The sequence below is a fragment of the Stegastes partitus genome, unplaced genomic scaffold (assembly GCF_000690725.1).
Source record: "Stegastes partitus isolate 25-593 unplaced genomic scaffold, Stegastes_partitus-1.0.2 Scaffold85, whole genome shotgun sequence".
NCBI lineage: Eukaryota > Metazoa > Chordata > Actinopteri > Pomacentridae > Stegastes > Stegastes partitus.
In genome coordinates this window covers 187,307-256,927 of record NW_007577816.1, presented here as the reverse complement: position 1 = coordinate 256,927, position 69,621 = coordinate 187,307, and the positions used below count along the sequence as shown (strand labels likewise).

Below are 69,621 nucleotides of genomic sequence, written 5' to 3'. Positions count from 1 at the left end.
GCCGCCAACGGAGCGGTTCTGATGGGCAGCAAAGAGGAGAAGCCCCAGGAGAACTCTGGGAGGAGAAAGAGGAAAGGACGGGCTAAAAGAGATTAGATGGAGCGGAGCCAGAGAGGTTCAGGTGAGGTAGGGCCTTGCTTTGGCTTCTAGGTTGAGAGTGCTAAAACATGCAAGACTTAATTTGAGGAAGATTTGAATGGATGGATGTGTTCAGGTGTGATGTGTTTATTTAAGCCATGATCTGAGTTGTTGTAGATAAAACATGAGACAGGCCTTTTGTTGAGAGAGAATGGTTCTGTTAGTAAGAGGTGTCAAAGGTCATACCGTCAGATGACCATTATCACAAATAACCCAAAATACAGTAGTGGCTGGTACGGGATAGATCTTTGTATTCCTTCTCTTTATTGTGGTGCCAAGTACGGTAGGTGTGGTTCATAAAGTGACTTTCAGCAACTAAAAACTGAGCCTGAAATGAAACAGAGTTTACTGGTCCCCCTTTGGCATGCTGGGAAAGCGACATACATAAATGCACCTGAACTGCTTTAAAAATAAAAAAGAAAAGAAAAAAGATGATAAACTTTCATGAATAGCAAACACTGCTGTATGGAGACAGGAATACACATCATAACACATGCACAAACATGTCAATTTATATTTGAGCGTACTTTTTTTGGTTTTTTTTGGTTGTTCACCTGTACAGATATAAAGCTGATGATTAAGTACACTATCATGTCATTTCTGTCCTCATCCTATTCAAGCTAGTGTTGATATTACCGGAGAGAGACTTTTAAGTTTACAGTTCCCGTCTGCTGATGCTGACGCCTCTGCAAATATCCATTTTTTTTTTTTTGTGCAGATGAAATTGTCTTATTTATTTTGGGATGTGGACTCTCACTTCTGAGCTGTCATCCGTGAGTGCACAGTTATATTCTAAGGAAGGAAAAATGAATCCAGAGCTGTACATAGAAAGAGAAAGCATAAATTTCCAACCCCTTGGAGGCTGTGATGACGTTGTTCTGTCGCTGTTTTAAGATGGAATGATGATCAGCTGTGGCTCGCATAGGGGTGAAATTTATACCTTTTATTTCTGTGCGCAACCGTAACCCATTTTGTATATCCCTACATGTGCGTAATGTGATGCAACGTCAAGAATATTATACAGAGAAATGATGGATCTGATGATTATCTCAGTGTTTCCCCGCCCTCTGACAGAGCAGCTGTTTTTTTTGTCTTTGCAGATGTTTACCTGTCTTTTTTATATTATATCCTCTCTGAAGTTGTCGTTTGTCTTCGACGCTGGTGAACATGTTGTGTGCCGAACAAAGACGCGCTGGTGGTGTTCTGGGTTCCCTTTTGTATTTATGGAGAATTCAGAGCTAGCTTACAACCACTTTTTATCATGTGAACTACCTTTGGCACTGTTTTTCTTTAGGTAAACTATCTTCACATATTCAATCAAATCTCTTTTTTTGCATCTGAGCTTTCAGGCTTGAATAATGTCCTGAGCTGGCTTGAATGTAAATTTCTCGATGTTATTTATTAGTTTATTGCTTATTTATTGTAAATACCGATTTCCATCTAGCTGAGAGTGCTCGTCTGTGTATTCGTCTTCTTTTTTGTGTTGTATATATTACATTGTGATATTTTGTACACTGCGCATTTGGGGAGTGTTCCCAGCTTGTTAGCTTGGACATTTATACGTCCACATTGCTTGTATGTGTGTTTTTTTCTTTCTTTCTTTCTTTCTCTCTTTTTTTTGGTATCATATCTTTGAACTCTCTTCAAATTAAATTAAACTGAATGCCTGTACAAACGCTGGCTTCCTTTAACTGTCTTCTTCATGATGCAGTGAACGTCATTGCCTGTTTTCAAACAGAATATCAATTATTTTACTTTCTATGTGGATCAAGACTATGCTTTTACATTTCTAACATGGTTTCTGGCCCTGTGATGGTCAAGCTAATGGATGAATGTTTTTTTTTTCGGAATAGTGAATTTCCAGGTTTTCAACACAAGAGGGCACCACAGTCCCACTACAGTAAATGGCCATCATTTATTATTCAGTCTGCTCACTGTATTCCCCATGTTTCAGACCAACTTCTGTAATTATGGAAAGAACTTTTCCTCTAGATAAAGAACTCTATTAAGCCATATGAGCAGAACAATTTAATCACTGTGTGAATAATAAACTTCAATTCCCAGTTATCAGTTTGGTATATTACGGTGCATTATCAAACCTCATTTTACACAGTGATGTTTTTTTGTTTTTTCTGCTACATGTTACTTGTGAAATGGACTGAAACCCAATATTGGAAAGTAATTAGGGAGGTCTATTAAAAGTATTCACTCACTGTGGAAGTTTTCCTGGTTTATTGTTTTTCAACATTGAACCATTGTCAATATATTTTGCTTTTTGTTTTTTTTTTACAAGAATGTACAAAAAGTGTCCTTCATGTTAAAGTAAAACGTGATTTCTACAAGGTGATGTCAACTAATTAGAACTATAAAATGTAAAATAGGTGATTGAGTGAGTATTTTACCCGTCCAAGTCAGTATTTAGCAGAAGCACCTTTGGTTACAACTACAGCATTGAGCCTGTGTGGATATGTCTTAATCAGCTTTGCACATCCAGACATTTTAGTTTTTAATTCCATTCTTCTGCAAAACTGTTGAAGCTCTATTACCAGGTTGCACAGGGATCACCATGTTTCACGGTGGAGATGTTGTGTTGACCATGCTGGTGTCATCACTTCATCATTTTGGGTGTTTTTAACAGTGGCTCTCTCTTTGCTCTCCAATAACGATTTGACTGGTAGAGAACCTGGGCAGCAGTTGCTCTATGTACAGCTCTCTGATCACCTTCAGGGGAGTCATAGGTGTCTTGGTGGCCTCCCTCAGATGTCTCTTTCTTGCTTAGTTGCTCAGTTTTTGAGGACGGCCTGCTGTAGACAGATTTACACATGTGCCATATTCTTCACATTTCCTAATAATGAATTTAACTGTACTTGAAGGAATATTCAGTGACTTGGAAGATTTACTTGTATCAATCCCCTGACTATAGCTTTTCAATAATCTTTTCACAAAGTTGCCTAAAGTGTCCTGATGTCTTCATGGTGCAGCTAAAACCAGGAGCACAGATTTACTAGTGAATGGACTTTTCAGATACGAGTGTTTTTACAATCACTTGAAACATAATCACTGCACTGAAATGATCTCCATTTCACTGATTGTGTGACTTCTAGCATCAGTGGGCTCACCTGTGTTGAATTAAGCGAGTCACTTTAAATGGAGCGAATAGTAACTGTATGTAATCACTTATTCTACATCTTATATTTGTAATTAATTGACTGTAGGTACTAGAAGTGCTCCAAAGAGGACTTTGCTCATTTGTGTGATTTAAACTGAGCTTTTCATCTGACAGGTGAATGGTCACAGGCAGAGCTCTGGAAACTTTGGATGAAACGACACTGAGAGAGCTGAATTTACAGCTAGCAGGCTGTTAGTGGTTTACTTTATGTATTACTGACTAAACCCTGCATCCGAGCCTAATCTGTTGTTGTTGTTGTTATTTACTTCACTAAATCTACAAGTTTAGTGAGGGAAATTCCACTGACGAGCTTTAATACACATGTTGATTGAATTCTGATGTGCTCATAATAATAAATGCCATTCCTTAAACGTTTTACCTTGTTTTCCTTGTTCTAACTCCACTCTGCTACGACCTGCTACTAACTTCCGGATACCATTGAAATGCTTCACGAGCCGCCATTGTTGTAAAAACAAACGGTCCATTGCAGTCACCGGAAATGACGCGACTCTCTCTGTCAATGGCTCTGGTCACCTGCGGTCACCTGACACCTGGACCTCCTACCTGCAGGACGGAAACAAAACCGCAGCGCGCCAAAGTCTGTCCGTTAACTGGATCATAAACCTCCACAGCAAAGACTGTTATTGAGCTTAGAATTTCCAACTCTTCCGAACCTGCACTCCAGTGATCGGATCATCGGAACCACACAGAGGAACTTTTTCCTTTCATGGACTGCTGGTAACTGAGCATCACACAGCTAGCATAGCTTAACAATAAACACAGTTAAGTATAGGACTGCTGATGTTCATGTGCACATACTGTTTTATTAAAGCTGCAGAGCTGCATGTTGTTGTAAGATTCAGTCATCTGGCTCCACATGGTAAAGTTAATGTTACTCAGTCTGCACACAGATGCAGGATCTTGCATGCAAACTAACATCCTCTTTTTCTGACCTGGTGGCACAATGATCCTCTGAAAATTACACTTGATCTTATTGGGCCTCTACACAAACATACACAGGGAGAGAACACTCAAACCTTCAGTCTCTTTTGTTCTGGTCTAACAGGAGGGCAAAGACAAAAATACACACTCTTCTGTCCTCTTGTAAGTACATTTAGTTAGATTATTTTGTGAATATTGTGTGTTTTGCTTCTATTTTCTTTAGCACATGTTTTGTTTGTACCTGCTGGTCTAATTCATGTCGCAAAAGAGATATTGATATGGCAATTCGATTATAGTTTAGTTTTGTTATTATTCAGAATATCGCATTGATAGTTTTGTGTATTTTATGAGACTGATTTATAAGACTGATTTTCAGTCTAAGGTGGTGCCCAGATTTTTGGGCGATTAATGGAGAATAATTGAATAACACGGTTGCCATTTGGAAATTGTCTTGCATCCATGTCCTTCTTATGCTTTCCAGTAACCTTTCCATGCAGTTGCTTGGAGTGTTTTTTGCCTTTATTTTGTAGTAAAAACCAGGAGCTCAGATTCACCAGTGACTGGACCTTCCAGATACTGACATCTTTATATATCACTAGCTTGAGACACATTCTCTGCACACAGATGATCTCGATTTCACTTACTGGGCCACTTTAAAGAGGAAGGAATACTTAAGTAGTCAATTATTTTACATTTTATGCATTTATTGAATTTTCGTTTCTTTTTTTTTAGAAATCTGGTTTCACACTGAGGGGGGGGAAGTCTTTTTTTTTTTTTTTTTGAATTGCTACTGTAAATGCCAAATCTAAGTATTTGGTATTTTGCTTGAGCGTCTCCTTTTTGCTACTTTATATTTCTCCGCCACCACCTGTGACAATGAAATATTTTCTTTTTACTTCACATTTATCTGATAGCTGGAGCTACCTGAGCTCAAGATTTTCCATACAACCAAATGATCAGCCTATGCCTTTATGTTTTATCACCCGCTACACATAAAGTAGTTGAAATGAGCTTTAGGCTGCCTGAGCCAACAACAGCATTAAACACAGCCTGCATGTGAATGCATCAGCAATAATTAAATAGTAATGCATTCACGCTGTAACATTCAGAAAGGGGTCATTGTGCATACATAATACAGCTGCATACATGGTGGGGGTTCCAGTACAGGGTGGGGTCACGTCTGTCATGGTTTAGGTCGTGTATTAATTGTCTAATATACGTTAATATAAACACAACTCTGATAATCGTATTGGTAGATTTAAAAGAAGGAAAGTAAAGAGAAACCTCTAAAATTTAAATTTACATTACTCCTCAATCCTTGTCGAATTCTCCCATTTTGACGAGTTTAGACAAAGGTTTCCATGGTAACTGTACACAGCAGCTGTCTCACACTCGTCCTCCCAGACCCCTCCCAGCCGCTCATCCCCCTCCTCCAGCCTCCTCTTCTTCAATCAGCTGGGGTCTATGTGGGAAAGAGCAGCAGTGCAATAAACTATTAAACAGGGTTTTAGTGCTGGTGTGTGTGTGTGTGTGTGTGTGTGTGTGTGTATGTGTGTGTGGGTGGATTTGTGAGTGGTTGAGTTGTGTGTATGTGCTTGTTGTGTGAGAGATTGAGAAACACGTTTGTGTGTGTGTTTGCGATTCCCCCCGCAGAGTTTATGAGTGGGAGGCCTTCGCTGGCAGAGGGGTATTACATGGATGATGTTTGTGTTATTCTTCAACCCAGAGCAATAATTTCACAACTCAGTAACAGAAAACCACATCAGCAGTCTTTCCCTTGGACAGCGGCCCCACGTCCTCGCAGCTCCTCCAGCCCTTTCTGAACAGCGTGTTCTGGTGGACAAACATGTCTCTATAGCTTAAACACAGTAAAAAAAAAAAAGAGGTTTATAGGTGAAAATGATTTATAGCTCCTTCTGATATGCAATTTCTTTCCTATAGGAATATTACATATTAGTTACTTAATACTACATTTCCTATATATTATCTAAATATTTATTATGCTAAAAATTTCATACATTTGGACTCTTATACTAAAGAATTATAAACCACTATTCAAATATTGTGCAGTGGCAGATTTAGCCGAGCTGGCATCCTTAACTCTATGTGATGAGTTTACCTCCCAGTAGGGTTATCTTGTCAATGTTTGACTTGTTGATTCAATGCTAATCTTGATTTAAAACAAAACAACCTTTTCCTTCCACACACCGCTTGAATACAGCAAAAGAACAAAACGCAAGGCCAGCGCTAGATGTATAGAACGTGTACGTCTGTGTGTGTTTGTGTAAAGACATACAATACACCACTGCCACTTTTTCTGATGACTGCATCAGCTTCCGTTCATGTCAGTCTGAATATGTCACTGTATCTGAGCAGAACTGCCTCCTTCAGTCAGGTCCCCTGTGGATTTCACAGCAAAGTAACAATTTCCCTGCCTGTCAGAAGCTCAGTTGATATCTGGAGCACAACAACTGAGACCAGAGAAGCATGCTTTTTGATGCCTTGCAGGAGAAATGCATTGCAACAATATAAGGCCTCGACTTAAAAAAAAAGCTCCCGACTGCTTAACTGACAGAGAAAAAAAGTAGGGTTTAAAAAAATCACCTAATGCATGTGATTATTTAAAGAGTGGTTGTTAATAAATAAACGTTGACACAGTTTTTTACAGCACAATACAAGCTCTATGTCAGATTTTGTGTGGATGCCAGAGCTCTTATTCACACTCAGATGTATGGCGGATATGCTGTTGTTTTAAACGTGGGTGGGATTAACTGAACCTGCACCGTGATACTGCAGATTATTCCTAATAGTTCACAGTGACAAGGGCACCGCATGGGATGTCTGTCTACACACGGTGTCGCTGAGATGATTTGGGTTAAGGGGGCCTGTGAATAATGGAGGATGTGAGAGACTGGGGTGTGTGAAATGAATGAGGGAGTTATTTTTAGAAAGATGTTCATCAGGGGCTCTCTCTCGTATCCTGTCCTCTACTCTTGTGCTCACTCCAGTGAATGGTGTGAGATGAAGAACCAGGAAGCATTTAAAGCATATGGATGCATTAAGTAGGAACAAAAAAACAGCGACAAGGATTGAAATGTAACAGAAAAATGTCAATCTTTGGAATTTATCCAGCATCACACAGGGATTAAAGGAGCTGATTTCTTCTCAGATCATGATACAATGCTTTTTTTTAAAAGCAATTGTCACCTTCTTTTGCTTATAATCCTGACTGAGACGCATGAGGCTCGGCGATGCAGACGACTGTCACTTTAATGCAGGCAAATGATTGAATGGTCCTGGAGCAGAAGGAGGTTAGAGGTGGGGGAAGTGGTGAGTTTGTGAAAGGGAGCACAAGACCCCAAACATCTGTTATCCTATTCAGAGGAAAAAAAGGATCATTGTTCTTTCTCAAATCTGGCTGATTGGCTCCACAACATTCTGTCCGGCAATTAAACCGTGATTACAATAGATAGACTAGCTGCTTTTGCACAGATTAAGATATAGTGTTGTAAAAAGCAGCAGTGACAGAAGCAAATGGATTGTACAGAAGTAGGAGGCCAAGAGCTGTGGTTACTGAAGCCTTGACAGAAGCTTAAAGCCCATGCCATAAAACTTACAGAGCAGAGCAAATCCCAGCTTTCAATCCAAGTCAGTTCCTGGCACCTCCTGCACACTTACTTGTTATTTTACTCACACAGTGGCGATGCAGACAACACCAGTCCACCTCCTTTGTTGTGCAGCTTTAATCAGATGTTGTTTCTTATCAGATATAAGAAAGCTATCGACACAGGGCCAACAATTAAAAACTCCAAACTACTAGTCGCTGTGACCCTGACAGCGTGGCGCAGTGTGATATCAGAGTGTCGATGCCTTGAGTTTACGGTGAGCCTGAAGTCCTTTTTTTCCGAATAGAACAAATGGTTCTCAGTAACCATTTCCACTGGAAAGACTCACACACAACCTGTTTTCAGACCTAACCTTTCAAATTTCCATTTCCTGACAACACAGATTTGGACAAATGCAGAGAGAACTGAGTGGCACACACAATTCCAAATTAAATTTCTTATTTGTCCCATGACAATACTAAGTGGAACCCAGCCTCCCCGATCCAAACACTGACTAATGTGAGTATGGAAGAAATGTGTGCACCAGCTTCAGTTTGGGATTACAAGTTAAGAGAGAAGATGACAAATGAGAAGAACAAGGCAGCAGCCAAGAAACAGGAGAAGGTACTACCAGGATTTTGAAAGTTTTGAAAAACGACAACATATTTTTACACTTTTTCCTCGAGATATTTACTGGAAGTATTTGTGATTGAAATTCTTTAAATTTTTGCAGGGCAGGTCTGCAGAACTGTTAGTAAATAATATGTCAATATTGTAAATTTCCATCAGAAAAAGTGAATCTGAAGTGTTTACTTGATTTAAGGTGCTTGATTGTAATAATGATTGTAATAATTTAGGCCAAATCTGTTAAATAAAGTTGTTTCACAGCAAAACTTTCCCATCTTTCAGTTTATTGAAGTAGTTTGATTGTAATCATTCAGGAAAAAGAAACACCATTAATTCTCTGCAAAGCTTATAATGAAAATGTGTACATTTACAGCTTTTGCACATTGTTTGAATTAGGATATTTTACTGTAATTTTATGTTTTTTGATTGACAGCTGTTGCTGACACTCATTTTCAAACAGTTTTTTTTGTCATTTTATTTTTTACAGTGTACCTTACTGTATGTTAAGACAAGGGCAGGAAATATTAAGCAAGCCTGTGTATTAGAATTTAAATGATGACTAAATGACAGGTTTTATAACAAGTAGGGTCAAACACTCATCAGTCTGGTTGATTAGTGGATACAATATTCAGCATATTTCTGATTATCAATAATATTATTTCTAAAATCAATCACTGATAAGAAATCTATACGTTTCAACATGCTACATTTGCTCTGCAGGTGTCCTAACAGCCTATCAACAGTGAAAGATACATGTTGACAACATATTTTTTTAAATGCACATTGTAATTAATGTAAGCAAAGACATTTTAACAAGATTTATGTTGAAGTTTGCTATGCTAAAGTTTGACAATGAGATTTTTACTAAAATGTTTCACTGATGACTGATACCGGCTCCTAATCTCAGTCATCGACCTTCTTGGGTATTAATAACAGGCATGGATATCAGCCAGGAAAAAATCTCAGGAGTCACTCCTGTAAAAAACAGATAATTGTGCTTCCTGCCATTGTAGCAGCATGTAGCTGTAGTGAATTTATCATGTAGATACCAACCCTTGTCATAGTCTGGGTTTGACTGCACTATTTACTTTCTTATATACATTCCTCGGCTTAGGAGTGTCCTATCTTCTTGAGAAGCTCAGACTATAATGTTTGAAGGACAAATCCTGCAGTAACTTGTATTGTCTTGCTTGGTCAGACCTCTGAACACAATCCAGGTGTATGAGCTCTGCCTTTTCAGCTGGAACATTCTCCTCTTCATTACACTTTAATCAAATAAAAAAGACAAATAATGTTGCACCTTGATTGTTTTTTTTTAAAAGCTCATCCAGATTTCCACAACACTGGCATGCACTTAAATCCTTAATAAATCTGCTGCACTTGCTCTCGTGCAGTAGCAGCTGTTGAATTATGTCCACTGAAGTGTCAATTTTGTCTGGAATTAAACAAAAAAAATGCTGAAATGAAAGTTTTAGGATATTTATTCAGTGATGGACAATTGGAGTCCGTGTATTCAAGGTGAATGAATGAATACAAGGTGAGTTTGGAGCTGCGTCCAGCCTCTGCTCAGAGAGAGAGAGAGAGGCAGCAGGACAGACTGAGCATCCTGTCCTCTTCCAATGAGAGCAGCCTGCTGCGTGCAGCTTCATCTCCTCCCAGCGATGATGTAATGTCATGAATATTGAAACAGGTTGCTCGGTGGTTGGGAGGCGCTCGACTCAGCATCTCTTCTGCCTCCCCATCACCACTACCCTTCAGCTTCCGACAAAACACCCAGAAAAGGTAAGAAATGGATTTGGAGTTGATGATTTCCACGTTGTTGTGTCTTTTTCTTTGAGCACTCGTGCGCCTCGTGGATGAATGTGACAGGCAGTAACCTGTAATGAAGGGCAAATGTGTGTCTGTGGTCCACATTCTGTTCTGTGCTTGTCAGGCCTCCAAGGTGGGCTGATTTACTGTTGCTGCTCCCAGTTGTTTTTATGGAGGAGACACTTGGAGCGATGCGCTAAGTTGAGCTGTTTTTTCTTTTCTTGTTTGGACTAATTCTTCAATTCATCAGCGCTGATTGAGAGACTGTGTGACAGGAAGTCGATTCTTGGTGCTTTTTGAAGCAAAAAAAAAAAAAAAAGAGGCAAAACTGTGCCAAACAGTGGAATATTTTTTATTTTTTTAATAGGTTAAGTGGCACTTTTGTGTCTTATTCTCCATCCATCTGAGTAATAAGTCATCGGTGATGCTGGCTGAGGACTGAGGTGGAGGCTGACAGTGAGGCTGACAGCTCCTCTGGATCATCCTTTGTTTCTGTTGGATCACATCAGAACCGGCTTTCTGTCAGCTGAAAGAGCAGTGCTGTCCAACTGTCTGCCTGCTGCTTCTGGGTTAATGACATTACCTTGTCTTCGCCCCCTGCCCACCCTTTGGGCGCATATGACGCAAATGTAGGCTACTTGTCTAATTACCCGAGCTGCAGCTGATCTCACACACATCTGAAGCTGCATTATCACTGGTGCTCACCTACCTGCTGGCAGCTTTCCACTGTAACCTAATTAGCCTCACTGAGGGCTTCGGTGTAAAATGCATTATGGTGCTTCGATGCAAACTCAGTTCTTTAAGTCCAAGAAACAAACTATTTGATGGACCTGTAGAATACCGGCAGGGATGTGTGATTATGTCCATCTTTTGTAGCCTGTAGTTCTGAAAAGTCAGTTGGATTTTTTTTTTTTTGCAGCTGCAGGGGTATTGTTGGAGGGATGGGTGCCGCTGAGAGTGATCTGAGCCTCTGACACCATGATGAACCCATCATCTGCCGACGCGCCGCGGCAGCCAGACAATAGCAGCCGGAGGCAGCAGCAGCGATCGTCGTCTCCGGCCGGCCTGAAAGACGCCGGGTCCAAAGCTACGCAGAAGGGCAGCAACTCATCAAAGCCCATCACGTCAAAGCAAGGAGGAGCAGGAGGGGGAGGAAGAGGCAGCCGAGGTCATTCTCCCGTCTCCACCGGCAGGGAGCGGCAGGCCGGAGGCGCTCCTGCCGTCAGAGGCGCGGCTGCTGTCCAGGCTGCTGGTGCTGAAAGCCCGACGCTAAGCAGGCCCGCGTCCGCTTCCGCCGCCGCCCCCGTCCAAACCGCAGAGGACTCCCCGCGTGTCGTTGCCGATGCTTCCTCGCCCTCCAGAGCAGATCCTAACCGCGTCGTCTCCGACCAGCCCTGCGCATCCAAATCCCCCAAACTGAGGAGCAAAACCCCGAAAGGAGGCGAGGCCGCCGCGACGACGAGCAGCAGCAGCAGCAAGAAGAGCTCCAAAAGCACGGTGGGCTGCGGACCCGGTTTCTGGAAGGAGGGATGCTTGCAGTCTGAGCTGATACAGTTTCACCTGAATAAGAGCCTGGGGAAGAAAGGGACAAAGATGCAGACGAAATCAGCATCTCCACCGGCCTCAGAGCCGGAGCTGTCCCCGGAGCCCGACACCCCACAGCTGGCTCCACAGCCGGACCAGAAGCTGCAGGACGAGATCGAGAGGCTGGAGGACGAAAATGACGATCTGAAGGTAAACTGACGATATGGTCCAAGATTTGACAAATTAGATCTCTTTTGCATGAAGCGATATGAGATGTGATTGTGGCACCTGTTGTAGGCCTGCATGCATGCAGGCTGCATGGTAAACATAGCCACTGTAATGCTACTGAAAGGTATATTTGAAAGGGTCTGACCTTCTTATTTGAGGATAGATGCTAAATTTGATGATTTTGTGACGCATTTATTTTGTTAGACTGAAATCGAGGAGATGCGGGCAGAGATGGATGAGATGCGGGACACCTTCTATGAAGAAGACGCCTGCCAGCTACAGGACATGCGCAGAGAGCTGGAGAGAGCCAACAAGAACTGTCGGATCCTCCAGTATCGCCTAAAGAAGGCCGAAAGAAAGAGGCTTAGGATCACAGAAAGTGGCCAAGTGGATGGAGAGCTGCTCAGAAGTCTGGAACAAGACCTGAAGGTGAGTCTGTGGAGGCCTGATCATCATCTTTGTACATATTCATGAACAATAGCTGTGCCTGTAAATCCTGTCTTTCCTTCTGTTTGTGTCCCTTCCTCCAGGTGGCTAAGGATGTGTCCGTGCGTCTGCACCATGAGCTGGAGAATGTGGAGGAGAAGAGAACAAAGACGGAGGAGGAGAATGAGAAGCTGAGGCAGCAGCTGATAGAGGTGGAGGTCACCAAACAGGCCCTGCAAAATGAACTGGAGAAAGCCAAAGAGGTGAGGGACTGAGAAGAGTTTGTCTTTATTTGTTCTCGTTCTGCAGTGCTAATTGTTGTCTGGGCACTACCAAGGTTATGCTGAAGATGTGAGATGGTAAGTATCACTATCACTGGTGAAAGTTGAGGGAGGGGGTGAACAGAGCAGTGTTTACAAGGCAGTATGTGCCAGTGTCTGACATGTACACATGTAAAGGCGTGCGACAGACAAAATGTAGAAACACAGTTCTATACAGGACTTTCTAAACTGTGCTTCTGAAAAGAACAGTTAAATAAAGTCATTATGACTGACTAAAATGCCATTTTACTGCATGTAATTTTCTACCTATGTAGTGAAAAGTTAACTATATGTGGGCTTAAATTTGAAAGAATTTGCAAAACGACAAAAACAAACCTAAAACCTCAGGTACGTCTGGTTAAGCACAATGCCAGCCTACTAATTTCCTCCCAATGCCCAGCAGTAACATAGCAGTCTTAATAATATTAATGATTCATGAGATACACATTTGAACACAGACATTTTTTTTGTGCTTGTTTTTTTTTTTTTACTTCAAGGCTCTAAAAAAACACTTGCACTGAGAGCAGCGTGGTTTGAATTTGAATATTTTTACCAGAAATGTTCTTGAGGGGGAGCTTAAGCGGTCCTGTTTTTCCATTAGCAAGCCTTCGGTGTTCCATAAATCTGGATGATATCACTGCCTTCAGTAAGAAAACAGTGAGCTGATGATGATGATGATGATGTAACCACTGTTTCCCTGCAGCTCTCACTAAAAAGAAAAGGAAGCAAGGATGGGCAGAAGGCTGAGAGAAAGGCTCCGCAGACACCGATCGAGGTGAGTCAGCATTTGCATTATTAGATTATAAAGGTATAAACCTGAGGATGTGTTTCATAATGTGGTTATTTTCCAAAGCAATTTCCAAATGAAAACAAAATGTAATATGCAGAGCTGGGCATCAGTAAGTTGTGATTTGTAGTGAGCAAAAGCAACATGGAAAAACATGGTCATCATCCTACTATAATGTGTGTTTAGGCAATGAAACGGTGCAGGAATGCAGATTTTTAAGCACACTACTCAATTCATTACAACTTGCTCGAGAAAAGCTACATTGCTAGTGCTTATTCTTACATTTCTGTCTGTAATCCATTTAAAACTGTTTGCTCTCTTCAAAGGAAGAAAACGAGGATCTGAAATGCCAGCTAGCCTTCATCAAGGAGGAGGCCATCTTGATGAGGAAAAAGATGGCAAAGATTGACAAAGAGAAGGATCGGCTAGAGCAGGAGCTGCTGAAGTACCGATCCTTCTACGGGGACGTGGACAGTCCTCTGCCTAAAGGTGAGGCTGGAGGGCCTCCCACCACCCGCGAATCCGAGCTGAAGCTCCGTTTGCGTCTCGTGGAGGAGGAGGCGAACATTTTAGGGAGGAAGATCGTGGAGCTGGAGGTGGAGAACAGAGGACTGAAGGCTGAGCTGGACGACATGAGGGAGGACAGGTGATCTGCACTCATTCATGAAACTGGATTCAACCAGGAGATTGCTGATTGAAATGCAGTGATAGCTAATATAGAAAGAAAAACATTATTTTCTCGCATTGGGGAGAATCAAGTCTGCAATTTTGTTAATTATTTTCACGGTTGAGTTGGTGAAACCTATGTTTTTGCAAAAATATACTAAGAAAAAGCTTAATCTGATAGCTAACAGTGCTTCTCTCCACTTTCTTCTAGTCTGGCGGCAGCCGGAGTGGACGGCTCCAGCAGTGGAGGTCAGCAGAGCAGAGAGCAGGGAGAGGCCCTGTCAGAGCTGAGGCAGCAGCTTCAGCTGGTGGAAGATGAGGCAGAACTTCTCCGCAGAAATCTAGCAGATATAGAAGAAGAGAACAAAAAGGTACATGGTGTGGTCTGTCCTATGAAAATTCTGCTAAAAGCGCTACGAATTCTTTCAATTGGTTTCCTGCATCAGTCTTTGAGTCAGGAACTAAGTGGAAGTAACCGCCTGAAAACCATAGACGGGATAAAAGGCTGCGTTTAGTTTTTCTGTCTGGCTCAGTCCACCATATTCAGTACTGTAAAGCTTTGAACAACTTTTCTTAAAATGAATTTGATGATTCACTCTGCTACACACTGCTACTGTATGTAAAATGCTAAATGTCTCCTGTTTCTTGTCTGTTGCTAATATTTTTATCATCAGTCACTTTGAGACTTTGTATAAAAGCTTTCTGCTATTTGAAACTGATGATATCAAACATGGGAATAACAATCAGTTTCATCGTTAGGTGACAAATGAGCTCAATAAACTTAAATACAAGGCTGGATCCCATGAACCTGGATCAAGACATGGAGGAGGTTTGTCTGAATAAATTTTTTTTCCAACAGTAAACTGTGTTTTTGCAGGAAATAAATCAGCGTCACTGCAAAGAATAAGATATAGCTTCTCTTTCAGTGTAATAAATCTGTGCCAGGTGAAAAATATGCTACATTAAACCTCTAGGAGCTGTGCATTAAGGTCTAATTTGCAGAAGTGTTCCACTTTTCATTGTTGCCTTGTTTCAACCCCAGGAGGAGCTGACCCTGCTAAAGTAGAGGCCCTCCAGGAGGAGCTGAAAGCAGCACGACTGCAGATCAATGAGCTGAGCGGCAAAGTTATGCAGCTCCAGTACGAGAACCGTGTGTTGCTCTCCAACATGCAGCGCTACGACCTGGCCTCCCACCTGGGCATCCGCGGCAGCCCTCGAGACAGCGACGCCGAAAGCGACGGAGGACGGGACGACGACACCCCCTCGGCCTCGGCCTCCTCCCCTCGCCTCCTCCCTCCGCACCGCAAGCGAGAGGGCCCCATCGGGGGGGAGAGTGACTCGGACGAGGTGAGGAACATCCGCTGCCTCACCCCGACGCGTTCCCTTTACTCACCTGTAGACAGTCGTTTTTTATCCAGAAGCCTGAAGGACCGGCAACAGATGATAGACATCCGCATCGAGGCGGAGAGGCTGGGTCGGACCATCGATAGGCTCATCGCTGACACCAGCACTATCATCGCTGAGGCCCGAGTGTACGTCACCAACGGGGAGCTGTTTGCTCGGCTGGATGAGGATGAGGAGGGTGGCAGGTAAAAAAACACATCTTACAGCTCTGTGTGGTCACCGCCCTGTTTCCGTCTAGTGCACACCACATTCTCCGTCTGCTCCACAGGATCAGAGAACATGAGCTCCTGTATCGCATCAACGCCCAGATGAAGGCCTTCAGAAAGGAGCTGCAGAGCTTCATAGACCGGCTGGATGTCCCCAAGCAGGAGGATAAACAGGCCGAGGAGCCGCTGTCTGTAAGCTGATGCAAACACGTGACTTGCTCTAGTCTTTGTGCTGTCTGATATGGGCTTTTCTTGTTCTAACCGCTTGTCATTCTGCTCTTCACTCCCTCGCCTCCCCATTTTCATTTCACTGTCATCCATCAAGATGTTCCAGCCCATTATTTTGCTGATCCTCATCCTTGTTCTGTTTTCCTCACTCTCTTATGCCACCATTTTTAAATTGGTATTTCTTTTCACCCTGTTTTTTGTTCTGTAAAGCACATATTCACTATTACGTTATGCACATCTTCATTGTTCCTTTTTTTATTTTCTTTGTTTAACTTTTTCATTCATTTCCATTCTGTTATGCTGAACACATCGTCACATAAGGTCACTCAAGGTACAGGATATTATCACTTTCCAAGTATGACCCAAGCCACTCAACTACTCAGATGCTTTCAACATTTACTGGAGACCACACAGCTTGGAGCGACGGTGGAGTGTTAGGTGAGTGTGTCATTAAATTCTCTTACTGTGAGTCATTTTTTTCAAAACAATCTTGAGTTCCAGTTTTAAAAATGTTCTCCAAGGCTCTATACATCCGTAATACTCCCACACAGGTGTTTTCACTTTATGCCTAATTTGACTTCCTCTCAGGACTGCGTGGGCACACACTGACTGTGCTTGATTGACAGATGCCTCACTTATTTGTTAATCAGGGTGGGACAGCATTCAGCCTCATTAGTGCATAGAAACCGGTGACCTAATGCCTGCGTAGCTCAATTTAGTTTCAACCTGAGCAGAGGTCTAATCAGCCACTGTATCTGGAAAGATCTGTGTGGTTGTGCAAGAGCTTTAATTAGATTCAAAAATGCAGAGGGGAAAACTTTAGCTTGCTGTTAAGCGATAAAAATCTGTTTTCTAAACCGTGAAGAGCTGAAAAGCATCTTGTCTGTAGCCTTCAGGGTCACTGTTTTCTCTTCAGTTGAGGAATTGAAAATGGGTTGTAAGATTTTCTTTATTTTTGATGTGTATGTATGACTTTTGCATGTCAGTGCAGGAAGACATAGTCATTACGGAAATTTGTGTTTTGATCAGTGACGGAGGCAGACAGTCATTAAATGTGTAGCCAGGCTGAGATCATTACTTATACTGGGGTAGCAGAGAAATGATGCCATTTTTTTGTGTGGCACATTGCAATAGACCAAAAACTCTTTCATTTTGGTCACTTTTGATTATTATTTTTTTAATCATTCACCTATTGCGTGAATCTTTGTGTGTGTGTGTGTATGCTACTGTCAACTGAAAATACAAAAAGAAAAACACCCCAACATCTAAAACTGTTTTTCCATCTCATGCTTTTTTTTTTTTTTTAAATAGTTGATTTTACAAATTAAATTACATTAGCATCAGAACATAACTCCAACTCTATGAATATGTGTCGCCCTCAAAGAAGCTTTACTATCTATTATGTGGGGTAGCCAGAATTTAAGGTTAGTTCATGCTTTCTGCGTTCACGTCTGCACAGTTACACATGATGTGAATTTCATAATCTATCCGAGTCCGTAGTGGTCCACACAGACCCAAAAGTTGCAACTGCAAATGTGCTGACTGCACAGGAAAACAAATGATGCTTCAAACAAATGTTTGCTATAAGTAGAGACTACACAAGGAGATTCTTCGTCATCTGCACCTTTTATAATTCATCATCAAAAGTGTTGTAATTGAAGTAGAGGCTGCAGGACTTTGGAAGTGCTTTGATTTGTATGTGCTTTCCATCAGTTTTGTCAAAACACAGTAGGAAGTTCTGATTTCTCCAGAAATCCTGTGCTATGGTCAGATCCTGTGAAAAGTGCAAAGCCACAGCTGGCCTTTCAGCAACATCAATGGGACCTCTGTTTGTTTCTCTGTTTGATATACGGTTTGCAGCAGGACCAGAACAGTGTGAACATCCACTGTCCGCATTCAAAGTCTTCATCAGACATGGCAATCATACTCTGAGTAGGCCTTGGCCACCCCTTGGCTCTGCCCCCTGCTCATAACAGCACAGGACACCCAAGCACACTCCCACAATAACATTGACACTCAGACTGTCTGACATTGAAACAAATGGGCTCACGTCTTGCAAGTTCTTCTTAGGCAACTGTTCTGAGTCATGACACAGTGTCAACATAATCTGCAACAAATTATCTGGAGGGCTGTGGGGAGTATTATAGGGGGCATTGGCAGAATTGTGCTAAAGCGCCCTTGGGTGGGTCTGAAAAGTAGAGCCAAAAATAAGTGAAGGAGGATCTGTTTAACCAGCGGACCTGACCACCAGGACGGAGGCGGTACCGGTCCACTGCTTTCAACCCACCGGTGGGATGTTTTACGTCAAATATTAGGGCCAGCTGTGCAGGCAGGGAGGAGGAGGAGGAGAAAGGGGGAGTTTATTCCAGTTAATGAAAGCATCATTTCAGCTGTAGGCTCTCCAGTTGTTTTTAACTAAGCCACTGCATTCCAGTACAGACAGCGTTTCAGCTACTTCACTGGCTACAATGTGGGCTGCTTTTGAATGAGGACATTCATTGCAACGTCCAGCATCGAGGTAAGACTGCAGCAGCCAGGCGCGTTACTGTTACTTAGCATTACTACTTAACAGTTACTCTTTTCAGGCCCTGATACAGACGAGCTACTGTAGATCCATCTCTCAAATAAAATCCCACCCCTCGTCGCTTTCCTCGTGATAGTCATCCCCCTCTCATGCTAAGACAGCAGATGGCAGAAGGATGTGCGTAAAGCTACCGCGGCTCCAAATGGCAAAATAAAGGAGGTGGCCGAACCAGCTTTGTTTACAGGGGAGGTAAGACACCCAGGAGTTGTTTTGCACGAGTAGTAGGACGTTTAGTGTAACTTTTTGTGCTGTCGGAGTCGAGAGAAGTAGTTTGTTGCGTCTAAAATGGTAAACTTTAGCGTTGTTTTTGCGCTCCGGCGGAATTGATTCGTTGCCATGGGGACAGCGCAAGGTGGCACATCCAGCGCCGCGGGCTAATTAGAGCGTCCCGGTGTTGATTAACGGCCGCTGCCTCCTCCAGGCGCCGTTCAGCTATCTGGCTTCGGGAAAATAACGTCCTGGTTACAGGGGAGGTGTAAAAATACTCTCCGCTGCTCTTACATCAGTGCTCGACGGGATATTTTTGGGAGCTTCTCCCATTCGCCTCGGAGCGGTTACTGGGTGTCTGTCACATCCAAGCTCTGGATTGTCGCCTCAGTGCAGCGCAGAGACACGCAGCGTCCTGAGGGCTCTGCATGTAAACATGTACAAGCAGCAGTGAGGAGAGATTTGAAAGACACATAGGACGCACCGTGGGGACTCTGGCACCAGAATGACGGCTTGACCGAGTCTCCGTTTGGACATGGAGGGGACCAAAGCGTCCAGTCCGGTTCGCACAGCGGTGACTGCTGCCCTTGGTGCTGCTGTGTGGCCGGCGGGGGACCTGGCTGGGTTTGGATAACTGGCGCTTTTATTATGCCGCTGGTCACCACAACAGTTTGAGTTGATGGGAAACTATGTTAAACTGTATCAGAGATTATTCCAGTGTTCGCTTTACAGAGCAGACATGGATACTTACAAAATAGCTTGGTGATCAGCTTCTACTAATTAGTCCAGTTAAGTTTCTGTTTTAAGTTTTATGTTTTAATGCACTTGGGAAATGTGGAGTGCGTTTATGAACGGCTCGGGGCTGCACGCTGGGGGCGGTGCCGGTGGGGGATACGTGCCGTCTCAGGGATGGGAGTTTGTGCCGTGCACCAGGATGGAGAGGGCAGATAGAGGAAGGGGCAAAAGCCGCAGCCCGCTGAGGAGGATCTCCTCTCCACCCACCGTCTTCAGTCAGACCTACGAGCCCCAGTTCGGTGCTTCCCCGGGTGGAGGAGAGGGTGGAGCAGGGACGCAGCTTGAGATCCTCAGGGGACAAATGTGGCCCGGACCCGAACCCCAGCAGCAGCAGCACCAGCAGCAAACACAGCACATTCGGCTAAAAAAGAAGTTTGAAGATTTGAAAAAGCGACACGTACAGGACAAGGAGGAATGGATGCGAGAGAAGGAGTCATTGTTGAGAGAAGTGGCTGACATACAAGTAATTGGGGATATTTACCTCCCCTGTGAAAGCTGAGTGTGTTTTTGTGTGCGCATTTCCTGCGTCAGGACGCATGGGAAGTTACTGATTGCCTGTGGTAGATTAGTCACAGTGGGTTTGTCTTATTTTGTGGTATCATCTTTATTTTTCCTAGAATATTCTTACTAGATTCAAATTCAAAATCTAATTTATAATCAACCCTAGTGAGGATTAAGCGGTGTATAGATAGATGGATAATTTATAATCAAGCATTGATTTCCTTCATAGGCCCTCAGTGTGATTGTGATGAGAGGTGTGATACTGTCACTGCATTTGGGTGAGCAGGCAGTTCATCTGGCATGTTTGATTGACAAGATTGCTGCCAACTGTGTTTCCATGCAGGGAGGGGAGAACAGGAGGATTCTGTTGGACCTGAAGACGGTTTTGGACGAAGTGCAGGCGGAGGTGAAGAGAGAGGAGGAGAAGAGGAGCGAGCTCCAGCTGCAGTATACCAGAGACAGATGTGCCTGGGAGCTGGAGAAAGCTGAGCTCAAATGCAGGATTGCGCAGGTAGGTGATGGATGATGATGCTGTATGGGTGGGATTTTAGAGTCTTTCACTGTACACAAAAAGCAGTACGTCAAATGTGGAGTTTTAGACAGTTTTGTGTTTGTGTTGTGTTGAAGTGTGTGTGCTGACACATCCGCAAGTATGAAGATAGTTATCCAAAATCCAAAAAGTTATCTTGTTAAACAGCAATCGTTAACAACTGCACTGCACATACAGTGAAGAATGTTTGATTTCAGCTACTATCAATGTTGTTCCTTGTGTGTATTATGTTTGTGCATTTTCCTGTGTCTGTGCATGTCTGGCATTCAGGGTGGTGTAAATTGGACTCGCCACCCATATGGCAGGGTTATAAGTCACTGTGGCATCCGTCCAGCTCGAGCCTCAGCTTAGACAAAAGATTTGCACTGAGGAGACAAACTTAGTTATCCCCGCTCAGCCAGATGACACTTGGCTTTTAACAGCTAGCTCTAAGCAGATGAGATATTAGTCTGTTTTGGCAAAAGAAAGCTGCTGTTAAATTTGCTTGAAATGGGAAGAAAATACACAGAGTTAAGTTTGCATACCAGTGCCATGCTGTGTCAGGCAATGTACCAATCACTTGAATGACCGTGCAAAGCTATTCTTCAAAGCAATGTGGCTTTTAGGGATTTAGCTTTTTTTCCCTGGTTCTATCAGAAGATGGATTTATTTGGCTCGCTTAAAGTAGAAGTCTAAACCTGACGAGACTTGTTCAGCCTTTTGTAGATTAAAAATCTGAAAACTTTTGACTCTGTTCAGATTTGGATTTCTCTCCCTGCTGACTGTCTTTTCGTGCCTCTGTGCTTTTTATATCTGTAGTTCAGACAGCGTCTTTATCATCTGAGCCTGTCTGATTCTTATCACAGACATAACACTGATTGTTAATGCATCTGCTCTCCTTTAGTCTGAAGCTAATGATTCTCTCACTGCGATAAAGTTCAGAAATTCCATAATATGGTGCTGGAAATTAACAAGCTGCTGCAGTGCTACTGGAGAGCAGTTGGACAAACCACTGGTGACACGATAAAGCAGGAATTCAGCACAGTAACATGGATTTACCAGATCACAGATCACACACACACATACACACACACACACACACACACACACACACACACACAGTTGGTTTAGTAGCTAATGCAGTTTCCTTTATGTGAGTTGAGGACACACTGTTACTCTTCAGCTCCTCTCTTTGTCCGTCTGGCCTTCTCACAGTGGGGTTGACAAAGAGCCATGCAAAAACAGACATTTACTGTTCTGCTTTGTGTTTGTGAAGCCCAGTCAGGCAGCAAGAGAATGATAATTCAGTTTATGCAGAGGATCACACAAAAACACGCACAATGTTTTTGCCAAGATGCCGGTACATGTAAAGCATTTTTATTAGAGGCAGTTACCTACCAAGGACAGGAGGGATGTCTCAGTGTCTGTCTTTTTTGTGTATTTGCAAAGCGCTCATCACAGTTTGTGTATTTGCATGTGTGTGAATATTCCAAATGTACAGTTATTCAGAATGGAAAACTGCTCACACTTGCAGACATTCCCGTGTAGTTTTCTACACTGATTGCACAAACAGACCAAATGGAAATGTGACCTGGGGTGAGGCCATGCTGAGTGGGGTTAGTTCCATTGTAAAAGTTGTTTTGTCTTGATGCCACATCCCGCCACAGTTTATAGTTTTGGGTACATGTTTACCAAGTGCTAATCTAAGGCTGCTCATAAGGTTCAAAATACAAGTCAGGTTTTCTGAAATCATTTGCAGCTGAGTAATCAAGTGACTGATTTACAGACTTAACACGTTTGCAGCCAACTTGTTTTTCACATGGGACAGTTTAGAGTAAATTTTTCCAGAACCAAATGTTGGTCTGTTTTAGTGCAAGAAAATAAGATTGTTTTGCAATTTGCATGTTGATCTTTGACTATTTGTTGAAATCCTGTTCTCTAAATCCACGCAACACACTGTATGCGATACATTTTGAAAGATTTACTTCATTTATTTATGTACGAACTGCTGCACACATCAAGCACAGACTGATTTTAACACAGACAAAACCTTAACAAGAAGGCGAGGTCAGGGGGCCAAAAAGGGCGTAACTTCATTTCACTTAGAAGTGAAATGTGAACAATTTCAACAAGGGTGAGAAACTCCTCTGTCATTTTCCACATGCTGGTTTCACTGTACCAGTGGTGGCCATTTTTAGCTCAGACGGAGTGAAAACAGAGTGTTAAAGAGCTTGAAGGTAATTGTTAGGACAGTTTGAATGCTAATGCTGATCACGATGACCAGCTGAGTCAGACAGTGAAGACGGGTTCACCTGAACTCTTGCTCTTTGGGATGTTGATTACAGTATGTACAGATTCACTAAGTAGGAATTTTCAGTGAACCAGAAAGTAAAACGGCATCTGGATATTGACACAGCAAAGAAATCCTGACCAGGAGAGAGAAACTTCTACTACTTCCAGCTCCTATATAATATAATCAGACATTTTTTAAAAAATGTATTCTGTTTTTAATTGGATCAAACAGTTCAGCTTCGTCAATACTTCATTTAAAATTTGGCTCAGCTGACACTGTGTGATGTACTGTAATCACTGCACAAGAGATTATGGGCTCTGATCCCATGCGTGTCAGTTTAGCATAAACATGGTTGCAGCTCATCAACAGTTGTTTATTTGCGTATTCTATTCTTGAGATTTTAATTACACACCTTTTCTCCACAGTAGATTATGGCTGTATGTCACTACTGTATGTTGACTCCACATTCTTTCTGGGCATTTCTACCACCAAATACCGAGAAAGCATCCAAGCTCCCAGGCAGAAGTCTTGGGCCGGATATTTTCAGGCATATTTCTCCGCATGCCACTGATTTATGAATGCTGCTGGCAGCTAGGAGACATCTCACTCTGTCTTAGCAGCCAACTCCCCCTCCTCCCTTTACCTCGGCTCCCCACCTCCCCTCGGAATGTGACATTGTACAAGGCTGTGTGTCCGCTATTTATAGTGGGTCACCCTGGTGACACAGTTACCTTTATATACCCTATGCACTGACAGTCAGGGTGGCCAGAAGAAGTTGGAAGCGGCTTCTCAAGACTGAATTTGAGGGTGCACGTCTGCATGAGTGTGTTTCCGTGAACTGGATGCCGGTAATGAGCGTTCTTGTTTACATGTTCGGTTGCTCCAGAATTTCCATTAAGAAGACATGAAATGAAAACATTTGCATTCTCAAACAATGAAAACGGTGCTTGGCTCTTCATTGTGACTCCAAGCATCTTGTTTTTGCACTTTCACTATTTGTTTACATTTGAACATTGAAATAGACTGCGGACAGCACCCATCATCATCCATCTCTAATTGTGGAGAACTTTGAGAAGAGCCACAGGCAGACAGAATGGGTTGACTTGTTTTTCTACACCATAATTTCTTGACCCGAGGCCACAGGCAGAAATAGCACCATGACCGAGGCTTGTAAGAAGGCTTTGGTTGATGTCTGTGGCTGAACACTGAAATAACACATTGAGGCATGCTCATATGCACAAAAGACACACACACACACACACACTCACAGATGCACGTGAATACATGCACAGGCGTTGTCTTGGGTCCTTTCCAGTACCAAAGCCAACATTTTTTTCCCCGTTTTTACTAGCAACAAAAATGCACATTTACCACAGAATGTACACATCTATGCACTACAACACACCCTTATTCTTAGTTTTTTAATGAGAGGATATTCTACGGATCAGGGAACTTTCTGTTAAAAGAACAATTCAGAGGGGATTTCCTGAGAGCATTTTTCTATGTTAAGATGCGACCAGTTCTTAAGTCTTTGTTGCTAGTGAATTCAGTCAGTGAATTCTGGAGTCTGTCTTAAGAACACTGTATTAATCAATGTGTAGATTTGCAGCACTTCTTCTCAGTCTCTGTAAAGTAGTGACATGCTTTCAGCTGAAGTTTTTGGCCCTGACACAGGGAAAGTCCCAGGGGAAATGCCCATGGTATTTTACTTAAAAAGGGCATTGATAGCGGGCAATCAGTTTTATCAAAATTAGAACAAAAATTTCAAATGGAGCCCAATTAAATTAGCATTTTCGTATGTCGGCATTGCTCGAAATCAGAAGCTTTAGTTGTTATCTTTGTATAGATCTGTGTTTCTCTTAAAAACGGCATCACCAGGGTATCGTTTGACTAGGCCACATCTGCTGACATATTTTGCTGTTCCTGAATCTCCCGTATCCTGCACTGTATCCTGTGTCAGTAAAGTACCATTGAAAAGAAGCTTGAACCCTGAACCCATGAACCCAGAGCGCGAGTTCTTACAGGATATTTTCACTGTTCAATCTTTTGTCTTTTCTCCCTCTTCCCTCCTATGAACCCACTCACACTTATCCCCACGGTGCTTTATTCCCCCACTTCCTCCACCTTCTCTTCCTGCCACTCCTTCATTCTCTCAATTCCACTTTTAACATATTCTCCCACCCCTGCTTTGCATGTCTCGTTATCTGGCTCTCGTCCTCCGGTTCTCCAACTGCAATCAATCCTTTATCACCGCCGTCTCTCCCACTCTCTCCCTGTCCATCTCCCTGCTCACTTCTCTCTCCCTCCTCTGTGCCCTCTGCACTCCCTGTCTGCTTCACGCAGTTGGAGGGTAGAGAAGCTACCGGGTTGGCCAGTGGAGGGGTGCAGTCAGCAGCAGGATCCGGCTCTGTGGCATCGCGGAGTCCTCGGGAGCAGACCGGCGAGACCTCGACGCTCCGCAAGGAGAGGGAAGAGCAGCGGAGGATCCTGGCTGACACACATTCAGCAGCCATGGACCTGCGCTGCCGGCTGGAGCACAATGAGCGGGACTGGTTGAGGGAGAAAGCCGAGCTGCTGGAAAGATTCAATGTGGAGAGAAGAGAGTGGGAGAGCCAGCTGAAGGATATGCAGAAGAAAATAGAGGAGGTAAGATGCTCTGAGTGTGGGGCTTCATGAGAATATGTCCACAATTTATAAAGATTTGATGATTTACTTTGCGGTTTAAGTTGGATTTAGATAAAAGAAAAGGCCAGACAGATAGCAGAGACTCTCAAAAAGATGAAATCCTCTTTCCAAGCTCTTCTACATTGTTTTTGAATCTCTGCATTTTTAATTGTCCATCATTCCGAGGATGTTTGACCTAAGTCATATATGATATATGGCTTCCTATGTGCTGAGCTGCCCGCAGTGTGTAACACCTCCCTCCTACACATCCTGCTCAGCATCAACACTGTCAAAACAACATCCAAGATCTGAGCAAGGAGTCCGAGGAGGGAGAGCAAGAGATCTGCAGCTTCTCTGATCTCTAAGACAGAAACAGTTTGAGATGGACCATGAGCTGGAGTGGTGTAGATGGGGAACCTGGCAGGCAACAGAAAGTTATTTACAAAAGATTAAAAGATAAAAATGTACTGCTCCACAGGTGGCTGTAATCAGAAATGTTTATTATGCAGTCATATTTATCATTTTGAGAATGCATTGATATTGTGCCCTTAGTACCACCTTTGTATCACATTATTGACATATTTCTGAAGAGAAAGTTAAAAAATGAAATCAACTTTAGGAAAATGTCAATTTGTTTATGTTTAGAAATATGCCTAATCATGTCAGTTAGAGAGCGAACTCATTTTGGACCAGTTTTAGTTTTTAGGATATATTTCATTTTAGGAAATTATTCTCAGGGGAAAATGAGCAATAGAAACAACTAGTAAATTAGTGTCCTATTGACTGAAAAGTAACTCAGCAATAAGATTAACTGTTGTTTTACAAGCAAAAATGCACAAATGTAGCTGCTTCCACTTTCTCAAATGTGACAATTTGCTGCTGCATAGTAATAAATCTACTTGTCTTATGTAAGTAATCGAAAAAAGCGACCATGACCTATAGGAACTTATGAGAATTTTTAAAAATGTGTTTACATCAGTCAGTCTATCTATTACCAAATTATTAAGCAGATAAACTTACATTGAAAACTCATTTTAGCTGCAGCCATAATGAGACTCGTCTTCAACAAGTTGGGTCGCAAAGAAGGAATTAGATTAAAACGAGCTGACGAGAAAAGTATAATAGGATGAGAAGGAATAGATAAGGAAGTAATTCAGAACAAATGAATATGCCTAAGAGAGAATTACAAAGGCAAAGAAAGAGACAGTTTAACACGGGTGATGACAAAGCCCAAGTCTAGCAGTGGATTAACATCTGACATGCCCAGAAGAGCAGATTAGTGTTTTTTTTTTTGTTTTGCTTTTTTATGAGTGAAGCCATATCCAAGTAGTTGGACAGAGAGGGAAAGCACTGGAACAATTTGCTATGAAAAGAACATGTGGCTCTCATTTGCCCCTTTGAGACCAGAAAATGAGAGAGGAAAGCGACAGAGGAATAAAGCAGGCTAAAAGGCAGTAGTCCCATGCAGACGTTGCATGATGGGAAGGGAGCCCAGTCAACATGAAATAGGTACTATTTTGAGATTTTCATGGTAGAAGGCCAGAGGTTATCCAATTTTATTTGAAAGAATTCCCTGAATGTTTTTTTAAATCTTCTGTGGTCTAAAAATGTTTGCTAGTTTTAGTGCTCTCTTGCCTGACTTCTCATCATCCAACTTTAGCTGGTAATCGTGCTCAAACAGTAAAATATTTCTATATAATCATATTGTGGCATTTACATTCTGCACACTGTGTGAGTCTTTTACCCATATATTTAACTTCATCTTAACCCCTCATATTAGTTACAGAAAGTACTGTCATAATATAGACTGCTACACACTAATTTGATACTGGATATGTAGTTGTGATTTAATTGTTAATAATTGGCCTATTGAAATAAATTAACCGTAGTGTTGTTTTTCCTTCGTCTTTGGAAAACAGTGGACACTTAAATCTCAACAACAATATCAACGTAATTTGGAATATTACTTCTCAGTAGTTCGTGCAATATGAGTTTCGGTATCATGTGTAGCATTTCATTTAATTTACAATATGTAATTTGCAATTATTCTTTCATTTCTCACAAATAATATTTCAGTTTCATGGACAACATTTCATTTTCATCTCATTTTTAGGTGCAATATTTCATTATCATGTGTGATATTACTTATTACCGGCATGACTTTTTACGGGTCTATTCTAACCTTATTTTAGCTTGCTTATTTTATTTCAGTACTGTATCATACTTATATCTTATTGCTTTTCTACCTTTTGAATTTCTTATTTTATGCCCATTTTGTTTTTTATGAGCAATATCTGGCACAAGAATTTCCTTCAGGATTAATAAAGTTTTATCTGATCTTATCTCTTATCTTAAACCTATTGTTGAGTGTGTGTTTTTTCTAGCTGAATACATTTTGACCTCTGCTTCTTTTTCCCATCTCTAGCTGTATTGTGAGGTGAAAACCAAGCGTGGGGGGACCGAGCGGGACGGCAGGAGGCAGGATGACGATGACGTTGTGAACAGGCTCAGCATACGTTCCACCAGCACAGGCTCCAGTCTGCTCAGTGACAGCAGTCAATCAGAACCGACCAGACATCCACCTGTGCCTGGCTTTGGTCACAACAGAGACATCAGTGGCAATGGGGGTTGTCGTAACAGAGACAGTCAGCAGTCCACCTGTTTCCAGGCGGATGGCTTCAGTGAATTTAATGTTGGTAGTCAGTTCACTCATAGTGAACATCCACAACCTGAGCTTGTTAATGAACTGAGATCCAGAGGAACTTGGCTTCAAGACTCCGTCAGTGATTGTAAGGAAGCTGTGGATACAACAGAGCTGGATGCTATTTTTCACGGAGCTCCTGGATGTGGAGTAGCACAGGAATACACCTCTAAAGGAAATGAAACAAGCGTCCACGCTAATCCTCAAGAAAGTCCTGTCTGGGCAGGACTGAGTTACGGCAGTGACAAGAAGAAGAACACCACTGCTCTCAATGCTGTGAGTGAGTTTAACTATTTTTATGTGCTCTTAACACTATGCAGTATGCAGCATATTTGCGATCTCTCACCTTTACTTTTCTGTGTTGCTGTCATAAATGTTTTTGATTATAAGTGTTGCTGTGTTCATGTTTTAGCCATCACTAGGCTTAAGGATACAGTTCTCTTTATTTGGCTCACCACAGAGTTAAAGCTTTAAGTTTCATTTGCACAATACTTAATTAATACACAGTATTCAAATTGTCTATTTCTTTCTTTTTCCTCCTTGTCTCTGATCGCAGGCTCTGAAGGAGATAGCTCGTGTAAGTGAAGAGCTTTGTAGCTACCAGGATGAGATCAGAAAGAAGAGTGGAGATAAGAGGTAAATCCCCCTTGCTATGTTCACTTCCTGGTACCAACATGGAATTACTATAATCGCTACATGCTGAGGCTTACCATGTGCATACTTTCAGTGCCATGTTTGTTTCAGGGCTGTGACTGAATCATAAATTACATTTTAACATGTCTCAAGTGATTGAGATTTTATTAAACGAGATAGGGGTAAAAGTACTCTTTAATTCCTTTCAGGAATCGATCAGAATCCCTGTGCCTACCTGGGGATAGTGAGATTCTCTTTGGCCAAGATAAAACCTGCCCAGAGGTAGATGAAGCTCCTTGTGACCTCAGCCAGATCTACGATGACCTTCGGGCCTTGGAGAGAGAAAACTGGATCACCTTGTCACCAGATAACACCTGGCAGGCCAACAGAGGGCCAAGGGAGAGCAGGACAGCAAGCACTGCTGATCCAGATAGCTACAGAGGCGCACAGACAAGCCCTGGAGTACACTCTGAAACGGATACAGCAGCCCCACCCATCCCTCCCCGCACCTCCTCCTGGAATCTGAGCTCTCATCAAGAAACAGAACTCCACATCCCAGAATCCCCCATGGCGACTGTGAGGAAGTGCCACAGCCCCTGTGTTCTGGTGGACAGAAAGTGCAGCAGCCCATCCATTGTCAGGAAGTTTGAAGCTATGCTGCAAGAAAACGAAGGCAAAGTTTTCATAGATGGAGTGATGGCATCATGCTCTGTACCTGCTAACTCTAACTGTAATACAGGCTGCTGCCACAGTCGCTGGTCCTGTGATGCAAGCAAGTTCACTAACAGTAAGTTATCTACATATGGGACTGTCCAGAAAAGCTTCTCTGAAGTCAACATACTGAGTGCTGCGAAAGACTTGCGCTCAGATTACAGACCTGGCGTGAACTTAAAAAGCCCTGAGCTACAAATACCTTCAATTGTCAGAGACTTACCTGTTGATTTGCTGTTGTCCTCTCTGGAAATAACACCTGTCAGCCCTAAACTCCAGGGCTCCAAGAGAAACATAATGCTGGAACAAAAAACAGCAGAGTTCAACAGAACTTTGTTTCAGGCTGAGATGGGCCGTGGCGTAGAGGAGCAAAACACTTTTACTGTAACAGACACCAGCTCTGTGGGTTGCCAACCAATCCTGACAGCATCAGATGAAGGTTTTTCTCCCAAAGACATTAAATTTCAGCAACATTGTACTGATGTCAGCACTAACATCATGGATTCACATCCTGAGGTGACATTACCACTCTCCATCTCAGAACCCATAACACAGAACAGTGAGGTCCAGTTGAGGCGAATGAGATGTGCTCCTGAAGCCCAAGACGTCAGGATAAAGCAAGGACCCCCTCCTGTCTTTTCACCTGACCAGCCGCAGGCTGAACTCAGGGAGACCTCTCAGAATGCTGTACTCCATTGTGAGGTCAAACACAAAGTTCGAACAGCAAGCAGTCCTTCCAGAAAAACACAACCCAAAGCAGCCACAGAGGCTTTTTTTTCTGAGTCTGTCTTGCCTGCAAATACCCAGCCAGGTCAGCCTGCTGATGATTCCAGCTCTAAGAAAGAGGATCCCCATGGAGCAAAGCCTCAGACAGCCAGAGCTGATGTCTCACTCCAACAGTTGTCTGCTGAGAACAAACAAAGACAGATGACACAGCCAAGACATGTGTCTGACTCCTCCAGACCTGGACCTCGAATGATGAATGACCATCCCTGGAAGCCCCTCACTCTTGCTGCATACCCACGTCCTGAGGGATCCAGGTCCAACTATGGGGCAGTGGAAAGGATCCTAAAAAATTACGAGAGTGCAGCTCGAGCACAACAGAGCCACAGCCAACTGAACGAGGTGGCTTCAAGCCCTAACTTCAATGTTAGGCAGGAGGAGAATGTCACAGAACTGGACATGCTGGACATGGAGCCTCTGCCTTTACCTGCTACTCTGAGACACACACAGATGTCACACACTGCACAGACACACACCACACATGCACAGCTCAGCAGCCACAGTGGCATGGGTGTGAAAGAGATACAGCTTATAGTGCAGGTGGGTACAGCCTGATACACGTACACACACTTACTACATATATGCAAATGTCTTACCACCCAGCACTGTGCAGATGGTTCCATTTGGTTGGAATGAAGTATGCAAGTGTACATTTGGTTTTGGCTAAAATATAATTAAATCAAACTATACTTTGAAGGCCAGATATGCCGGTGAACCTGGATGAACTTGTACATTTCATTCTGTTCCATTCCATTCTAAAAACACTAAGTGATTGCCCTTGACTGAGGACAGCTCCGGTGGGAATGTTGTTTATTTCTGGTATGTGCTAAGAGACAGAAGCAGGCCAAAGCCTCCATTATAATCTGGGCATCTGGGCCAATCCATTGCTTAAAGGCTCCCAACAGGAGGAACTGGCAGTGGGGTATATAAAGTTTATACTAGGCAGGAGGTGAATCGCTCTCACCAGTTTGTCTTTCATCTCTCAGTCCTTCCACAGGGCCTCATAGTGGAAGTGTTTTTCTGGCCTTTGTGTTGTAATTACAGAAGTATCTGCAAGAAGCCAGCTGACTAAATGCCCTTGGCAGACCACAGAAAGGAGAAAGCTGAAGTGATTATGCTGCTTTAAAGTCATGCAAATGTTAAAGAAATTGTGGGCGCAATTATCAAGCCAATTTTATTTGACCTCATGAAAAGAATGTAATTAGAGGCACCACTTCAGTTTAACTTCACCCGCAGAGCACCGTCCAAGATAAAACGTTGAGATTTTGAAGTGCTCCTAAATGGTAGAACCGCAACACGTGTAAGGTATTAAGAGTTCAACTTCCCTCTTGACCAAAATCAATGGGATCTGCTTGTGTGACCTTTTCACATGAGTTTGCTGACTTTTTTAGTGTTCCTGTTTGAAATATGCCTGTTGTGTTCCCCAGGGTCAAGAAGACAACAGATGGAACACGTGACAAAATGTAAAGTATCTGAGTGTGTGAATTAGATTGTAGACAGAGCGGTGTGATAATCCTAAATGTTAATTCATTTATTTCTCCACAGGAACATGACGAGCCTTCTGTCTCTTCCTCCTCCGTCCAGAAGAACTTTTCGAGGCCTGCTCGTCCAGCCAACCGTCGCCTCCCCTCCCGCTGGGCCAGCCGCTCCCCGACTTCGTCCACCTCCTCCTCTCCTTCCTCCACCCCTGTGGGGCCTCCAGCCTTCCCCCTCCTGAAACACAGCTCCTCCTTTACCTACTCACACGCCTTTCACATAGAGACGGTCATCATTTGATCTCCATTACACTGTGTGTTTGAACCAACCAGAAGCCTTCAGTGACAACATCTGAACTTGGAACCTTCCTTTTTTCCCTCTTTATACTGTTGTATATACCAAATCCAGACTGCTTCTCCACTACTACAGACTCAGAAGTGCTTTAGCTGTGAGTTCAACTCACTCTTAGAATGTACGTGGCATCCCGTGGAGCCTAACTGACCAAGAAAGGCAAGTAAAGGACCTGAAACAACATCAGTTATTCAGCAGTACGCTCTGAGTAACCTGCCTGGAATCATGCATAGCATCAGAGGACAGTGAAAACATGACTTTCCAAAGAATGACCTCAGCCAGTGTGTCATTCATTCATGCCAACCATCTGAATGGATATCCTATGCTCAGGTCTGGATTCTAGCTTTGACTAGTGTAGCCTTGTATATCTACCAACAAAAGGACCCTTCACTACTCCCTCTGTCCTGTACTTACTTCAAGTCGATGCTAGTTCATGTAAAAATGATCTACAAACTTTCAGCCAAGTGAAAACCAGACTGATGTATTTACGATGTACTTTATTTTGTATTTTGCGTGCAACATATTTGTGTGCTTTTTGCACAAAGTGTGATGTTACATACTCAAGATGCAGCATCGCATTGTATACAGAGATAAAGACAGCGGAGCAAAGATTTCCTCGCGTTATTTTCTCAGTGTGCTGAATAAAGCAGTGTCGGTTTTCTGCCTTCTCGAATATCACCCACAGTACATGCCTGGACTGTACCTTGCCTGTGACTAAAAAATTTTTGCATTACCCTCATGTTTGGCTTTACATTTTTCATAATTAAGCAAAAACATCTACTTGACATAAAACGATAGATGTGGGTTCCTTTTTTAATAACTTTGTACCAAAGGCTGGTTTCTTACGCATTTACTTGATTTGAAAATTAAATGGATTGTTTGTAATGGCATTTCTTTTTGTCTGTCCGCCCACTGCTGTTGTTTCCCAAACAAATGATGTTAAACCTCATCCACGAGGGCCTGCTTTTTTTTTTTTTTTTTTTTGCTTAACATACTTAATGATGCTTATAAAAGAAAAGAAAAGCCTTTTTTCTACTTTTACTAATTCTGAATGGTCACATATCAGGACATTACTCAGCTGAGTAGTTCAGTTTTTTTGAGTCACAGTGATGAATCATATGATGAAGGTGATGCCTTTGTTGTTCTTTTTGTGTAATAAACATAAGGACTTAATGATTTCTCTTCTTTTTTCACATCACATTGCAAAGTAACTATATTTGACTTATCCTCGCAGGATGTGCTCTTTGTGGTTACACTTCTAAAAAATGTTCTTGGCTGCTGAAACCCATCTGTGAAAGCACCAGTGCACCATACCTAATATTTAAGGGAGTTATTATAAAGTAGTATCTCACCCTCTGAATTTCCTTGTAGACTAACCTTTTTATTTAACCTGCACGTTATTATCTTTTTCAATAATTCAGCTCACAGACTATAGCTAAGCTTTCTTCATCACTGTGCAGTTGCCATCCATCACTGCATACCTCCTCAATCAATAATTTAATAAGATCTGGAGACCAATTTAACATTGCACAGAAATATTTGTGTGACTAAATCAAGGGGAGTCGTATGTGTCCGTTCAACTCACAAAGATGAAGCGCCGAAACCAAACGACCGTCTGGCTCCTCTCGCTTCAATCTTGTTGGCTGCCATGTTAGGCGACACTGTGATCTTTTCCTCTGAATGATGATTGCATAGCTACATGACAGCAGCAGAGGAACTTTGCGTCACTGTTGCAGTCTCTGTGTCTTTGCGCTGTGTTTGTACAGTATGTTTGAATTCCTCTGTAAGTGTTTTTTGCATTCCTCTCAGATGGCTGCTATTAATTTTTGTAAATACCAACAAACATACATGAACAGACCTGTATTTCAGAATTTTGATGCACTGTCTATTAAAATAATCCATTTTGCACCTTCACACACATACATAATTATCCACCCATTCACATGCATGCTAAAGGACACACAACCATGCACACTCGTGGCCCTGAGAGAGACGGACACCTAACCCTTCACCCTGAAACCTGGCACTCTAAGGCTGACTGAAATAACAGGTGCGACAATGTTGTGGTGCCAGAAATCCTACCCTGGTGATGATATAAATATAAATATTGTCATACTCTCCTGATGCACAGCCTAGCGTTTGGCCGTCTCACCCTGTTTTCCTGTGTCAAGGTTGGGCAAGAGTGTAGATTCCCAGTGCTGGCTGGTGCTCAAGTCTGGAGGTTTCCAGATGCTGAGACCGTTATATAACCAGTGCTAACTGTCTTCATCCTACGGCTGTTTAAAATCCTAACACTGGAAAGAATTTATGAAAGAATCTGCATTATATCATGCAAGCAGAGCAACTGAAATGATTGTCACCAAGTGTGGACACAGCAGCTACTTCAAACAGCATATTGACTATTTGGCTGCAGGAAACGTAATCATGTCAATAGGTTTGCCTTTACTTGTGATGCCAACAGTTTGATATCACATGTTAACATACTGTACTTATTACAGACAATTTATAATCTAACTTAAAAGTTGAAGCAATGTAGCAACAGCTTTCCTATGAAACAGAACTGTGACTGTTTTATAGTGATATTTAAAGCCACTGAGGCCTGCAGACATGCACAGATTTTAAGCCTTGCGAGAGAGAGGAAGTTAACCAGACTGCTGCACAGTCTTGAGTAGAGTTCTCTCACTGTGCTACAAAGGAATTGTAATTAGTTAATCACAGGCCTTTTTTTGTTCTCCTACAGAAATAGATAAATCAGACAATTTGTATAGTAAAGCTTTGTTGGTCTTCAAGCTTGTTCTTATCTAATGTCCACTGCAGAGCTAGGGACGTTAGGCATATCATTGCAAAAATACTTTCCTCTTATGGCATAGACTAGAGTTATATTACTTGGGGCTTTTGTGAGTAAATACTATTATTGGTATATGCTTGAGACGTGGTTTTAAATGCACAATTGATATCACAGTAAATTGCTGCATTTCATCTTTTAGTGGTTTCAGTAACATTTTGATTTGCCACATCCAATTCGCTGCCTCCATTGAAAAGTATTAATTGGTCCTCCAGTGTCTGCTGGCTCTCCGACCTCCTAACACTCCTCACAGGAAACCTCCAGCCCCCCCGAGAGCCTCTGGCACCTGCCAACCTGCCATTCTTCTGGCTCTGAAATAGACCCTTCCTGGCACTTATTTGATCTGTGTGTGTGTGTGTGTGTGTGTGGAGATCTGTGTGTGTTTTCTTATCTTGGTGAGTTGGTATAGAGTCATGCTGACTGCAGCGCATTCCCTGACTTCCTGTGGAGCCCCAGACAGCTGCGTATCGATCAGTGCGCTGATGTATCAGTTGGACACACTCACACACTGAGGCACACACACACAGATGTACATGCACCAGCATTTGTGCATTCATATAGACAAATGCGTGAAATGTGCATCTCTGTCTCTCTATTTCCCATTAGCCAGGTTGTAATTTCAGACGGGCTTCCATTATCAGCTGCATTATCAGGCTGCGGCTGCATCATTGATATCGAGATGGACGATAAATCAGACTGAAAGGGCTGAGCAGACGATGAATGGAAGTGGACAGGCACAGTCAGAAAATGGCTTCAAAATGTACGTTTATGAAAGAGGAGAAGCACCAGACAGGCTGCCAGTCAATCACACACACCTATCAATCACTTACACTCACTTCTGAGTGATTTAGAGACCACTATGCACGCAAATTCCTTAAAGCCACCGTGTCCTCCAGGTGCTGTACTTCACAGAATGATATTTATGGAAAGGTTGCAGGCTAGCTGACTGAGCTGAATGTACTGTACAGAGCAAGAAAGAGAGTCAGCGTGTCTGGAATGCCTGCCTGGGAAGAGTCCCACCAACCTTTTTGAATTCCTTCCCCTCTTTTAAATAGACCAGAGAGGTGTGGACTTTTAAAACAGAGTTGACTCTACTGCAGTCTTGGATTCAAAGCAGTGTATCCTTGTTGATGACCTTTTAAGTTTGCACCACAGTCATGGAGGAGTTTGGCTGCACAAAACCATCCAGTTAGGGAAAATACACTTGATTGTTTTGTTTTATTTGCGTCACATATCTAATGCAATGATGCCACTGAGTCTTAATCTACCAAAAAACATTTAGCATGCGAAATTCCCTGGAATGTGAAGGTAAAACAATATGCATTCAAAGTGATAAAGATGTGTAAAATCAGTGCTGACTACTGGTATGTGAATACGACAGTATTTTGTCTTCCTCAGATAACATGTACACATACTTGTACACTCCTGTGACTGAAGTTTGCTTTAAGCCTTTGATTCAACTTGTCTCTGGAATCCTCAGTGATCCAAGTGCAACAGAAAAGTATTTTTGGTTCCTCTATTTTTGTTTTTTTTACAGACAAGGCTGTGAACAGCGGTGGAGGATGTGTGGATAGAAGTGACGGATTTATGCTCTCGGTAGCCACAGATCAGACCACAGGACAGGACGTGTCTCAGCCTCCCTCTGTTATTGGCACAATTTGCGTCCTTTTTCCTGCTCTGTCTCTTGATATTTATATCATCCTCTCATTCTTGTTTGTTTCACTGCCTAAACGTTCTCATTTCTAACTCTCACCCTCTACTCATCACATCTTCTGTATCTCCCATTTGGCAAACTTACAAACTTCAGTATTTACACCGATCCGTTGGTTTTCAAAGTAACTGTTAAAATAACGGGTACTGAACAGTTTTAAAGATGTGCCTTCAGGTCAGCAGAAGTTTACGTCTGTCTGTGTTTGCACAGTACTTTGATCCCAGAGCATTTCGCACTTTTTACTGCCCCTCAGAAAGGTGTCACCTCTTAGTATGATATTACATGTTTCTGGAAGGAGTTGGAGAAGACAATCTCTCAGACAAAGCCAACGCTGTCTACGTATCATTTAAAAGGTGCCTAAAAGGAAAACCCAATAACAAATGTAATGTTTTAATGCCTTACATTGGTAACTCTATTGATGCTCTATATTAATATTCCATTTCAGGTGAAAGCTCATCTTAACCTCAATATTTTCAAAAACACCTATTATGTTTATCACTGTAATTCAGATGTACAGTTTTGGTTGCTTGGCCTAGAACTAAATCACAAATGACTGTTGTTAGACTTGGAAAAATCCGCAGTGAAATCACCTTTTATATTCAGTCCAGCAAAGGCATTTTAAGGATTAACTCAAAGACAAGGTCTTATTATGAAGTTTTACCATCAAGAAGACTTCAGTTGACAATAGACCACGGTAATCTAAATGTCAGCTGCTTGTGCCAACACTGTAATAAAACTTGTATGTGTTATTTAAAGCCCTTTGTCAGTACTACTGAATAAGGACATGTCTTCAGAGTCACTTCCTCAGTACTCTGTTTACAGAGCAGTAAATGACATAGAACAGAACCCGCCGTGCAGTGAATAGGCCTCTGATGAACGATATTACAGTTTATACTCCACAATAAATTATTATTGCTTGTAAGTTGTGCAACGTGTACGTGGCCTTGTACCAGAATTACACAATTTGCGCTGCATATCTTTCGGATATCTAGGTGATAGTGCACAAATTGTAGGTATCACTTCGCCCCTCGGCGGGGGAAGTGAGGAACTACATTCGTGTGTTGCCATGTCACTGTTCCCGCAGGTTTCTCGTTTCTAGGGGGACGTATTTTAGAGTAACACCGCGCGGCAAGGTTTAGCAAGGTTGGTGCTAACATTTTAGTTGTTGAATGTTTTGTAGCTATTACAGAGACATGTTCAAATATTTTGCGAAATATATCGTTTCCTCTGCTGCTTGTTGTGTGTGGAAGTGAAAAAGTCAAAAAGGGACCATTAAACTACGCATTTACGGCATTCAGTTTCCAAATATTCAGCAGTTTACTTCAAAACAAAGTGTGTAAAGTAATGTATTGCTTTATGTAAGTAGTCTGCAGCTGTGTTACACTCTCTTCAAACAGGTAAGTATAAAGACATGGATGCTATATATATTTTTTCCCATTAAAAATAATTTATAGAAACAGTAGGCTGGCTAAATATTACTGACAACCCATTTTAAGACCTAAGCAGCATATTGTAGTGCTGTTGCCAATGAAATATCAACATCCAAAGTATCAAAGTCTTTACGCTTATAAAACTATAATATCTGCAGTTTAATGTCCTTGTTGAGGAATATGTTCAAGAGCCCCTCGACTCTTAAGTCACTGTAAATGTTGATGTTATTAAGCCACAAGGGTGTTCAGACCAGACCAAATCAGACCAAACAACACCAGAACCTAGGACAAATTGGAATGTATTTGTCTTTTTGGAAAAAGGCTCATCACACCACTGAGTAAACACCATTAGAGTTAGAGCCTTTCCTTGGGACAGTGAACTGTAATTTAATTGTGCCACATGCTAAAGAAACAACAGCTGCTGCTCTTATTTAGGCAAAAGAATATCTTGTTGCTGGTCCTCAAATTTGATTTTCACTGAATGATCCCACTGTTTTTCTTTATAAAGCAATGTTTCAGAGGTGATTTCTTTCAATCAAAGTAAATCTGAGTATTTTCTCCATCTTCATGCAGCAGCACGATGGTCGTCTGTGCATTGAGGCGACAGCTCCTGAAGAGCAGCAGCCGCTGTGGACCCTGGACCAGGTAATGGAGTCTAGCCAGCATTGTTAATCACCACAATGGCATAGTAAATAAAGTCGTAAGTAAACGAACATCAAGTCTACCGAGCTGAACCCACGTTGTTTGTTCACAAATCAAAAACAATGCATTTCAAATTCTGACTCATGACTGCAATGAGTCACGATCAGAGATGATGTATTTTTATATGTGTGTGTGTGGAGCAGTACCATGAATCCTTCAGGCTGATTCACAGAGGAAATGGAGAGTATTAAAAGCATTCATCCTCCTCCTGTGTGTGAGCGCAAGCATTCTTTCCAGTCTTGAGCAACACAAGGATCTATTAAGGAGTTATCCATATCATTTTTTTTAATGCTACAATTACACACACAGTTGGAATCAATATATTTCAACTCCTTTAACCTGCAAGACTTACTCGTCATGCAGATAGAATTGAATGAAACCATATCAACTAAAATCTGGTCACAATAAATACAGTTCGAATATCAAAATCATTCAGCCCTAAAGACAATATTTTGTTGAGCATCTTTTGACCTTTAGATGTTTCTGGTAGTTTTTAAAAGCTTCTGATACCTGCATTACTCACAGATATTCGTGGGTTTCTGTGCTGCTGCTGCTTTTTTTTTTACACCCACCAAAGGTTTACAAAGGGACTCAATTTTATGACTGAGATGACCAAGTTCTCCAGAACGCCTCTAAAAAATGCATTGCGAGCATAACGAATGAATGATGCTGTCAACTTTATTTATTTTTTTGCTTTTTTGTGGTAATGAAGTAAATTCCTCTCATATGGTGGTAAATCTGGAAGCCTTGCAAACAAGTAGTTGACTAAAACAGCAACATTAGAAGAGGAATTGATCATTCTGACTTAAAACCTCTCATAAACCTAAGCAAGTCTGAATAATCTTGACTGCAACTGTGTGCACATTTAGTTCATATGATGTGTCATTTCACTTCAAATCACACATCTGATCATATAAACAAAGACAAAGGACATTCAAATGCTCTATAAATGGTGTTCCTCCAAGGCTGCTGCAGAGACAGAGCAGTGGATGTGTTTACTCCAGCAGCGATGGCTTCAACCACCAGGAGATCAGAGAGAAGCTGCAGGCTTTTCCTGGAGGCTCCATTGATCTGCTTAAACAGGACTCTGGCATAGCTGTGCTGACCATAAACAACCCCTCTCGCATGAATGCTTTCTCCGGTAAGATGACTGTACATTTAACTCAGTGTATTTTCAGACTGACTACTGCAGATTTGTCATGCTGATTGAGATAAAAACTCAATTGCACATAATCATTACACAAATGTAAATCACATTGGATTCAGTTCATCGGAGGTTTTCTTTCCTGCCAGGCAGCATGATGGTGGATCTAGAGGAGAAGGTAACCCAGCTGGAGAACTGGACATACGGCAAAGGACTTATTGTTTGTGGTGCTGCTGAAACTTTCTGCTCTGGATCGGACCTCAACGCTGTTCGAGCAATATCCAACCCACAGGTAGCCAAGCTGAGAAACTGCATCTCTCTACCTTTCTCTCTGCTTGACTCTGGGCTCATCTCATTTCATTAATTTAAGTAGCATATCCTTGCTGTGTCCTCGAACTCTCTTCCGCACTGTTGCATAAAAGAGGCAACACACAACTGAAATACACAAACCATGTTAGCAGCAGGACTGACAAATGTGTGCAAATGATATTCAATATTAGCATATTACATGCTTTATTTGTCTAGTACTATTTCATGTGCCACAACTATTTTATACTTCACACTGCACGTGTGTTAAATGAATAATAATAATGTATGACATTCTTGTCATAGTCTGCCGTGTTATGACTTGAATTAGAAGTAAAATGTATACTATATATTATCATGAATACTGTTCTGCTCATACGATGGAGATTATAGAATACAGTGGTAGGTTATATTTAAATCAAGCTGTCAAACAGAGGGCAGGTGATGCAGGTTTACCGCATGTCATATTTAATTGAGGTCCCTTTAAACTTAACTACACAAGTAGAGGAGTCAAGGAAAGACATGGAGGATGTGCAAATAGTGAAATGAAATAAGGTTTATAATTCATAGACTTCTTCTACCAAAGATGTCAAAACGATGCTTGTCTTGCCTTGCAGGATGGAATGAAGATGTGTATGTTCATGCAAAATGCTCTTACGAGGCTGCTCAGGTAAGAGTTCTCATTTTCCTTTCTGTTTTTGAAAACTACACCAACAGCAGTATCCAGTATCAGTGTAAAGGAGCTTAGACGTTATATAATGTGCACCACAGTATGCTGACAGACAAGTTTTCTCAGTGCAGGCTGCCTCTCATCTCTGTTGCTCTGGTGGAGGGGAGAGCTTTGGGAGGAGGCGCAGAACTCACCACTGCCTGTGATTTCAGGTAATGTTTTTACATGAGTGAATACAAGAAAACTCGTGAGGATCTTTGTTACATCACAGCGTTCTGTCCAGAAACTAGTAAACTAGCATGTGCCTGCCGTACCTTTCTCATAGAGTAATGGCATCAGGCAGTGTGGTCCAGTTTGTCCATAAACACATGGGTCTGGTCCCAGGCTGGGGTGGCGCCGCACGGCTTGTCCGCATTGTCGGGAGTCAGAATGCACTGAAGCTGCTGGGCGGTGCCGTAAAAGTGGACCCTGAACTTGGCCTGCACATTGGACTGTCAGATGGAGTCCTCGATGCCCAGCAGGAAGGAGAAGGTGTGGGCACTCTCCGACAGCAGGCTGAAAACTGGCTTAGTCGATACACAAAAGGACCTGCTCCGGTGATCCAGGCTGTGAAGAAGGTAGTGTTGTCAGGAAGAGAGCTCCCTCTGTCAGAGGCCCTGAGGACTGAGAAGGATGTGTTTGGGACAGTGTGGGGTGGTCCGGCTAACCTGCAGGCGCTGGCCAGCAAGCCCAAACACAAATGACCTGGTATAGATGTCTCTTCAGTATCCTAAGAGCCCCTCAGACGATCAAAGACCAGGGGAGACATTTTAAATGCCCCATCCTGGTCAAAATTGCCTGTAAGATGCCACACACGAGAACTATTACAGTACATGTGGGGAGAGACTGACTCTAGTTTTACCGTACTGACCTGACTTTGGTGGACTGAAACATTTATACTTTCATCTGTTAAGCAAAGTGCTGTGTTCTAAATGCAGTTATGTCAATGTTATAGTTTCAGTGAATTCATTGAAGCTGCTTCATTGCCTCGAATACACTGATAATGTGAGATCACTTATTTTCAAATATGTATTTTTTGTGTGATGTTACACATACTCTAGACAAGTATGGGAGAAAAGATGTAAATACACATATTAACAATGACACTAATGTTCTTTTTGGGTTTTGTATTGCAAACAAACTGCAGTAAAATAGTTCACAAAAATGACATCATCTGTGTTGCAGTGTGTAAACAGACACAGTATGTGAGGACTTCTTTTATCTCTTTAATAAAATATCAGTAAAAGTGAAGATGCTGTGTGATCTCAGGGTATTATGATTTTACATTCTTCTAAATCCCTTCTGTCCCTTTAAACAAATGAAAACTGTCTTTCCTCCAGGTCTCCTGACAATGTGATTATGGTAATGATTAGATCATTTCAGGCTGAGTCTAACCAAAGCAGACAGACACTGATGAGATATAACAAGCAGCATCTGTCTGCAGGATTGAGAGAGATGCTGCTGCACATCTTTGCTGTTTTACTTGTCTTTGTAAGCTAGTTCAGCTAAACTTTCCTAAGTGCTCATGATGCCAGTGTGGCCTTGATAATCCTCTCTATTTCTATTGTAGTGGCAGATTCTTTGCTAAAAGAGCTGAATTCAGACTGATCTCCACTACTTTGCTCAATCGCTCTTTTATCTGCATCAGGAACCTTGAAGCATGCTGAAGCACTGGGTCAGTTTAAATGGCTAATATGTACATAGTGAATATTGTTTTTAAGCTGTGACACTAGTTTGTAGCTCATTTTTCATAGCCTATTCCATACAGCAAATGAGGCATTACAAAAGCACAAATGTGCACAGACTGAAATGGCAAGAACAGAACATGTCCCTGGAGGACGCCTGGCCTTCATCTCCTGTTCCCCTTCCAGAGGTCATGTTTCCTGGCCAGACACTCAGCTGGAGCGTTAATACCTGCCGTGGTCAGAATACCAAATAGCTACAAGGTGAAAGAAGGGACGTCAAACACTTTGTGATGTGGATAAACGAGGTGGAATCTTACTTAAAAACTGGCCCATTGGTAGCCATGCTTATATAACGCACAAGAAATATTTTCTAAGAACTCACATGCACTGTATTACACAGTAAAACCCATCCATCTATCAACTTTACCCCCTTTATCATGTAGAGGGTCTTGGGCAGCTGGAGCTGATCCCAGCTGACTTTGGAGCTAGACAGAGTAAAATGAGAACCCAAAAACCACCCAAATATTTAGAGACAAACCCAGAAATATCCCTTTAGGATGATGAAATGACACAGTTTATTCTTAAATTACAAACCATATAACAAAAAAAAGCTTCCAAGCAAAAAACGGTTACACAAACTTCAGGAAAGTCTAAAACTGAGCCGATGATGTAAGCATGTAAGAAATATAAAAATAACATAACCTGAAATTTCTGCAGGGTGGCCAATAGCAATGGCATGTTCTTGTTCTCTTACTCCCTCAGACATCATACATAAGAGATTTTACAACCATAAGAAATGCACAAACACAAAATAAAAACATTGACTCGAACTGAATCCAAAAAACATCAATTGTCAACATCCTGCCAACCAGTAGTGTTTAAATAACTCTCTCTTCAAACACGCACAAATCACTAAACTTTAGATAAACACCAATTGAAAATACTTCAGTCAGGGACAATAAGATTATTAATGAGGCTATCGAGGCCTCAACAGCTTTAAAATCAGAACATTGATATTTTGCATTAAAATGCCAATTCTTTAAAGCTGGGAAAAGTGAGGATACATCTGATATGTACTTCTACTATGCACGTTGATTTAAAACAAGATTCGTACAGAATTTAGTTTTAGAAAACTGCAGGTTACTTGAAATCAAATCAAAGACAAAAACCCACTCAGGCCGCCAGATATCCTGTGGGCTCCTGAATTAAATTTCTATTCTTATTAAGTGTGAACTTTAAATACCCACATAACTTAAGTACTGATGTACTTCTCCATTTACTTTCATCACCTGGACAAACAATTTGAAGATTTTCTTTACGCCACAATCAGCTCTGAAATCACACAGTTCCTAAAAGTTAACAGTTACATTTGAGAATTTGGAAGGAAAGGCTTCAGATAGATCTGAAAGAAATCATATAGGCAGTGTGGAGGTTGGGAACATGTTATCAAGGATTAAGTGCTTTGCAAGAGCAGTCATATGATTTGAGCTCTAACAAGGGCATTTCTGTGCGCTATGTTAGCTGAGAGAGTTAAATTGTAGATGGTTAGAATGCAGCCGTTCATAATAATGACTCAGTTCCATTTCCAGGAGTAACATCCTCATTATGCCTTATTTCACTGCACGTCACAAATCTGACTGGGACTTCCATAAGCCGTATTAGGTAGGAAAAGTAAACAGAAGAATAGCTCGGTCTGGCAGAAGCAGGTTGGCAAGTCATGCTTACCTTAACTTCTACTTTTCTGGAATTTGAAAGAACAGACTCAGTACACCTGCAACTACAAGTGTTGAGTGATGACAGCTCAACATCACAATATCTCTGTTACATCTCTCTGACATGCTGGATAGAAAATTCTGAGTTTAATGGTTTACAACAGCATTGGGTATCCATTTGACTGTTTACCAAGCTGTTCCTGCTCTCCCAGTACTATAAAATCAAAGTAAACTTCTGCTGACTGGCTATATCTAGGATGAAGCTTACAAATAGATCATACAGATACATTCAGATCACTGTGAACCAAAGGAAGAGGTACCAAAAACGGAGGAAAATGGCTATGTTTGTTACTGAATGTGTGGTGCCTCATTTCTCCTGAACTAAGCAATCCACCCACATCCGATCTGCGACTGAGTGAACAGCATAAAGTGAGGAATAAATTAATGGAATGGAACATGGCCATTTGGTGATGATGGTATTAATGATTACTTCACACTTCAGTCACTGTACACTGGCCATCAGGCATTCTGGACCTTCCGCTGCTACTGGATGAGGAAGGGGGAGAGGCAGACTCTGCACGAGGAGGGGCTCTGTTCTCTGGATTCAGTCTCTGTCTGCGTGGCCTGTCCTCCCAGGGCTCAACGCGCTCTCCATCTCCCCCTTCCTCTTCTTCATCCTCTTCCTCCTCATCATCACTCCAGTCACCAGAGCCAGACTCATCCACAGAGGTGTGAGGGTCAGAGGACCTGGAGGGTGAGGCCTCCTCCTCCTCATCTTCTTCCTCGCCTTCTCCTGCCTCAGACCGCTCATTAGAAGGTGTAGGCCTGGGGCTGATTTGCAACTGAGAGAGGGCATCCTCCAGAGAGGGGCTAGTGCTGGGGCCAGGCTGACCTCCGAGGGAAATGGGAGGCCTAGCACTAGCTGAAGGGGCTGTAACCGTAGAGGAGATACCTGTAACCTGTTGCTGTACACCTGCTACTGTGGTATCAGCCCCATCAGCAGAGTTTTCTCGGCTTGCTGCCCCCATGGCCCCGGTAACTCCCTCAGTGTCCAATCGCAGTCCTGCCACTCCCTTTTTAGGAATATCCAAAATGTCCCTCTTCATCTTGCGTCTACGACCATGCTCATTGCGCCTATACTGCACCATGTTCTCCAAGTCAGCTACATACAAAAAACCAGCAATCAGCATTTCAGCTGTCTTCTTGCCCTTGGAGAAAGCGTCCTCTAGCTCGCGGCTGGTTCGCTCATCGTATTGCCACCAACCATTACGGCCCTCGTAATACCAAGCATGATCACTTGTCGCCCCGCCCCGACCTCCCGCCGATGCTTTCAGCTCCTCCGGAGAGAGAAGCGTAGGCCTTTCCAGGAAGTCATCAGGTACTTCCTGTCTGCATAGAGCACAGCGTTTGCTCTGCCAGGAGGCTCCCTTCACACACAGGAAACAGAAGACGTGATGGCATGGCAGTTGGACTGGGTGGACACAGCTCTGCAGACAGATGGCACACTCTGGTACAGACAGGGCTGGGGATGAATTGCTGGAGCCTGAGCATGACGATTCTGCACTGTTCCCACTTCCACCGCCACTATTACTGCCTTTCTTACTGGATGGAAGGGAGCCAACAGAGTGGTCGACCTCTCCACAACTAGCCATCCTTAAGAAGTACTGAAGAAAAAGAGACATTTGTAAACAGTTGGTTATGATGGACAAGTGCTCAATTTTGAAAAACTGTACTGTGTACAAATTATTAGTATCGTTGTGAATATTTTTTTGAGGCTCTTATTTTTTTAGATAAATGAACAGAACTTTTGACAGGACATTTATTTTGTAATGAAGTACAGATAAATATATAACAGACTAAAAATTAAACGTAAATACTTACTTGAAGTAGTCTTAATGCTGGTGTATCATTAGGAGAGCTGTTTGATCTTCAAACTTGCCACTGCTAAAAGAAAAAGAGCAGACGGTGAAAATGCATTTTCTTTCGGACTAGTCTAAAAATAAATACAGACATGAAGTATAATATGAAGCTATTCCCATTGTGCACTTATCTGACAACCAAGCCTTATGTGGCAAACAAGTTTAAGTCTGTCGTTATAACAGATTAGTTATAAGTTAGCGTTAATTCCTTAGTTATGTCTAAAATGTAAGCGGTTACTGTTTGTGGAACAAAGGGCTGCTCTGTTATGTCTCACAACATTCAGGGAGCCGTGTCAGCTGTTCCAAGTTTGTGCTAACTTAACCCTGGTGTCTCTTTGATAGAGCTAATGAAGAACACAGCTAACCTTATTCAAGTAAAACCATGAGCTAACGGTGTAACGTTAATACAGTGAACGGTGACAGTCTATAGGAAAACTTGCTTAGCTAACGTCAAATACATAACAGCTACTCAAAAGCAGAGCATTTGCTGTTTCCGTTATATGTACAAACTCGAGTCAAACTACAACGTTTCAGGGGCATTTCTCGACTGGCACAGCCTTCATAACAATGAAACCTGTTGTAGTTAGCTAACGCTGCTAAGCTGAGGGCAGCACTCTGACTCCAGCAAATAGACGGAGTTCATTTGACGGCGCTAGCTTATTTTAGCAGAGCGACATAAACAGCAAAGAGAAGCATTTTCTCACGACACAAACAACGCAACGACTGCACACGTACCGTACCGCTAGATATGGCTCTGGTGATGACGTTTATTGTTACAATTCGAACGGCGGCCCTGATATCCGATGCAAATTTACCGACTTCCAATGTTAACTGGCTTTGTTTTCCTCCGAAAAAGAAGCTGAGATAAAGACGACGACGTAACAGTGCGTAATGACGCACTTTGACGTAAGATCGCACGACCTTTATCTTCTACGCATGACAGTTTGATAGTCTTCCTGTTCGCTCGTGGCTAGAGGACGTTCGTGTCACAGAGGAGAGGGGCTCCCGAGGTACTTTTTTTCCCACTAAATCAAGAAAAACAACAACAGAAAGAAGATGTTTTCCCGTGCCGTGAGACCTACAGTTAGCCTCGCCCGGAGCTTGTCTACTTCGTCGCAGAACAACGCGAAGGTGGCGGTGCTCGGGGCTTCAGGCGGCATAGGCCAGCCGCTATCTCTGCTACTGAAGAACAGCCCCCTGGTGAGCCACCTCTCCCTCTATGATATCGCCCACACACCCGGGGTGGCTGCAGACCTGAGCCACATTGAGACCAGGGCCCAGGTAACCGGGCACATGGGCCCCGACCAGCTCGATGCTGCTCTGCAGGGCTGCGAGGTCGTAGTGATCCCGGCCGGCGTGCCCAGAAAACCCGGCATGACGCGTGACGACCTCTTCAACACAAACGCCACCATCGTAGCCACCTTGGCCGATGCCTGCGCCCGCAACTGCCCTGAGGCTATGATTTGCATTATCGCCAACCCTGTTAACTCCACCATCCCTATTACATCCGAGATCATGAAGAAGCACGGAGTGTACAACCCCAACAGAGTGTTTGGTGTCACAACCTTGGACATTGTCAGAGCTAACGCCTTTGTGGCAGAGCTTAAAGGCCTTGACCCAGCTCGTGTCAATGTTCCAGTCATTGGAGGTCATGCCGGGAAGACCATCATTCCCCTCATTTCCCAGTGCACACCAAAGGTAGAGTTCCCTGCTGACCAGCTGTCTGCCCTGACCGGCAGGATCCAAGAAGCTGGCACAGAGGTGGTAAAGGCCAAGGCCGGAGCCGGATCTGCCACCCTCTCCATGGCCTATGCTGGTGCCCGCTTCACCTTCTCCGTCCTGGATGCCATGAATGGAAAGGAGGGTGTGGTGGAGTGCGCCTATGTCAGGTCAGAGGAGACGGGGTGCAAGTACTTCTCCACGCCTCTGCTGCTGGGGAAGAACGGCATCGAGAAGAACCTTGGTCTGGGCAAGATTTCTGCCTTTGAGGAGAAGCTGGTTGCTGATGCTGTGGATGAGCTGAAGGCTTCCATCAAGAAGGGCGAGGATTTTGTGGCTAAGATGAAGTGAACAGCAGGCACTGAGCTAGTCATAAACAAACTAGAGCTGTGATTTGATGATTTGTTTGGTCTTAAAAGGCATCTGGGTAATTCAAGATCTGTCACAGTGTTTCCTCTTACATTTTTGTTTTTGCAGTAGGATCAACTTGATTCAGAAATCCAGATTTTGACCTTGATCCTATTTTTGACGAGTTATTTCCCATACATTTTCAAACATGCCTTTATCTTGCACCCATGATTTGTGTACATACTGTACTGTGACTTATCTATATTTTCAAGATGTCAAATTGCATATATTTTCATGTACAGTCTGTTAGTGGGGATTTCTCTGCTAAATGAACGAGGAGGAAATACTGTCATCATGCCTGTTGATGCAAATGCAGTAGATGTTGCTCATGAGAAAAAATATTCACACCATCAATAAACACTTTAGCTTTAAAATGTTTCCTTTTATTTCGTGTTTGTGTTAAACAGGAAAAACAACAATTTGTTTTATTAGTTTACTGGAAGGTTGACTAAATGTTAAGATGATTTTCATGAAACTGAACAGGTTTAATCCAGATAAATGTAAGTGCTCATACTTTGTGTACTTACTTATTTTATGCCATAAAATAGCTTATGGATGATTGAAAAATGTAGATGTGATATTTATTGGTTTCAGTTAATCACACACTTGAATTAATTCAGCTGGAAAATGTACATCTTTCTGTGAAGTTTGAGCTGTGATAGTAGTTGTTAGATTTCTTTTCTGCAGTAACATTAAAGCATACTTGTTCCTGCAATAACTATTGAGCTTTGGACTTTTATATTGACTGCTGATAGCTAGATTTATTTATACTACATGTTTAAAGATCCACAATCAGTACAGGGCAGAAGGCTGCTGAGAGATAATAATTGAGTAACAGAAAAAGTGATAGAGATTTCTTAACGGTGCACAAGTATGAAGTGTTCAGGTATAAGTAACTTTCTGCTACCGCAACAAAAGTGAGAGCTTAGCAGCCTTTGAATCAACAGATAATGGCTGCAAACTGCGCTGAGTTTCACTTTCCATTTGCTTTGTGCAAAGGTTTATTCAATCGGATTAGACAAAATGGAGGGCAGATCAAAAACAAAAACATAACAGACACAAGTACAAACCCATTATAGTTTTATTTGACATACAGGTGTTGTTGGTTCCTAGTGGAGGAGCTTTACTGAGAGCACAGAATCCATTTACACAAAAGAAAAACCAGTGGTAGATTAGATTGATCACTTATTTGAATAAAATTAGCTTCTGTCCAAGACTTACAGAACATGTTTTCAGTTTTTGACCATACTCATTTAACTCACAGCATGCAGGTCCCCCTACATCTGTATGTTTTAGCGATTGTGAAAATGTGACAAGAGCAAAAACTCATTTGTATTTTTTTTCTTTACAAATTCTGCACCAAATAAGGAGATCTAAAGAACAGGAACAACAATAATAAACAACTGTTCTACATAATGCTGCAAAATCTACATTCAAAAACCAAGATGCGCAATGTTGTACCAGAGCCCCATTAAATAACCATATCAACAAGCACATGATGTCTTTGTCTCTCTGTCCGTCTGTCTGACAGTCCTCCACACAGTTACAGACGATTCTCGCTGTTCTTCAGTCCCAGCAGCAGTCTCAGCAGTGTCCTGCATTTTACAGCGGAGACACTCTCGGTGGTGGAAGTGAAGGAGTTGAGACTACGGGGTAGAAAAAAAGACTTTTAAAAGTCATTAGTGGCCCATGCCTTGTGGCTGAATGTGCCCCATCCCGCTTGTGCATAAACAGTATATTCAAATCATACAGGTAGCAGCAACACCCCTGCAGAGAGGGGTTGTAGGGGGCAAACAGTGGGTGAGGGTGAGGGGGATTTTGGAGCAGGTAGGGTGGGGAGATAACAGGAGGATGGTGGGGAGCCAGTTGACTTTGTCTGTCCTGAGGACTACTGTACAAGGCCGTCTTGAGGGGAGACCGGCTCTGTGTCGTGGCCTCTGCGGTGCCTGTGCTCTGTTTTGTTCCTGTTATCCGAGTCTTCACGTTCGCCCGTGTCTCTCTCCCTCTCTCGCTCCCTTTCCCTCTTCCTCTCGCGTCGCCCCTCCTGGTTCTCCTTGTCTTTGCGGTTGTTGCGGTTCCTCCGCTCTCCTCGCTTATTCTTCCTCCGTCCTCCTGGAAAATCAGAGAATGAAAAAAATGAAAGATCAGTAATGTGGGTGAGCTGATGAAGTTCTGCACCAGTTTTAGAAAGGTTGTACTTGGTTAATAAAAAACGTAGTTTGCACAAATATTAGAACATTTTTATACTGTTGCAAGTCACTATTTGTAAGAGAGAATGTTGAATAAAAGGAATATTTAGTCTAAAGTGCAATTAATGTAGCCACAGTAAATGTGCAATTGTTTTTAAATTAAAAAATATCAACTCTTTTGTGTTATTTGCAATGAAAGATGCCAGTCTAGTCAGATAACATGCAGTATAATAGTTCCCCCATTGAAAGAAACAACAACTAGGAAACGTTAAGGATATTATTAGAATAGAATAGAATAGAATAGAATAGAATAGAATAGAACTTTATTGATCCCTTTGGTGCAAACCTCAGGGAAATTGTTGATTATTAGATTATTAGATGTTAGACTTATTTCTTAAAGAGCAACTCTCTTCCTTTGGCAGTTTTATTCAACCCACCCCAGTAAGCTGTTGTTGCATTTTATTAAGCCACAGGAAAATGCTAAGTCTTTTAAATAATGCAGCAGCTGCATCTAACAAAAAACCAACCGGGTGCAATTTTCCTTATTGAGTGCAGTGCAGGATTTGCACCACTAGATGCCAGCCTTTGATCACACACTACAGCTGCACTGTCCGTCTGACAGCTGTTGCAGTCGTCTCCCTATGATGAGCAGACCTTTGTCCAAAATAGAAAGCCTTTAAATAAACTCCCAATTTATCTGTTCTTGCAACACCATCTCATAAACAAAACCAAGAGTTTTGGAATGCTGAAGGTTTATCTCTGCTCGGGCCACAGTTATTAATGATAATAACAAGATCCACCCTCAGGGAGGCTGGAGACAGGACCTGCAAGTGAAAGCAGAGGAGGCCCTTTCCTGTTGTTGTACTGCTGCCGCTCATGTGTGAGTGGAACGGAGCAGCACGGCCTGCTCGGCTGTTGGCTGGCCGGTTGGGGATTGTGAAACTGCTGAAGTAGGCAGTAGGCACAGACACAGGGAGAGATAAACTGAGAGAGAGAAAGAGATCTCTGTCTCTACTGTCCGCTTCACATTTGCCCCCCTACGCTCATCGTCTGTTCATTAATCAAGGCAGGTCTCCGGCTGGATCATGCCTGACCCACACGCTTCGGGCCTACTGGTATGAAGCGTCCCCTGCCTGCTGTGTGTAATCTTCCTTTAGAAATACCGCACGAGATGACAGGAGATAGAAAACATGAACACCACAGGGTTCGTGTGGTTTAAGTGCAAGGTAGTGAAAAGTTTGGACGAAAGAGTCAAATCAGTGATAGTGAAGAGAGGTGGTTTCATGGATGGATGGATGGATGGAGTAATCTGGTGCACTGACTCATTCGGGGTATGCCCCCCGTCCTCTATAAACACAGGAAGTCCCCTTCGCTCTCATTGTTTTCTCTGTCCTGACACCATAACTATTTACAAGTTCAGTGGATTAGTCATACTGTAGCCCCAGTGCCTTTGTCCAGGCAGAGGAGAAACCTAATCCGTCCCGGTGTTGAGATGATTAGGGTAGTGTTTATCAAACCAACCTGCATTTGGTTAGTTGGAACAGTGTCTGATGGGCTTTCTGTAAACTGTGTGTTGACATGTGTATAATGGTTCCCCAAACGAGACACCTTTAGAGGTTTTGGAACATTTTCAATAGACATTTAACACATTCCCAATAGTCAGGTTTCATGAATAATATCATCAAGACTAGGAGACTTGAGGCGAATGAGCGGTTGGCTTTGGGAACAAGACGTGGAAATCTTACAGTAATGGTATAATGTAGAACTTGTACTCACGGTGAAATAGCTTTATTGAGTCTGTCTAATCAGGACTGAGCAAGTGCACTGGGCTTTTAGCTTAGTTTCGCATAATAACTGGAAACTAGCCCAGCTATTTATAATTATTAGACTGTTAGACCCTGACTGATATGTTGGTTGGCCGACATTATCCCCCAATACTGTCCCATCAAAGATACAATATTTTCTGTCATGAAAACCTTCCTCACAGAACATAGTACAGAAAGAAGATGATTAGGCTAATTTGGAAACAGTGTCATCACGTAGTTTGTCCAGAAGAACAGCTCTGACTGCATTGTTCACAGTACTGTTGGCACTGTCTGCAGCACGTGTAGCGGAGCACACACCACAGATGAGCAGATGATGGTGCAGAGTCAAGCTTTGTGCTCATAGTAAGTTGCTAACTGGTTTGTAAAATACATTGCTGGAAAATTAGTAAACAATGACTGTTTCATTTTTTCCCTCTTCAATATATAGGACATCAGAATTTTCTTACTTCCTAAAATTGGAATTGGCCCCAGCAGTCCAGTATCTGTCTGGATCTTGTAACTATTCCTCATCAATCAGTGGTCAGATGCAGTGATTTACTGGGGTCTCTGCTGGAAACCGATGAGTAACTCCTTGTAAAACCCACATTTTTGTTTCTGTTTGTTTCAGAATTAAACACCCAAGATAAATTGTATTACTTTGTGAATTTTACAGGCTCTGGTCGACGGATTTTTAAAGACTTAAATGAGTCAGGTAAGCTGATACCAACTGTTTACAGTTTTGTACTCAGCCAAGCCAACAGTCTCTTGGCTCTGGCTCAACACATAATTGACAGACATGACAAGTTTTTCATCTTATTCTTAGCGAAATAGGGTCATATAATTTCTTTAATGTTGCTTCAGTAACTGCAACCTTTGTGAAGCAACAGAAACATTTAACACCAAGTTCTTGAGCACTCTCTATGGCTCATAAAAGCGAGCACAGAAATATCAAAGAAAGGTGTATTGTAAAAGAGCAGTTGTAAATCTCTGAGGTCACTCCTCAACCTGTCACTCTTGTTATATGAGGTGCATCTGCTGCTCTATAGACATCATGCTCCACTCCAGATTCCATGCCAAAGACTGGATATGCTTTAAAAGCTTTATTATGACCAAAGCTGTATAAAAAACAGACATTTGTGTCAAATTATAGAAAATCTGGAACCAATAAAAGCCTTGTCCGTAAATACTCTCAAATTGTACATACAATTAGTGCCACATCCAGTACACATTTGATATTTGTCATCAGTACGAGTTTCCTGCAGTTAATGAGCAGGAATGTATGCAGAAATCTGTTATCCTTTTCATCCTGTGTTATTCCTCTGAAATCCCTGCCCGGGTAGTGTAAACACAGCCACCAGCGTAGACCTGCTGAATTGTCCGTAGCTGTAATGTAACTTCTAGAAATCTGTTGCAGCACATTCACAAAGGACAGGACTCAACTGCACTGACAGCACAGAGAGGGGCTTTAGTGAATGGGCCACCACACACTGTGTATGTGTGCATGTGTTTGTGTGTGTGTTCTGGCACAATGAGCAAGTGAGTATGCTAGTGAAAGAGAAATGAGAGCAGCGGAGGATGAATAAGAATCCAGAGAGAGTATTAAATGAACTGAGGAACAAGGTGAGATTAGCAAACAGACAGACAGAGATCAAATGAGAGAGCAGAGGGGCAATGAGGGTAAGGGGAGGTGTGTGTGTGTGTGTGTGTGTGTGTGCGCGGTCGGAGGGGCACTGTGTGTTTTATGGTGGCACATCCTCTGTGGCAGGCGTTCTGTCGTCCGGGGAGCTTTTGGCGGGAGCCAGGCCGGGATTAAAGGCTATGGGCTGTCCCACAAGTGGAATGCCTGCTGCATGGCTGCCAGGATGTCATGAGGGGGGCTGTGGGTGTGTGTCACAATCCCCCCTCACTTACTGCTCGGCGTTAGCTCGCTTAACTGTATGTGTCTGTGTGTGTGTGTGTGTGTGTGTGTGTGTGTGTATATGTGTGTGGGAGTTAAAGGGGGCTAAAGTTTGCAGAGGTCACATAAAGAGGTGAGCAGCAGGTCGATCGAAGGACAAATTAGCCAGCATTAACTTGAGAGAGATGGCAGCCAATGAAGATGCATAAACATTCACAATCTAGCTATGGCTAAAGGAGGAAAACAGCCAAATCTGAACCCTAATGCATGCTCCCCACAGTTTTGTAACTTTTATGACGTGATATATTTAATTTAAAACATTGTCTAGAGGTTAATCACGGCCAACTGGAGCTTGTGATTATAACATGGTTTTGTAGAACTGGAGGCTGGAGGTTCACATACTCTCAAGAAAGTAGCTGACATTTATGGCTTATTTGCTTTCTTGATGATGAAAGCATCAGTGCCACAGTGTTGTTTGTGCATTAAATGTGTAGTCTAATCCAGCGCTACAAATGGACGGAGATAGTTGCATTTATTAATTTTTTTAAATTATAGTGATTATTACAAGTTAAAAAGGGGTTCAACATATTTAACCATACTACCTTCAAAAAGTAAAGAGCAATGTTAAAATGTCCTTCCAACATTTCAGCTGCATTTCACTATTTCAAGTTGACTTTACGTTTACTGAGCAAAGATTCTGACACACATTTTCTAAATTCAAGACATATTTGTATTTGATTCTGAAAAGTTACTTGAGGAGAGAATTGGAAGTTGAAAGTGGCAGGAAATCAATTAAAAAAAACAAAACTTTTTATGTAAATGAGAGTGCAGGGAGGATTTGGAGAGAGGTAAAAGAAGGAGGAAAAGAAACACACAAAGGATCAGTGAATTTTGTAAGGGGTCTTGGATGAGGATGAGGGAAATTAAATGTACAAGGAGTTGGGAAAAAAAACACATACTGTATTTCTTGAGGGAAAGGAAGAACGATAAAGAGAAAAAAAACAGTCAGACGAGAAAGGATGAAGAGCGCAAATGACTTAGTGGGCATATGTGGAAGAGCAAAGTGAAGTACTGTGGGAGGAACAGGAAAAGGAGGAGAGGAGGAGGAGAAGGCAAAAGGAGAAAGTGCAAAAGAGGAGGAAAAGAAGAGGACGAGAAGAAGGATGTATCAGTGTCGGAGGGCTGTTGGAGGATTACCGGGGGCTCTCTGAGGTCGGACCACTGACCTCCTAGCGTGTGCAGAACGTAAACAGGGAGAAGAGGATGCGCCGAGGCAGATAATTAGCTTCCATTCACTGGGGATTCTCTTGGCGCTGGGGCAACTGGGTAATCACACGAAGGGGTAAAGTCGATAAGCAGGGTCTGTACTGTGTGTCTACACACATCTTTTCTCTCTTTTTCTTTCCTGTTCTTTCTTTCTTTCGTTCTTTCGTTCGTTCTTTCTTTCTTTCGTTCGTTCTTTCTTTCTTTCTTTCTTTCTTTCTTTCTTTCTTTCTTTCTTTTCACTTCCCGTCTCTCTGTACCCCTTTCACCAGGCTCTGGCTAGATCAACAGAGCTGTCGACTCTACACTAAAGTCTCGGCCCCGACCCGACTGACTGGGTGCGCCAGCAGGGAGCTTATATGGGGGTCTATGTTTTCTTTGGTGTGGTAGAGAGTGTGTATGTGTGTGCAGGGGATGAGGATGAGGGAATGGATCAGGAGAGAGATACAGATAGAAAGTGAGTGAGAGAGAGAGCGAGAGAGAGAGAGAGAGAGAGAGAGAGAGATAGGCAGGGTGACAGAGGGCACATTTCACAGTCTGCCTTACAAATCACGTCAAACCCAGTTGACTCTCTTCACAAATTACCACCACAAGCGATGGCTGTGTAGTTATTTTAGAGAGACAAAGTCGGTATGTGTGTGTGTGTCTGTCTCCGTGCATGCATGTGTGTTTGGTGTGCAAATTTGTGCATTTGTCTGACTTGTTTGAAATGGAGAGGGTCTATCTGTATCTGGATATGTGTGTACATGTGTTGGTTTGTATATGTGTGTGTGAGAGAGAGAGAGTTATTGTGTGTGTGTGTGAGCGTGTGTAAGTGTGTGTATTGGCAGCTGTGGGGATAAACCAATACTGATCCCCTAGTCGCCGCGTGCCTCCCAGGGGGAGGATGTTGATGTTGAGCTGGCTGTTTCTGCTCCAGAGTCAACTGCTTTTTTGCTGCATCACACACACACACACACACACACACACACACTGACACACACTGACACACACATGCGCACACATACACACACAGTGTTTGTTCTGTAAGTGTGAGGCCCCAGGGGGCTGGATCTCAGCCTCCTACCCTGTCTGCGATCTGTCATTTAACACTACAGAGCCCAGGCGAAAAAACAACCAGCCGTAGCCGCCAACCACCTCAGTAACCACACACACGCAGTACACGCATAACACAAGGCGATCGTAAATGCACCACAGCATTAGGTTTTCTAAAGAGAAGAGCCCGTCTGAAAGCAGTTTTCACTCTGTTCATTAGAAATGATCACGCTATTCCCTGTTTACTAGGAGCAGAGAAAGCGGTTTTGCTGTTTAAAATCCAAAGAGGTCTCGTGGGAAAACACACAACATACCCATTGCAACATCACACATGTGTGTTTCCCCCACTGTCCTCTCTCTAGCCACAATGACAGCCCTCTGAGTAAACACTCATAGTCCTGAGCGGAAGAACGACCAGCTCTGGTTGTACAAGCTGAAGCGGCATGGTCTGGAATTCATAGAGAGCTGAAATCGTGCCATGTGTCACAAATACAGTGTTGGCAGTGAGAATGATGGTTCAACAGCCAGTACGACCGGCATTCTGATCATTTTGTTTTTTCAAATTTTAGGTTCATATGCTTGATTAGAAAAATCTTAAATCAGGATCTGACAACTTTTGTTTTCTTTACCTGGACATTTCCTCCTCTTCACCAGGCACTCTTTGATCTCAGAGATCTCGGGGCAGGGCTTGCCAAAGGGCGATGGGTACTGCAGGACCTGCCTCGTGCGGGTCTCCTGTCCCCGCTTGAAGCCACACGTTCTTCCAGACCTAGAGCAAGGGCTCCACTCGCTCCACTCACCCACCTCACAGTGCACTGACAGGGAACATATGTAAAAGGAGAAGTGAGGAAATGTTTTGTAAACTTTTAAATATGGTTACTCTCTTTTACTTAAGTGTAGTTTCCATTTGGAGCTGGACAGATCAAGCATCTTTGGCAGTCATTTTTTTTTAATGACACATGCACACCCACACACACACACACCCATTGGACTGACCTTGCAGTGTGCACTCCATGAGTTTATCATTGGGCTCGTAGTCCTCTGGACAGACATGGTGGCACCTCCCACTGAGCTGGTATAGACCTGGCCGGCACCGTGTGCACGTCTCACTGTTCACACACGCCTCACACTCTGCAGGGCATTCTGCAAACACAACAGCACATCTGAGTTTAACATGTTTTACATAGCAGGGGAAACAGAGTTAACTAAAAAAGGTCATCACTATGTTTTATCTCCATCCCTAAGCACTCACTGGGAACACACTCCCTCTGTGTGTCGCTGCGGACCAGGCCCTCAGGGCAGCTCTCCTGGCACTTGCCCAGGTGAAGGTAGAATCCTGCTCGGCAGCGCGTGCAGAAGTTCTTGTTGAAGCAGGAGTCACACTCCGACCTGCACTCTGACAGAGAAACACAGACCCACCGCCAGCGTTTATTTAAACCGAACAAGTTATCGTGCGCGTTAAATATACAGGGTGTCAGTGTGTGTGCGCGTGTGTGTGCCTCTGTGTGTGTGTGTGTGTGTGTACATGTCTGACTGGGAAAACAATATAGGCCTCTGCAGGCGGATTTTACAGGTTGGCTTGTGATAAATGATTTTAAGTAGGGCAGCACTTGATTTAATTTAACATTGCCAACAGAAACATACTTTACAAGGTAACTAGAAACAAGTTTCTGAATAATTTGAGTACATATATATATAGACAAGGTCATATTTTACAAGAATGTTTTGAAACCAGTGCTTGTAAAGAAGTGTATACGGAGGAAGGACATAGCCCAAATTTTGCCGATGTCTCAGAACCAACTAAACTTTACAGTATGTGTTTGTAGTAAAACACACTGTTAAGAGATCCCATTTAACTTTAAGATACTTTTCTGTGTGTGTTTGCTGAATCTAATGGCCATCCTCCATTTAATTACGCAGACGACTGGTAACTGTCTCCACACCTCTTGATGTCTGTTCATTTCAACAGGGAAGAATATTTTCATTAAAATGCTGTAATCATTTTTTTATACAAACCCAGTTCGTTACTCATTATGACTCACTTGTGCAGGTGTTTCTTTCTGGGGAGCGTGTGCCATAAAAGCCTGGAGGACAGGAAGTCATGCACACCCCGATCTGCTTCATCCCAATCCTCTCCAAATGCATGAAGAAGCGCGGCTTGCAGGACAGACAGCCATTGTAGTCCGAGCAGGTCAGACAGCCACCCTGCTGGCACCCTGAGCTCACACCAGAGATCTCTGTTGACAGGAGCAGGAGGACATGTTTCACATGATGGATATATATGGAAAATATTAAGATTACGCTATGAAAATTGTATTTGTCTTTTTGCATAATTTGTCCAGCTATTTTGATGAGAACTTGGCATTTAAACAGCCACACTTCAGTGGTGGATACTTTGGACCAAACCCATGCAGTCTTTAAATAAGTTGCATTTCTCACTATTTCTAAGTCTATTCACATTCATTCTCCATCTTTATTTCTTTAATTTTGCAGCTGTAATGTATCTGCACACAAGAATTCTTGAGAAAAAAAAAAAAAAGACAAAAGATTTTATTATAGAGCCTCTTGCACATCACAAAACAGCACCAGGCTTATAACTATATCTTAAGTCCACTTTAAACAAAGTACAGAACTTATCAAAGTTTAGAAATTTCAGACAGTGTAACTTTAATAGTGGATTAAAAAAAAAGTCTTTCATCTGTTTTCTATGGCACAACTGTGCATGCTGATTCTCGTGTCTACTGTACCAACACCAGTATTTTTTTTATTTTTATTTTTTTAGCCCTACACCTCACTTTTGGTGTACTTTAAGATTTATATATTAGTTTACTGCATCCCACAGATCAGTACTTCAGGTAACAGGCAATAGGATAAAGAAACACTGTGGGTTTATGTGACAGAACCACTTTCAACAAATCAGTTAAAAACAGCCAGTGCTGAAAAGAAAACCTAATGAAAACGGGGAATCAGTCCAAAACTACATGTTTAAGCACAAGGCATTAATCATATGCACAAGAGTTACATTATAGAATATCATACATATCAGACAACCCACTTACTGTCAAAGCAATTTAACTGATAGTCCAGTGCCAACGGCAGCAATTTATTCCATGTTTACAACCCTGTGTATGTACATAAGTACTGCACTGTTTAGTTTATGTTGATATATTTTACAGTACGGTTTTCATCCCTCACTCTACACTAATATCTGAGATGATTCACCAGACTTCATCCTCCAAGGACGAAAGCCCTGGTTGTAGGTTTTAATCATTTTAACTGTATGCTGACAGCTTAGACACAGGCCTTTTAATGTCTCCCAAGTTACAGCAAGTTCGTATCACAATGATGGTGTGTTAAAGTTTATGACTGAAAACACTGACTCGTATTAACTTTCCTCCTGGAAAAGCTTGTATATGATATCTTTTTCGGTATCTGATTGCACGTAGACCACAAAGAGGAGTAACAAAGGGGGCTTGGGTCATTCTTCTGAAAACCACCAGATACAGATGACAGGTTCTGTGCTGTTGGGCAGTTCAGAGAGGAAGTTTAAAGCTTCTGGTCTTTATGCTACAATTACAGGATCGCTGTCTTTGTGAGGAAACAGGTATAGTATATTTCTGTTAGAAATGCTTTAGTTAAATCTGGAAAGTGGTACAAGGCTGTGGGATTTAAGAAAATAAACCCAGGGACAAGCATGTGACAGCCACATATTTATCCATACAAGGAGTGGCACCTGTGACAGAGTCAGTATACAGGCAATAGCTATGAGAGACGTCTCATGCTCTACATTTTTGTTCACCCATGCTGTATCGCTGCTCTCTTCCCAAAGATGTTGTTTTGAAAGTGTTTCAGCAGTCACATATGGCAGGTAAATTAAAAGTAACCCCTGTAAGTACCCAAGGAATTGGTTTTCCTCTCCAGCCTTGGCATTTCATGCCACTGGCTTACGCTGGCCATCTTTTTCAGTTCAGGGTTTAGCTGCCAGTTTACCATAGATCATGGATACTTTGTTTGAAATATCTTGACTATCTTTACAACTGCTGTCCATTTGCCCACATGTGTTCCTGCCAAGCTGCCCTGATTCACAGAAGCCTTAAGACGCAGGAATTTGGCCTTGCCCCCGTGCTTGCACCAACGAAACCTCAGTTGGACAGCGGTATCTTGGGTAACATACCAACGAAGTCACATATGAAATAAACACATTCACACACACACACATGCAAGAATGGTTTATACAGAAAACAGAACAAAAACAAAACAGAAGTTAAAAAAACATTATACCCACAGTTTTAAAAAGCCTACCTCTTTTGGATTCTATCATGCAACACATTTGATTTCCCTTCCTTTACAAGGTACAAACTCAACTCTTAGCCTTAATTCATGTGCTAAAACAACCATATTCATCTCTCATTAAACTGTATTGTCTTTATAAAATACATAAAATGAATGGAATTCCAACTGTTTGCACCCATGCCTTCATTTTTTAAAGCATCATCACTGACAGGAAGCTCGGAGTTAGGGTTCTGTATCTGCATGGTAATTTTGGCCTTTTAACTGGATGGTCATTGACTTTCCACTCACTCTTACCCCCTTCTTTCCCTCTAAAGTCTGTACTCGTTCACCCCTTCACCAACTAATCCCTCCATCCTCCCTGATATTTCAGGAAGTGTTAGATATCTGCATCCTCAGCGGAAGTTTGGATTCTTAGAAGAACTCTTCAGTTAATGGTTACACCTCACAGAACTGTAATCAGGCTTGAGGGCTGCCATCTCACAACATAGTCCAGTATGTGCATACTGTGTCTAAAATACACATTTCAGTGTATCATCCTGCACAGAAGCAAACCGACTTAAAAAAATGTGTCTGCTTTTACAAAAAGCTGCATGTTTTTGCTGTTTTCAATCTTGAGGCACAATTTAAGAAAAAAGTACATACGTACTATCAGGAACCTGTCTCACACTGCGTTGAGAGACTCTTTATTATAGTTTATGGGAAAAAAAACTTTGAAAGAGAGGAGTTTGATGCAGGGTATAAAGCAGACACTACATTGTCTACATTTTCTACATTTGTACATATTTAAATAAGAATAAAATCAACTCCTTACATGTGGTAGGTATAACCTGACAGTAAAAACTATCCAGATCACATCTGAGCTCGGTGATCAAGTATAAAGAGAAAAGGACATAGTGAGAAGTTTCAGTCCCAGGTGGCAGGCATAAAAACATCACTCTGAATGTCTATTATTGTAGATCACAGACAGTTTTCAGCCACGCTGGCAAGTGATACATGGAATATTCCAGTTATCACTGCTCTTCTCTAACAGAGTTAGTCACAGAGCACATCTGGAGACCCTCAGTGATAAAGTGTGCGTAGGAAGAACAGAAAAATATACTTTATTGATACTTATTTCATAGTGTCATGGAAAAAAAACTGGTCTTAGCCCAAGAGTTGAGACATAATGTTGGAGCCCAGGGAGATATATGGGAGATGAAATACCTCCAGACTCAGTGTGGGACATCTCTGGAGTTTGATGGAGCCAACTGTCAATGCTGCATTAACTTACATTTTGAACAGTTTTAAGACTACGATTGGACATGATTTGAAATGGTGAATCTGAGTTCCATTTCTGACTGGCATGGGCCAACAGCAGAAACATCTTCTGCCCATAAATTATAAAATGTTGCAATTGAAGGGCATAAATTTAACAGACGCGTTATATCACCAAATATGGGAACTGAGGCGTGAATATACATTTAAACACTGATCAGCCCTGATAGGCGAGAAGCAAAGTCGGTGCCTGAAGTCTGCTGCGCTGGCCGCTAGAGAGCGACGGGAACCAGGAGACTGAGCGCTCAGAGCAGCAGCTGAAGGCTTCAGGTGACACAACAATTAATTAATTCAATTAGGGCTAAAAAAAAAAAAAAACAAACAAACAAAAAAAAAACGTATGAAAGGTGCTCTAATAATGGTAAAATTGATGAAGGTTTCGGTGAGCCATTCTGGTAATGCAACAATAGATTGGGGGACTTGCGCTTGAATTGGCCGAAGAATCCAAGAAAAAAAAAAAAATCAATTTTGTAACATTATTTATCAAATTAAACAATTTAAAATTCAAAGCCAGAAAAACAGAGTTCAGAGTGTAAAAGTAATAATATATAATATTGTTTTCATTGTAGGAGAACCAGTACAGTCTTAAGGGCAGTATTACGCATCACCTGAAATTTTATGCAGTCATGTCCAGATAAACCATCGAGCTGGTGCACGTAAAGGTTTGTTTAGTGACTGTCAACTTACTACAAAGTACACAAAAAATATCGCCAGACTTTCATTTAGAAATTTAGGAAAGGCTGAAAATTAGAAGATCAGTTTTCTTGCCAGAAGAATACTGGCTGAAGACCTTTGTGACCCTACACTTCTACGAGGTCAATAGATCGTAAGTGTAAAGCGAAATTTAAACTTCACATTAAAATAAAAATAAAATAACAAATATATATCAAAGAGTGTGACTTTGTGCACCAAATGCCAGGTAGCACGCTGCACTTCACTATACTCACGTTTATGCGGCCGGTGCCTGGAGCTGCTGTGCTGCTGACAACCAGTGTAATCCATGCAGTGCAAGATGATCAAAACAAAGGAGATCAGTTGTAATTGCATAGTAGCCCAGAGGTGTGACTCGTAAAGCTAATGTCAATGTTCACCAAAACACTTTTCGGATAAGATTCCGTTTTCTTCCCCAGACGGAGGCAGAGTCCGGAGTGCAGATAATTCCTAGACACAGCAAGACCCCCAGCTATGTGGTGATATTTGGTGATGGTAGTGTACGGTGGCCCAATGATGCCTGGGCCACTTAGACTGTAACATCCTGGATAGGGTCCACATATGTGCCAGACTGAGTCAGGGGTCTGTTATCCTCGCTGTGATAAAGAACATTCCCTCCAACAAAACCAAACGCACCAAAAAGCTTCACTGTCATCCGTTGCGCGCAGGAGGAAAGCAGACTCAAACATCAGTGTGGGTCAAAAAAGATGAGAAGAATTATTGATTAAGAATTAACACGTCCCTCAAGAAGTTTAAGATGTTAAATCCATTTGTAGAACTCCAAATTGAGCTTTCCCTCCCTGTCCCCGTCTCTCTCAGAGGAGATGCGTCCCGGTCTGAGTGTGGATACGCGACTGTGCAAAGGAGCGCTCAGGCTCTCGGCTTCATCTCAGCATCAGCTGAAGCGCAAAAAGTCAAAGCGCGCTACAGGATCGACACCGGCAATCACGCAGTTTCTGAGGTGAATGTTTCGCAGGTCCTGCTGTCAAACACACACACCTTCTCCTCCTCGCTGTATCTGAGCTGCAACCGAACCAAAGTAAATCTCCGCAGTTTCAGCGCTTTTCTGCTTTGCGTGCAGGACCCATTCACTCCCCTCCCGCCGGCCCGCTGATGACTTCAGCCCTCTCTCTCTCTCTCTCTCTCTCTCTCTCTCTCTCTCTCTGTCTCTCTCTCTATCCCTCTCTCTCCCCCTATGAGCGCCAAAGTTTATTTAGAGGGCATGCCCCCCGCGTCAGAGAGACAGACAGAGAGAGAGAGAGATACTAAAGTTATTTCAGCGAGGGTTTAGAAATGTGCACTGTAAAGCTTTTCTATGATTTCTGCTTGGATTTGTTCTTCTAGTGACGCTTTAAACACTCACCGTTTATAAAAACGACTTCACACTTCTTTTCAAACATTTATTTTCCCATGTTTAAATTTACAGAATTGCTTGTAAATCAGTTTCCACAGCTGACAGAAGAAGTGTCCCCCCTCCCTCAAACACTAACATTACATAACAATCTATAAAATCCCTAAAGATGAGTTTGCTTTGGTTTGGACACAATCCCAGCAGCCGAACTACAACAGCACTGAGAGAAAAAGAAGAAGCTCCACTCTGGCAGCAGGTGTTAAGATGTTATTGTGTGCCTTCAGATCATTTGTCCTCTTTTCTTTCAGCAAATGGAGACCTTAAAGTCAGTCCAGTCACACTGTAACTTTGCAGCGTGTCTTCTATTTATTTTCAACATGACATCTGAGACTGATCTGCAAAACTCTACGTAAAGATGTACTAGTTTATTATTATTTCATGCACCATGTAGCTTATAAAATGTGCTTTACAAGATGTTCTAATGAATTTCCATGTTGTCTTTTTTTAGTGGCAGGGATGGTTTGGCATGAAGAGAGAAAATGCCACAAAGAAAGCTGCAGCATCTCATCATATAACCTCTAGAGGGAGTTAGTTCCATTGAAGCTTGAGGCACATGTTCCTGGCAGACAGTATCAGCATGGTGAACTGTAGCACTTGACCTTTCTCTAATGAGTCCAAATTTGATGTTTTTTTGCCTTACAGTTACACAATATGGAAGATCATTCCAGGGCAAAATGGCCTATAAAAGTTAAAAAATAAATTTGTGAAAACTCACATAAGAAGAACATGCAAGGACTCTGTTTGTCCTGAAAGTATTTCATGTTAAGAACATATAAAGAAATATCATTTTGTTGGCAGATCTTAAGCATACAGATGCAGGTAAAACAGGTTTAGACGTTCAGGTGATAAATTCTCTTCAACGTGGAAACCTTGCGATTTACCTCCAGGTTTTTGCGAGGCCGCAGCAGAGCAGTGGAAAGGGGGGCTGAAGCTTCATTTGTCTAACTAGTGTGTTGATGTTTAGGGGGAACAGTATGCACAAGTCCAGTGCTTTTCCTCCCTGTGGCTTCTGGTCTTCCATCAGTCACTGAGCTGAAGAAAGCAATGCAAACACAGTGCAGGCTCTTTCTTTATGGGAATACTTCCCTGTTTGCCCTGTACTAACTCAGGACCAGGACAGTGAGACATAACAGAGATTGATGCATTGTTTTAAACTCTTTCACCTCCACTGAGGCAGACTCCCGGATCCAGACTGTAACAAGGATATTAAGTGATGCATTACAGTTACACATGTAAATCAAATACCCACAAAAAAGTATACATTTGTATTCGACAACTGTAGTGCAATACTTCTATTAAATGTCTGAATTTAAAGGTTAATATCAGGTGTTTCCCTGAAAGGTTTTTCCCAAAAATAGAAAGAAATTCCAAAATATTTTGATACAATCTCATAAAAAATTATGAAATCCTTCACCCTCTCCTTAGTCCCAGTGGTTTGGTGTAAGGGATATAGAGGAATAATGCTTGTCTTTGTGTCCCAGTATAAACTTGCCCCACCATCCCCTAGGGGTAGGAGCATGTGTGTGTATGTGGCACTGGGGTGAGGAAGGTTAAGGTCACTTGGTCAGTCCCTGTGACCGTCCAGTGAGAGAATCAGTCGACACCTGTAAATGAAGTCGTGCAGGTGCATAAACCCTCCTGACCAAGGATGGATGCACACTACAAGTTTTTTTTTTTCTCTTTAATACCACATGTAGTCCTATTTTAGCCTTAATCTAATTTAGGCGATGTTCTCAGGGAGAGTATATGCCATCATCCTTACTGACACAAATCAGTGTTGACACAGACATAGAATTTTTGAATCCTCAACTAATATTTCTTGTGTTTTTGTTCTGAAACCTGATACAAAGCTGATGTGAATGACACTGAGTGGAACAGCAGCTTTCAAGTTCTGATCTTACAGTCTTTTAAATAAAATACTTCCGTAACTGCAAAATTTATGCTTGCTGTACAATGGGCGGTTGTTGAAAATGTTTGGTGCGAATGCCAGAACAAAAACAAACAAAGGACTTAAATGCTATTGTGTTGCTAGACAGTTAAGCTTCCAAAGACATTGCTGTTCTTTTATTGAATTTCTTTATGTTTAATCAGAATAGAAAAAGTAATTAGCATCTAACATTTCAGTATCTGGGTTGACTAATTAGACATTGACTAGACATTAAAATTATTTGCATATATCTGGTCACCAGAAAGGCTCAGTGGTTAGCACCATCGCCTTGCTGCTAGAAGGTCCTCGGTTCACGTCCCAGTTAGGACGTCCGGGATCTTTCTGCGTGGAGTTTGCATGTTCTCCTCGTGCAGTGTGGGTTCTCCGGCTTCCTCCCACAGTCCAAAAACATGTTGAGGTTAATTGGTGATTCTAAATTGTCTGTAGATGTGAATGTGAGTGTGCTTGGTTGTCTGCCTTTGTGTATCCCTGTGATAGACTGGTGACCTGTCCAGGGTGTCCCCTGCCTTCGCCCGAAGTCGGCTGGGATAGGCTCCAGCCCCCCTGTGACCCTAGTGAGGATTAAGCGGTGTATAGATAATGGATGTATGGCTGGCCACCAGATAAATAAAAGTCTGGTATCTACCAACGTTTGAGGAAAATATCTATTGGAAAAAAGCTCCCTTTAACTTTGTCTATGTCTTTTGATGCTAGGAAGACAGTGTACAGTTGGCTTATCACTGAATTTCAGCTACATTCTGTTGTTCTTTCATTTGTTGATTGTATGAAATTTCAATTACAGCACCTTTCAGGGAGAGTCAGGCCTTGAGAGTGGGATTTAAATTGTGTCGTGATTTAATTAAACTCATCATTTCCCAGCCACAAATAGGCCCATCGTTCAGTTCAGCAGGTGTCTGCCTTGTTATATTCATATGACATTGCACAAATCTATTTACCTCGACATTATCAAGAAAGTCCTACAAATCCTCTGTCTCATCAGAGCGGTGAACATACCAGGACGCCACAAAGCTCATGTCTATGATCTCCAAACTGTTCATTCCCTGGCCTATGACTCATAAAATTCCCAAATGACAGTGACAATGTTGATTCACTGTCCTGTCATCGGCTTATGAATTAGGCCTGGGCTCAGTGTGGACAGCAATTGATACAGTGTGCCTCACTGGGGTCTGTGAAAACATAGTGGCTCGGTATGTGGTGTTACAAGCAGGTTTTTCTGACATTGCATCTATTAAAGCTGCAAATATCCCAGCAGCTATCGCGCGCATTCTCTCAGCATGAGGCAAGCAGCGAGTGGCGGCGACACAATGTTATGAAAATAGACACGCATGAGCGCACGCATATATAAATACAGGATCTAGGAGTTCTAATAAATAAGTATTGATTCTTGAAATTCTATCATGCTTGCAGACAAGGAGGATTAGATTAATATAAACAAGGCTAAGACAGGTGCACGTTCTGTGGGGTGGAAGGTGTGCGGACCTCATCCTAAATGTGCATGCATGTGTGTGTGGCTGCGTTTGTGTGTATGCTGGGGGTGATTGAGGGGATCATTTCATAGTAAGAGGGATTGAGAAGATAGTCAAGGACAGATAATCACTGTGAGCAAGAGCTGTCAGCTGTACACACAGAGGGAAAGCAGGTCAGAGTTTTGTATAGAGAAGGTCAAAAGAGAAGGGCACTGTTTCTGTGTGTGTGTGCGTGTGTGTGTGTGTGTGAGTGTGATGTGAAAAGAATCAGCTACTGAGTCCCCAATCTCAAAATGCCCAATCTCCTGTGTTAAATTTGTGCTAAAGGAATAGTGTGAGTGTAATTCTCCTCTTGTCTGATGTCAGTTAGAATAATCTGCAAGCAGGTATCGTGACATTTTAGTGAATATGCTCTACTTTCCTGCCAAGATCTAGATGTGAAGTTTGATACCCCTCACATACACTATCTGTTTGTTCATTTTGAAACTGGAGCAAGCGGTTGATTAGTTTAACTAAGTATAATGACTAGAAATGAAAGAAAACAGCGAGCTTTGCTCTGTCCAAAGATAGCAAAATCTACCTACCACATTGTCTTTTGTGTCATAAATCTATACACAAACCGAAGTCCAAAAACAACTTGAGCTAAAGGGGATCATGTACCGGACTCTTTCTTGGCTTCACAAGTGACTTGCTGGGGTGTTGTCATGAATTTTAGGTTGCTGAGCACTGGTCAAGAAATAATTTAAACCCTGCAACCCCCAAAATTGATGTTTTCAGACTGACATTTTGTTACGTTCCTGATGGCTTGCTCTTCTCATGTTTCCAGTTTTTATGCTAAACTAATACCACGATGACTGTAGTTTCATATTTATCGTAGAGACGTGTGTAATGTTCAGCAAGAAAGTGAATGGCTGATTTCTCTAAATGCTTAACTATTCCTTTAAGAGTATGTTTTCTGAAGCAGTACAGTTTTTGCAGAGGCAGACTGCACTAACCTTGCTGTTGTTGTAGTTTATGAATGTGATCTTGTAGGTCTAAGTAGTAACGTTCACTTTATGTGGATGTAGTGGGGTGTACGTGTGTGTTGTGCTGTACCGTGGAACTGACCCCAGGAGGATTCCCCCACAGCAGGCCTGACTAATTTGGCCATGAGCGTGGCATTAACTGCACATTCCTTCTGAGCTGGTGTCTCCACGCAGCTCTCTACCTCGATGGCAGCACTTTAAATAAACTGAACACAGGACTGTTAAGACCACATCTTTCTGTGTCTGACCGTTGGTACGACGTCAATTGATGTATTTCCGCTTCTTTTTAGCTTCCCTTTGAAAAACATGACTGCCCGGTGAATTGCCAAAGTGACTAGCATGACGGGGGGGGGGTGTTAAAGAAAGTTCTGAGTTCACTTGGAGAGGAGGGGCTTTTTTTTTATCCTTAAAAAATTAGAGGAAAAGTCAGTGAGCAAAGCCAGCAACCTCTTGACAAGAGTGAGAAAGTTTATATATTCTCTTCCCTCTCTCACTAGCCCAGTGTTGGGTTTCTTATGAAGCCGTGGAGAGACAATGACAGCGTACTGGGGATCAAACACTGCTACCCAGGAAATTTTAATCATCGGAGCACCACCAGCTTTTTTTCCCATCAGTTGTTGCCAGGCAACAGGTGGGGCAGACCCCAGATATTCCTCTGTATGTGTGT

General features: G+C 42.3%; 7 protein-coding genes across 12 annotated transcripts in view; 5 read left to right on the top strand and 2 right to left on the bottom strand.

Annotated features, from left to right (window-relative positions):
- Positions 1-96, top strand: part of elovl4a (ELOVL fatty acid elongase 4a) — a 5,045-nt gene extending 4,949 nt beyond the window's left edge. The window contains exon 6 of the mRNA XM_008276977.1: positions 1-96. This exon is cut by the window's left edge and continues 231 nt beyond it. Coding sequence (XP_008275199.1) covers positions 1-96 — 96 coding nt within the window.
- Positions 97-11,268: 11,172 nt separating this feature from the next.
- mtcl3 (MTCL family member 3) lies at positions 11,269-16,287 on the top strand. Its single transcript, XM_008276976.1, has 10 exons — positions 11,269-12,024; positions 12,247-12,471; positions 12,573-12,731; positions 13,492-13,563; positions 13,902-14,221; positions 14,453-14,612; positions 15,001-15,070; positions 15,284-15,830; positions 15,914-16,043; positions 16,177-16,287. The coding sequence occupies exons 1-10, from the start codon at positions 11,269-11,271 to the stop codon at positions 16,285-16,287; spliced, it is 2,550 nt and encodes an 849-aa protein (XP_008275198.1).
- A 2,838-nt stretch (positions 16,288-19,125) lies between these two features.
- On the top strand, positions 19,126-33,480 carry mtcl3a (MTCL family member 3a). Of its 3 annotated transcripts, XM_008276973.1 has the most exons (8): positions 19,126-20,128; positions 20,510-20,677; positions 25,332-25,634; positions 28,078-28,629; positions 28,910-28,989; positions 29,196-31,020; positions 31,908-31,943; positions 32,026-32,117. In XM_008276973.1, exons 1-7 carry the CDS (start codon positions 19,703-19,705, stop codon positions 31,935-31,937), a joined length of 3,384 nt encoding a protein of 1,127 aa, XP_008275195.1. In that variant the 5' UTR covers positions 19,126-19,702; the 3' UTR covers positions 31,938-31,943; positions 32,026-32,117. The 3 variants fall into 3 exon arrangements, with proteins under 3 accessions (XP_008275195.1, XP_008275194.1, XP_008275197.1); XM_008276972.1 differs by lacking the exon at positions 31,908-31,943 and having other exon boundaries at positions 32,026-33,480; XM_008276975.1 differs by lacking the exons at positions 19,126-20,128; positions 31,908-31,943 and having other exon boundaries at positions 20,381-20,677; positions 32,026-33,480.
- Positions 33,481-37,954: 4,474 nt separating this feature from the next.
- On the top strand, positions 37,955-42,405 carry echdc1 (enoyl CoA hydratase domain containing 1). Of its 3 annotated transcripts, none has more exons than XM_008276969.1 (7): positions 37,955-38,006; positions 38,867-38,938; positions 39,961-40,136; positions 40,289-40,431; positions 41,063-41,115; positions 41,247-41,327; positions 41,441-42,405. In XM_008276969.1, exons 2-7 carry the CDS (start codon positions 38,874-38,876, stop codon positions 41,856-41,858), a joined length of 936 nt encoding a protein of 311 aa, XP_008275191.1. In that variant the 5' UTR covers positions 37,955-38,006; positions 38,867-38,873; the 3' UTR covers positions 41,859-42,405. The 3 variants fall into 3 exon arrangements, with proteins under 3 accessions (XP_008275191.1, XP_008275192.1, XP_008275193.1); XM_008276970.1 differs by lacking the exon at positions 37,955-38,006 and adding an exon at positions 38,238-38,260; XM_008276971.1 differs by lacking the exons at positions 37,955-38,006; positions 38,867-38,938 and having other exon boundaries at positions 40,047-40,136; positions 40,293-40,431.
- Positions 42,406-43,384: 979 nt separating this feature from the next.
- On the bottom strand, positions 43,385-47,397 carry LOC103353818 (E3 ubiquitin-protein ligase rnf146-like). Of its 2 annotated transcripts, XM_008276968.1 has the most exons (3): positions 47,211-47,397; positions 46,433-46,495; positions 43,385-46,215 (listed from the first exon to the last, which is right to left on the bottom strand). In XM_008276968.1, exon 3 carries the CDS (start codon positions 46,201-46,203, stop codon positions 45,043-45,045), a length of 1,161 nt encoding a protein of 386 aa, XP_008275190.1. In that variant the 5' UTR covers positions 46,204-46,215; positions 46,433-46,495; positions 47,211-47,397; the 3' UTR covers positions 43,385-45,042. The 2 variants fall into 2 exon arrangements, with proteins under 2 accessions (XP_008275190.1, XP_008275189.1); XM_008276967.1 differs by having other exon boundaries at positions 43,385-46,495.
- Positions 47,398-47,421: 24 nt separating this feature from the next.
- mdh2 (malate dehydrogenase 2, NAD (mitochondrial)) lies at positions 47,422-48,971 on the top strand. The gene has a single exon (XM_008276964.1). The coding sequence runs from the start codon at positions 47,527-47,529 to the stop codon at positions 48,538-48,540; it is 1,014 nt and encodes a 337-aa protein (XP_008275186.1). The 5' UTR covers positions 47,422-47,526; the 3' UTR covers positions 48,541-48,971.
- On the bottom strand, positions 48,807-64,092 carry rspo3 (R-spondin 3). The gene is made up of 6 exons (XM_008276966.1): positions 63,341-64,092; positions 58,829-59,023; positions 58,039-58,182; positions 57,783-57,929; positions 57,416-57,601; positions 48,807-50,709 (listed from the first exon to the last, which is right to left on the bottom strand). Exons 1-6 carry the CDS (start codon positions 63,438-63,440, stop codon positions 50,486-50,488), a joined length of 996 nt encoding a protein of 331 aa, XP_008275188.1. The 5' UTR covers positions 63,441-64,092; the 3' UTR covers positions 48,807-50,485.
- Positions 64,093-69,621: the final 5,529 nt, after the last annotated feature.

Coding starts and splice junctions, on each gene's coding strand:
- echdc1 (XM_008276969.1), top strand. CDS start 38,874: ATGGTCGTCTGTGCATTGAGGCGACAGCTCCTGAAGAGCAGCAGCCGC. Junction 40,137..40,288: donor TCGCATGAATGCTTTCTCCG/GTAAGATGACTG, acceptor CTTTCCTGCCAG/GCAGCATGATGGTGGATCTA. Junction 40,432..41,062: donor GAGCAATATCCAACCCACAG/GTAGCCAAGCTG, acceptor CTTGCCTTGCAG/GATGGAATGAAGATGTGTAT.
- mdh2 (XM_008276964.1), top strand. CDS start 47,527: ATGTTTTCCCGTGCCGTGAGACCTACAGTTAGCCTCGCCCGGAGCTTG.
- mtcl3 (XM_008276976.1), top strand. CDS start 11,269: ATGATGAACCCATCATCTGCCGACGCGCCGCGGCAGCCAGACAATAGC. Junction 12,472..12,572: donor GTCTGGAACAAGACCTGAAG/GTGAGTCTGTGG, acceptor CCCTTCCTCCAG/GTGGCTAAGGATGTGTCCGT. Junction 13,564..13,901: donor CTCCGCAGACACCGATCGAG/GTGAGTCAGCAT, acceptor CTCTCTTCAAAG/GAAGAAAACGAGGATCTGAA.
- rspo3 (XM_008276966.1), bottom strand. CDS start 63,440: ATGCAATTACAACTGATCTCCTTTGTTTTGATCATCTTGCACTGCATG. Junction 57,602..57,782: donor CATGGAGTGCACACTGCAAG/GTCAGTCCAATG, acceptor GTTCCCTGTCAG/TGCACTGTGAGGTGGGTGAG. Junction 50,710..57,415: donor GAAGAGGAGGAAATGTCCAG/GTAAAGAAAACA, acceptor CTGATTTTCCAG/GAGGACGGAGGAAGAATAAG.
- LOC103353818 (XM_008276967.1), bottom strand. CDS start 46,233: ATGTCTCTTTTTCTTCAGTACTTCTTAAGGATGGCTAGTTGTGGAGAG.
- mtcl3a (XM_008276972.1), top strand. CDS start 19,703: ATGTGGAGTGCGTTTATGAACGGCTCGGGGCTGCACGCTGGGGGCGGT. Junction 20,678..25,331: donor TCAAATGCAGGATTGCGCAG/GTAGGTGATGGA, acceptor TGCTTCACGCAG/TTGGAGGGTAGAGAAGCTAC. Junction 25,635..28,077: donor TGCAGAAGAAAATAGAGGAG/GTAAGATGCTCT, acceptor TCCCATCTCTAG/CTGTATTGTGAGGTGAAAAC.